Source organism: Fringilla coelebs (genome assembly GCF_963513975.1).
Source record: "Fringilla coelebs genome assembly, chromosome: 6".
NCBI lineage: Eukaryota > Metazoa > Chordata > Aves > Passeriformes > Fringillidae > Fringilla > Fringilla coelebs.
Genome location: NC_140034.1, coordinates 43,729,342 through 43,801,430, shown reverse-complemented (window position 1 = coordinate 43,801,430; position 72,089 = coordinate 43,729,342). Strand labels below are relative to the sequence as shown.

The 72,089-nt window shown below is 42.8% G+C and overlaps 1 protein-coding gene across 4 annotated transcripts; it reads right to left on the bottom strand.

Moving 5' to 3' along the window:
* Positions 1–13,830: 13,830 nt before the first annotated feature.
* Positions 13,831–68,731, bottom strand: PAMR1 (peptidase domain containing associated with muscle regeneration 1; the record flags this gene model as incomplete). Of its 4 annotated transcripts, none has more annotated exons than XM_084208305.1 (12): positions 13,831–14,367; positions 15,329–15,624; positions 16,981–17,213; positions 19,315–19,381; positions 21,011–21,223; positions 23,866–24,066; positions 42,456–42,563; positions 47,680–47,897; positions 53,213–53,327; positions 59,112–59,240; positions 59,988–60,164; positions 68,659–68,731. In XM_084208305.1, the coding sequence occupies 12 exons, from the start codon at positions 68,729–68,731 to the stop codon at positions 13,831–13,833; spliced, it is 2,367 nt and encodes a 788-aa protein (XP_084064431.1). The 4 variants fall into 4 exon arrangements, with proteins under 4 accessions (XP_084064431.1, XP_084064432.1, XP_084064433.1 ...); XM_084208306.1 differs by having other exon boundaries at positions 23,866–24,036; XM_084208307.1 differs by lacking the exon at positions 23,866–24,066.
* Between the last annotated feature and the right edge of the window lie 3,358 nt (positions 68,732–72,089).

Below are 72,089 nucleotides of genomic sequence, written 5' to 3'. Positions count from 1 at the left end.
GCTCATGGCGAGCGGGCCAAGCGCTGCTCATTGTGACTTACACAGGCAAGTCTACACAGACTCAAAGGCCATGGCAGCACTCAGCTTGTGGCTGCAGGAGGAGTCCTGCTGCCAGCATGCACATCACCAGAAGATAATGAGAGCCTGCCAGGAACACCTGCCCACCAGGGAACACTTACCTGAGGTGTATCAGTGACCAACTGAGGGTAAATTTATATTACCAATCTAGTCCAAAGTGAGCTTCTGGAGTGAACTTCCTGAAGATGCCCACCTGCTGTGCTCTGGTTCATGCTGTGGGGCTGAATAACGTTTGGATTAAGCTACACCAGGACTGTACTCTAGAAACACGCCGAAGTAACCAGCACAGCGTGGACTTAGGAGGTCCGGCTGCCTCTGTTGGGTTGGATTATTACTCATGTATACACAGCCTGAATCCAGTCTCATAAAAAATGAGTACATGGATGAGTATATTACAGGATGGTGTGTAGCAGTACAGGGCATCACAGCCACAGCCAAGAATGAGGATATGAATATACTACATGGAGATGGCTGTATACTGTGTATTTGTCATGCACAGAATCTCAGAACAGCTTAAGCTGGAAGGGACCTCTGAAGAGCCTTTAGTCCACTCTCACATCCCCAGCTACACATTATGTGTGTTGTCACTTTTTCAATTAAGGAAGCCGTGGTTCCAGGCAGCTGGTGGTTTGTAAATCCCACAAATGGTGATCCTAATTTTTGTACTCATAAATAATGCTGATCTTTTCTTTTCCTGCCTGAAGAAACAGGCCTTGAGACTCTGCATGGGCTTAACCTGGGATACAAAGGGTACCTGTGTCTGCCTGTGTGCTAGCCTGGCAGATCCATACTAGTGCTCTCCTGCACTCAAGATAATTAGCTGGATTTAGAGGCTGTCATTAGCTTGGATACAATACCAGACTAATACAGTTACACCACTTTCAGGATCTAAACTGGTCGCTGGTCACGTTGCTCCTCCAGATTGGAAACATGTACCAGAGGAGTTTGTCAACCCCTCTAAGGGGGCGCTGCATCAGACACACTTCTCCAAAGGAGAAGGAACCAGCAGGTTTGTTCCCTGCACCTTCCAGACAGCCTTTGTGAATGATGTGCAGTGTCAGAAGCTTAGCAGTGCATGTGACTTGTTTAGCAGCGATCTCTGTCATTGTCCCTGCAAGAGAGCAAATCCCAGGATCCAAACTTCACTCGGCTGCTGGGTAAATGACAGTGCAGAAAGTACAACAAACAGTTGGAAAGGCAAACACCAGGGGTTCCTGCCTCAAGGGAGATGAAGTCCACCATCTGGACACCACATGGTATGGTTTGAGGAGGCCACCAGTCAATCAGAAGTGCAGTCATTCCCAGATGTGAAGCACAAATTTGGCAGTAGGGCTAAGTGAGACTAACTTGAATCACACAGAGATGTGAACTAGCAGGTGATGTAACCTTAGATCCATTTACCTGTTTTTCCTGGGATAAATTAATGCAGTTACGCTTTAGATAAGTATTGGTTTGAACGCATTATGTGAACACTTTGTAAGTGTTCTAGTACCAAACTGACCATATTTTCACTCACACACATTTTACACTTGGATACATCTCTGATTATTCTTAATCCGCCAAAGAGATGATAAATTAAATTTAAGCTTGCCCCAAAATACCTACTTCAGAGGTACTGTCCATTATCCTCATATTAGGGATGCAGTTGATAGTGAGCTGTCAGAGAACAAGAAAAAGCTCAATTCATGGATGGGGCTCAAGGACTTTGACTTTGGGAGCGGCAGGAGCATCCTGCTCACTGAACATTGAGGCAGGCAGCCTCTATGCCTCAATATGGTTACCAGTACTAAAACCCAACGCTGCAAAACTGCAGTTGGGAAAATCAACTGCAAAATATACTTGCAGGGTGTGAGAAAAAAAAAAAGCTTAAAACTTTGTGGAAATTTTGGAAGCAACGCCACTGAACCAGCTGAAGACAATCAGATATGCCTTTTTATGCAGCCTGCAGAAAAGGAGGATGAGGGGGGACTTTATTGCCCTCTACAACTCTCTAAGAGGAGATTGTTGGAACCTTGAAAAACACACACACACACAAAAAAAAATTGTCCTAGTCTATTAAAAACATTTCCTTAATACACAGTGAAATTGTTTCCTTTATATTGGAGGGCCTGCCATTTTAGTGTTCTTAACTGAAGATGAAACTAAGAATTTATTTTTGAAAAGTAAAAATTAAATTATTTTCATTTTTAAAATCTCATTCTATCCTCTTTTCTTTAAAACACTTCGCGAATTTGATTTCTCAGACATAGAAGTGAACCTGAAATACTGCATTTTCTTGAATTCCACACTGGTCTCCTAAAGATGCCTGTAATTAGCAGGAGTATTCCTTAATTCTTTTATGCCCTGGTCCTTTTTTAGTTCTTCCTTGTAAGGATCCCAAATTTGGAATTGCTTATGTACAATCAAAGATGTTGCAGATATAAGTTAGAAAATATGATGAGCTTTGAACTTAGTCTGTTTTCTTTCCTAAAGACTGAAATGTATTGTAGTTAATTTTCTTAGAACTTCAAACACACTGAGAGCCTTAAAATTAATACAGAAGTAGGATAAAATATATAAAAGCACACTTATTTTTATTGCTTGTATGCCTCTGGTAATAACATTTTAGAGTAACGAGCTGGAGGCTAAAACTGTGTGAAACATTGTACTGAGTTGGCAAAAGAAGAGTTTCATTAGTGGATGGACAATTACAGAAATGATGGATTTGACAGATCCAACCAGTGTTTTCAAGAAATCATACAATTAATCGATCTAAATAGCAGGCATTATGACATATTCTCCTGGCAAAGGGAATTAAATCCCACAGAAAACGGAAAGGTATTACACAAGAAGGTTCTGAAGGGTCACTCATTAGCACTGTGCCCTCACCCCACAGCCCTCACGTGCACAGACTGCTTTGGAATGGAGACAACTCTTTACAGAGACAGCCCAACACTGAGGCTCTTGTTGGTGTGGGATCCATGTCCTCACAGAGTCCCAGCATTCCCACTGTCACCTACACCTCTAAGGAACCCACATGCCAACCACACTGCCTCTGAAAGAGGACAGAGTTTTAATGTTACTCTTCTTAAGCTGAAAAACAGTAACCCTTTAAACACTACTCACAAATTAACAGTTTTTAGCAGTCTTCATTGAGGCAGCCTGTAGATCAAGGGGAAACAGGAAAATGAAGAAAAGAAAATTAAATGCTGTAATTTGCTAGTACAGCAATACAATGCTGCTTTGTATGCTGACCTCTTAGTGCATTGTATACAAACATCTACATGTATGTCCACAGAGAAAGCTGTACATATACATATATACACATACATACATTTATCTCACAGAAACCTGTGGTAAGATAAGGCTTTTGAAAACATCAGTCATTTTTTAAGAGAGCACAATCTCCCTTCATATATCTAATCCAATAATATAACCTGCTGTTTCCAAAAAGTTCAAAATAAATAAGCACCTGTAGATTTTATAGGAAACATATTAATAATCCCTGTGTGTCTATAAAATTATCTGAATGAGTATAAAAATGGAGTTGCTGTCTAGGTGACAACTTCTTTTTGAAAGGGTAGCTCAAGGCAAGACTGAAGGTTGGGGCCATGAGAACTATTGTGTCATTTAAGGATCACGAGTTATCTTCTTCTAAGCCTAATTGTCTTTTACTGAAATTGATGAGAGATTTGCAATTGACAACAGTGAAATGAGGTCAGAGCCACAGCTGATATGACTAATTACTAAGCTACATTCACTCCATCTGTCCCACAAAATGTCTAAGAAAGAGCATAGGGTAAAACATCTCCATCCTATGCTGGTGCTCATCAAATCCTGCATAAAAATAACAGTGAGAGCACTTGGAAGACTTCATGCTCTAAAGTATCTAAACATTTGTGCCAGAAGAATTCCTCAAGTTTCCATGTAGAGAAATTTGGTGGGTAAATTAAGAACTCAGATGACAAGGAATGTGTGGGTGTGCTTGTTGTATATATTGTGGCAGATCCTAAAAACCCACTCTCCTATGTAGGTGCCTGAACCCTACAATGAAATGCCAAGTTAGTTTTCCTGACTCACCTAGGTGTGTCATGCTGTCTCCAAGTTAGGTGCATAATACATGCTGGCAATCTCCCTTTCAGGCTTTGTCTTGACAATGCAGCAAATGGCTTATGACTCCTGTTCCAAGATCCAAAACCATCATAGCTGCATGGCTAAAAAAATAATCCTGTGTAGTAAATGAATTCTTAATATTTAAATTTGTTCAAAAAATTCTGGCATGTTAACTTGTATTCACAGAGCTTTATTTCAGAAAGGTATTTATTATTTGTGCCTCCTGTGTTAACTTATGTTGACTAATAAGCATCCATCTACAGCTAGTATGAAACCTACACGGCTTCCACAGCTGTGGCTAATTTTGGAGAAATCAAATCACATGCTCTCTGCTCTGGACCAAACTTTTATTGTTTGGTGATCTGGTAGCACAGACAAACAGTACTCCTGACAGTGGAACTGCAGTTTCAGAGACAGTGCAACTTGCAATGAAGATAGGAGTATCTACAGATGAATGTAGAAACAACCAAGTTTGGAGAGGAGGAATGGACCTCAGATGAGATTTTTTTGTTTGTTTGTTTCCTTCTAAGTAAGATACTGATAGAGTCAAATACCAAGGTGGGGATTTCTGCCCCAGCCATGCAGTTTATCTGCTAGTGTGAACAGAACAGGAGCACTGCATTTGTGCCACTTCATATTACACGAACACCATTTATATTGTGTACGTAGAACTGAGAAGCACTTTTTCACTAATCAAACCACAACACTAAGCAATTACCCAGACTTCTGTCTATTCAAACATAGTAATGCTTCATACTCTTCCACTTCACTGATTTATTTCGTTAGCAAGGTGCATACACACACACATACACACAGACATGCCTGTTAACTGTGCACCACAAATCTGAACAGGTGACATCTCCATGCTTTTCATAAACCACTCTCCAGAACTGAGACCAATGGAAGTGGAAGAGCCCACATCAGTATTATTAACCTCTGCAAAACATGGTGATCACACTCAAAGTGCCCACTGGAATGGCCACTGGCCCACACTGACTTCCTAACTATGCCCACAGACTGGGAGAGGGCTGCCCAGCCAAAGACACGGGGCTGCCCTGAGGCTGACCTGCACACGAAGGGTTGAATTCCTGGCTCGCACACCTGCTCTGCCTGTTTAAACTGCTTCTATCGATGCAGTGATACTGTCTCCTAGTGGCTATATTCCTGAAGGAGCAGACCCTAATCCAAGCTTCTCACCTGAAACTCCCACTCTTCAGAGGCATACAAAATACAAAAGCACCTCTAGATTTTTAGAGTATCTAAATCAGCACTCTGAAAGGTTTTGGTTTTTTTTTTGACAAATACAAACCCAGCAAAACAGTAGCAGGGTACTTTATTATTTTCCTTTAGTAAGACTAAAGAGAGAGATAAGAGCCATAATAAAACCATGTGAAGCAAGGACTTTGCTCAGAGGTCTGAAAGCAAGCATGGGCATCAACTGATCAGAGACAATCTCATGTAACCTTTAGGTCCTATCCAGACCCTGTAAAAGCAAAGGAAATGCTGAAATGCTCTGCTTTGGTAAATCTCTATAAATCAACCCACCACATACTGAGCCCTACGCCAGACACCACAGTCTGTGAGTGTGGACTCATGTCCTGGGATCTTTGTACCACACTAAGCACTCATAAAAGGCAATGCCAGCACAGATCAGGAGGCCAGGTCTCCCAGCAGCATCCCGCCTGCAGTCACAGCCAGCAGAGGATGTTTAAACAGAAGATAAAAACAAGAAACCTTGAACTGTATCCATACTTGGTGCTAGCCCTTTCTCCTTAAACAGGATATTTTCAGTTTTCAGCATCAGCTAAACACCAAAAATCCATCTTAGTAATGAGATCTGTATCAAGAGATTTTGTGAAAGAAGGACTAAACCTTCAATATACAGACAGCGTAAACCAAAGCCCCACTAGCTGGAACTAGAGTAAGGTAGACCCAGAGGGCACATGGGTCTGATTTGGCCATGTTGTTGAACATTTCTCATTTTCTTCCAATTGAAGTTTCCCATTGTTGACCATCCTCTTGGAACAGAAAGATTTGTGCAGCAAATTTCCATACATGGATAAGCTTTACCAAATAAAATATTGAAAGAAAAAGAAAAGAATTACTGGAAAGGCACAGACAAGGAAATCTTTCCTACCAAATCCTGTCTGCAAGTGACTACTAACTCTTAACAACAGAGCACAAATTTACCTTCCTCTGTATATATATATCAGGGCCTCTTGATGTTCATTAAACCTCCTGTCACGCACCTGATATCCTCACTTTGAAGATTTTACATAAGCTTCCCTGTTAGAAGAGTAATAAGCCACTACAAAAACAACTGTAGTTGGAGTAGTTTTAACACCACAAAATAAAACCTTTATATACTTCTGATCCAAACTAACATATCGAGCTAAACATCCCAAGAGGGACTAGACATAAATATGGAGTGTATCCCTTTGATCCCACCTTTTCCATGTACCTGTGTGTGCCTGAGATAGCGCCCATTGCTGCAAACAGAGTAGTGTTTCTGCCACCATTCTCATATTGTGCCAGTGCTGGTGGAAAGCATTTCTTGAACAAGGTCCAGTCAATATTCACTCTCCCTGATGATCCTTTTGGTGCCTCAGTTTGCTGACCTTTATGCCAGAATGAAAGCTAATCTCTACCCCCAGCTTTTCACTTGAGGGAAGAGAAATGAGAATTCAGTTTTGGAAGAGGTTCTTACTGGTAAACATGGATTGACAATTGAAACGCTTCCCACTCAACTTCTTTTTCCACACCTCCTTCAGCTGTCACGGACTGCTAACTGAATCATACCAAACAACAATTCCAGTTTGTTTTAGTCTAGGTAAATTTTCTACAAGGTTTGAAAACAAGGCCTAAACTTTTCATTTCTTTTCTCACCCTGACAATTTAGCTCTGCTCCATAAGAAAAACAAAAGCATGCATCTACTGAAGCCTTTCTGGTTTTGGCACTCTTTTGTAGTCCACCTATTCAGACAAATTCTTTCAAAAGCACCTCTCTCTCTTTCTACACACATTTAAAACCTCCTTTCATCCAAAGCTGACAAATCTGTCTAACACAGCACCTCTTACTGAACTCCTGTACAATTGATCCCACCTTCCATCACTGGCCCAAAACAAGCACAGACCTCTACAGCCACATCATGTGGGAATACAAACAGCAGATGACTGCACCATCCAAAGGAGAGGGATAGTTGGGGTAGTCCAAGGGTACAGAAGGGAAAGAGCTGCAACCCTAGGCTGGTCCTTCCACCTCTGTGCTTCTTCTTCATGCCTCTGATCATTTGTTGACAGTATCTAGTTGAATAGAGGAAATGCTACACAGGGCAGATTTAACTGCTGCACTGCCACCAAAACAAAAATGTACAAATTCAGTGCAGAAACTCCCTGCAAAGGTAAGACAATAGCAAATGATAAATTAATGACTTCTCTCACTGTTCTGTGAAAAGCCAAAGAGCCTCACATATTTGTCCTCTGCTAGACTGGGGGATTGCCCTTTTTCCAAAGCAATCCAAACCAATACTTTCTAAGCTTCCATTCCTCCCAAGCCAACTGGTTGGGGGCCACCGCACAGACAGCCAGCGACTTCTTCTGACCAGGTAATGGGACACTTGTGTGCACACCCTCCCAGACATGTGTTGAGTTATTTAAATCAGCTCAGCAAGTCTTTTAGCCTGAGAGACACAAAGGCAATATAAACAGAGCTTCCTTTTGCACTCTGTCCTTAGAGAGTCCTATCTCGAGCAGATCATGCTGATACAACATGACAACATCCAGGGATAAAGGGGAGGCTCACACTAAACGCAGTCTAATACTAGGTAGTGTTATAAGAGGGCAAGCAGAGATCAATGAAATCTTTTCTTTTCTTTTCTTTCCTACAACCAGCAAGTCTGTAAACTGAACGAGCCCCCTGCCTCATCAGAGAGTGACAAAGTGGGCGACTCCTGCAATCCAGGCATGGGTAGGGACAACGGTTCCCTTCCAGGGGACACTACCAGAGCTGAACTGTGTTTGCTTTTCTTTAAAGCCTCTTGTAGAACCCTTTGCCCTTCCCAGCATTTTTCTTGCTAGAACTTTAACGCATTTGGCACAGAACTGCAAAATTGCACAACTCCTCAAGAAGTTGGATTTGTTTGCTGCTTTTTGAAGGGATAGCTGGGGGGGGACAGGTTTTCGATTATTTTTGAAATTATTATTATTATTGTTATTATTATTAACACTACTGTTATATTTAGGAAGACGCTTCCCCCTCCCTTCTGAGTGAACCATTCACTTGTACTCTTCTTTCACAGGCAGGTGGTTTAAGCTTGATCTGCCCTCCAGGGGTTAAATAAAGAAGTGATGGGAAGGAAACCCAAGACCTTTTCAGTGGCTCATATTTGAAATTTTTTCCCTCGCTCTCTTCTATATGTGGATCGTCTGCTTCTCGTTTCCTCTCGGTCCCTAATTATTTTGTTAGGGAATAGCGAGGGGCAAGGATTAACAATGAAGCAGATGACAGGAAACTGTTACCAAAAGAACAATGCCGGGCATCTCCCCCATCCTCCCGTTCCTCCCACCCAAGAGATGGTCCCCCTCACCCTTCTGTCGATGCCATGGTTCCGAAAAAAACCCTGTCTTCTCAAGGGTCCAAGGGATTAATTTGGACAGCAGGGCACGAAGGAGGTTGGTTCTTTGGTATAACCCTCGCTCACGTCTGGGAAGGACCACGCAATTCCTTGTAATCCTGGGGGCTCCGCAAGGCGAGGATCCGGCAGCTCCGCTCCTCGGCTCTCCCCCACCCCGCCGTCCCAGAGCAGGCTGTCGATGCCCCAGGGACCGGCGCTGCTGCGCCGCGGCCGCCCAGCAGTGGCCGGCGGGGCGAGGAGGCGCTGGCACCTGGGCTGCGATCCCCGGCGCCCTCCCCTCGCCGCGGGGAGCGTGTGCGTGTCTGCGCGGCTGTGTGCGAGAGCTGGGGGGCGACTTCACATCGGCGCGGCGCTGGCTGAGTGAGGCTGGATTGGAAGGTTTAGCCCTCGAGCCGTGGATTTGCAGTCAATCCCTCTCTATTTTAGGCACGGGCTGACATCACGAGCCGTTGTTACTCCTATAAATCCCCCCCAACAGCTCCTTGGCAGCAGCGGGGGGGCGGCGAGCCCCTCGCAGGGGGAGGGCCGGGCGCCGCCGACCGCGACCTGCCCCGTTCGCCGCGGCCGCCACCGCCTCCCGGGGCAGGCTCGGGACTCCGGGGAGCCGGCCGGGAGCCGCGGGAAGGCGCGATCGCACACACACACACACAGATACACACACACGCGCGGCCCCGCTCGGAGTGTCCGGCTGCCGCCGCACAGCCGCACGTGCCCCGGCCAGCGGGCCGCCGCTCGGCCGGCAGCGGAGTCCCACAGCGCGGCCGAGGGGCTGCGCCTCTGCAGCACCTGCCCCGCCGCGCCGAGGCGGCAGCAGCCCCCCGGGAGGCCCGGCCCGGCCGGCCCCCGTCCGCGCCGCGCTGTCCCACCGGGACGGCCGGAGCTCGCTGGCGGGACCGAGGGGCCGCGGGAGCCGGGCCCCCGCCCGCAGGGACGCGCAGGGTGCGGCGCGGGGCGGTGCTGCCCCCTGCCGGGAGGTTGGCGCGGCGCGTCCCCGGGCCCCACCTGCCGCCGGCGGCCCCGCAGGCTCGGCTCGGCTCGGCCCGGCCCGGCTCCGCACCGCCGCGGCCCCGGGGAGCGGCCGCCGTGCTGCTTGTGGTGCAGCCTCTCCCCACGCCTCGTCCGGGCCCGCCCCGCGCCCCTACCTGCGCCGCCCGCCGCCGCCCCGCCCCGCCACCGCGGGGGCGCCACGCCTGGCCGCGGCCCGGCGGACCGGGCCCGGGGGTCGCCCAGGGCATTTTTGCAGCGTAGGGCAGGGAATTTCTGTCCTGTTCTGTACCCGCACTCAGGTGATTGGGCACAGAACGCTCGCCCAGACACTGCCACACGCCTTCGCTGCCGTTTCCCTCAGCTGGGGCTCTGCCCGCCAACCTCAGTGCTGTCTCTCCATCCAAGTCTGACCAACCTGATGTCCCGTTTCACAGGGAACAAACATTTCTGCCACAGGTCGTTCCCTCTGCACCGAGGAGGTGGCACGGAAAGCCAGCAGCCATGCGGAAGCTCCCTGACACGATAAGGAGCTGGGAGGCTGCAGGGATTGCACGGCTGAGCAAAGCCTGCCTGACCCTCCGCACCACTCCCACTCCCCCAGGATGCTTTTCCTGCAACCAAGCCAATTCCAGTTACTTGCCCTTAAAAAATGGCAGGATGCAGCCTATCACGCAATCCCCAGTCCTAATCAAATACACATTTTTTTTTTTCTTGTAATCTTACCATGGACGTCGCTTTCAACAAAATTCTTTTACAAGGGCAATTCTATGAGAGTAACTGAGGGTGCCTCAAAAGAGCTTGTATTTCAGTATGTCCATTTCCTTTCAGTGCTATTTTTCAGCTAAGCACCCTGGCTTTTGGAAGTAATTTAATGCAGCCCTGAAACATACAAAGGAAAAACATACACTCATTCGAGGGAATAAGAATGCAGAGAGTGTTTTGCTCTTCTCTTTCCGTAGCAATATCCTTATGGCCTTTCCAGAATGCACAGCTCTTTTTCCTTGAAGGGAAAATGAGCTGCTCTCCATGTTGTGCTATTTCACACCCTTTCTCCAACAGATGGCACAGATCCTCACCTGTTTAGAAAGAGATGTTTGAAATAGTTCTACATCTTAAAAATAGAGTCAAGCTATAAAGATATTAGCAATCCCAGGTCACACGTTGCTTTTTTTCAAACATATATCCCTATTTTTCCTTGTTATTGGCATTAGATGCTAACCCCTGCATAGTTCTGCTCAGTCTGTAATCAGGAAAACTACTGTGGGTAAGCCTGAAAGAAAGGATGGACAAGCTGGTTTGTAATTCCTGGGAATACTCGACATGGTACAGGTGCTTGGACATGTTGATATGACTGCTCACTTGTACATGTGAATACCCATGTCAGACAACCAGAGAAATAAAACATTATGTGGGCATTTCTAGATAGTCAGATTTGAATCTAGGATTCAAACATGACTGAGGTCCAGAAATAGAAGCAAGTGCTGCAACCTCATCCTCCTCCTGGAAAGGGCTGTGCTAAAATCTGAATCCTGGGGCTGAGAGGTGTCTGGCTATCTTCTTACTTCAGCTTTCGTTGAAGAGCATCATGGCTGTGAAGAGAAGGGTTTAATAGTGTTGTGCGTGCACAGCTATAGCAACCTCCTGAGATTTTAATTCCATGAATTCCTACAAGTTTCTCTTCAAGAATGTACTTTTGTGTGATATACAGCTAGTGAACAGCTATATTGTTGCTGTCCAAGCCCAGAAATTTTCAGCTGATTTGAAGCCAAATGGGGATAGGATTCAACACTGAGGAGCAGTTAGAGGATCAGTAAATATTAAAATATGGTTGATCTTTAGAAAAATGAGAAGAGTGAGGTCTAAGGCTGAAATGAAACCAGACTTTTGCAGATTTGTTTGGACTGGACAAAACCTAAAGGGAGAAAAAAGCATTTAGAACCGCGTCTCTCTCAGTTGTAGCAGTGGAGAGCAATAATACTCAATAATACTATGGAAAGCAATGCAGTCATGGTGTCATTACTCAGAAGACAACCAGCTCACAGGTCTTCATCCTTTCTGTTTACAATTAAATAATGCAATAATTATTTAGAGTGTAGAAATTCTCATTTAATGTAATCATGAAAGAACTTTCTCATTTCACTCTTTGTCATGGCTGTTAGGAAGAAACACATGTTGACTTTCTGCAAGTTTGTGCTTCTCCAAAACTAACACCTAATTTACTCTAAGCCATTCTGTCAGCAGGGGAGTACCACACATTCATTGGCATGTGTTCCTCCCAGCAGAGGAATGAAACACATCATGTTTTTCACATTTAATGCAGGATTTTTGTTGCTGTTGTTGCCATGCACTTTGTCAGCCAAGCATAATCTCCTGGCAGGAGAAGACAGACAAACAAGATAAAGAGGAGCAATATACTTTAATTGTAGACCTTAAACTTTTTGATTTAAGAAACATCATGTGGTCCTATTGCCAGTGAAAACAAGGAAAGTGCAAAACCATACACAACATTTTCTGCCAAGAAAATAGAAAATAAATTACATGGAATGATGTCCAACACTAATTGTCCTTTTAGCAGCAGTTTTCAGATTCAAAAGTGGGTAGAAACTACTGAATGCTAAGAAACTCATAATGAGATTTTACAGCAGCAGAGAATCAGAACTGAAATCAGACTTGCTAACTTCAAGTTGCCATAGCCATGTGATAAGCAGAACACAACTTCAGGATCTGAGTCCTTCTTGGTAAGAGCACTAAATCTTTTCATCAGATTCCCAGCCTTCACATCCAACTATGGCTGTGAGCTGTTTTGGGCACTGTAATAATTTGAAGGTCCTAAAAACTCCAGTGTCATATATGACTTACCAAGAAATCATTATTGATGGAAGACTGTCTCTTCTCCCCAACTTTTATAGAGTTAATCCCTAGTCTTTAGCCATGACTGAATAGAGAATAGAGAATTGATTTAGTGAAAGAGCAGTGACTAAGGACCATGAGGACACCCAGGTGTCTCCCTGGACAGCATGCCCAGTAGGATAATCTTACTCTCTGATGTCAAACAGTTCAGCCTCAGTTCAAGAAAAGTGCCTGCTAGGTGTGAGACCTGGACATTATTCTTCACCCTGAAGAGCTACAGAGGAGTAGTTTTACCACAAATGTATGGAAACTAATGGGAACCGAAAGTTTTCCTGAGGTCTTCATAGTTGTATGAAATAACCCACTTGGAAAAATGCATTTAAAATATGTTTTGTGTTTTCATCTGTTTAGAATAGAAGGTGAAAGAGAACTACTCTGTACATTTCATTGTAGTGGTTCATATACAATAGTAGGAATGGGTGTATTAAGAAAAAAAAAATCTTGTTATTTATATATATAAATAGTCCTTGAATTTTGTGCTGATTCTGCCTTTTAGTGTTCCTGAAGAGTTCCAAGTGAGAGTGACATGCAAAGAGACAAGGGCAGTAGAGAGTTCCAAGAGTGTGACACAGATAAAGCAATAATGGATCTAAATAATGTCAGACATGAGTATGTAGGTTAAAAAAACAAATCATGGTTTATTTAAATGTGTAAAGTACTTGGGAGGGAAGAAGATTACATTGTACAATGGCAATACAGACAGCACATACCACAACAAGCTCATCCGTCATAATGAATTCAGGCTACTCTTTCCAGACTCTTAATCCACTCAGTCACACAGATCTTTGGGAGAGGCTCACCATAATTTCTCCAGGGAGCTCAACACTACAGATTAATTTCAGACAGAATTTACTGTCCTGTTTCTGCATGTCAGACTCAGGAGCAACAAGAGCATCGTCCTCCCACCAGGGGAGACAGACAAAATATTGCAAAACTTCTCATGCACTAAGACCCTCTGTCATGGGTTAAGTAAAAGTAGCCCGATGAAATATCTGATCCTAGGACAAATTACCAGGCTGCCTGCCTTAACCTTATCCCAGATGTGTCTCATCACTGGGATGAGAAGCCTAAAGTAGCAGAGACTGAGAGAGATATTATATTATAAAATGCCATTTTCAGACTCATATTTTTATTTCATGTTCTTCTCAATCCAGTCTTTGAAGGGAAGAGCTTTGGTGTAGCCACTGTAGAGTTCTAGGCTGCAAGTTTTATCATAACCCCAGCTCACTAATCCCATCAGGTGCCACCTTAGCTCAGGAGATGCTTTTCCTGGCAAAGTTATGGCAGCAATCCCACCAGTTTCAGCAGGGCAAATATTAGAAAAGGATGTGTGGTCTTGTTTGGCACAGAACATGCTGTCAGTGATGCTGACTTGTATCCCATTATCCTCATACTGTTGCTCACACAACAGTGAATCCACCATCTGAACAACTCCCATGCGGATTGTGTCATTCTTGTATCCGAGATCTTTAATGTCAGCCAATACCTTCCAGCCAGTAACCATTATCTTTAAATCCTCTGTGGAGGAAGTCAAGTCATGAGAAGATGACAAGCAAATGGGTTGAACACGACTGCTGATCCTGGCTTTGTCCAAGAGTTTTATGACAGCTATATCAGAATCAAGTAATATAGGGTCATAATTGGGATGCACTATGATGGCAGAAATCTGGAGAGGAAACACAGTAGGAAGAATTGTAGGGTTAACAGCAATGGCAGGTCAGCAGCACTCTTTCCATAGTACTAAAATACATTTTGGTTTATCTTGTATACTTCTCCTTTACCCCCATCTATGGTGTTCTTCCACTCAAATGAGAAACAGGCAATACATTACATAATATTGGGGTCAAACCTTTACTGTTCATGTCCTTAATGAAATTGTATAAGAACAGATAGGATTCCTATAAGAAAATCCTGTAAAAAAAAAAAGTAATATATATTCTTACAGGAAAAGAATGAAAAAGATGGGATTAGAGAAAGAAACTAAAAAGGGGTCAGGAGGAAAGCATCAAGTTAATGATGATATTTTGCATACATTCCATTAATTAACTCAGACACACACACCACACTTCCCCCCAAAAAGAGACACCCATACCCAAAATTGCTGTATTTCTCATTTTGACTTCAGCCTTTCTAGTTCTGCTTGAAAAAAGCAAATTGCTCTGGTGAGCCGAAGGTACTATTTTTGGAGCTGGAGTCAGACATAAACTTCTTTTCAGTTTAGAGTTGTATGGCCTTGGGGCTGAGAAGTGAAATGTGCTCATGGCATCAAACCAGGATTTAGAGCACAAGTGTTTCCCTCATAAATTATGCTAATCAATTTTGACAGTAGCTGGCATCTCTTCTATTTTTTTACTGGCAATATCACTCAAGACATTATGGCCCACAGAACCTGAGCTATTTTCTTAATTAGGGGTGAATGTATGAGTTGGATGGCTTCGAGGAATTCAATGAACTACAGCATGGGCCCTTCTTGTGCCATTCCACTTGAGTCTCTACAGATGCATTTCAAAGAACAACATGTAAGAGAGTGCATTGCCCAAAGGGTCACCTTTTTCTCCCTATACAAGACAGATGTGATCAGCATCTACCTGTGCTCATCATTTTTCACTCCTGTCGGGCTTACTCACCCTCAGGTTCTGGATGGTCTTTTCATCCCTGTCATCATCTCTGTAGAATTTGCCCAGAACCACCTTGAGCTCTGCTGTCTTGAGCACGATGGTCTTGCCCAGGTCAGTGACACAGTGGGCTGCCACCACCACGGTGCGCTCATTCACCAGGGCCCCGCTGCAGATCAGGATCCAGGCCCCTTTCCGAAGGCTGTTCTCCTTCACACCGTTGGCTGTGCGATAGATGGCTGCCTGCCATGGCCACCTCATAGAGGTCACTGCCTTCTTAAGGGTGATGTTTTCTGCTTTTCCACAGACTGAGGAAACATGAAGCAAAAAATGGGTAACACTTTCTCCCCAAAAGAATCTGAGCATTACTCTTGATTCCTTCTTAGAATGTACCAAAAGAAACTAAACTGCAGTGATGAATATGAAGGACAGTTGTCTAATTAGCCCTGTCTCTAACCTGCAAAATTATAGGAGTATTTGATATAACTTTTAAAAACAATATTCAAGTTTTCCATTATTGTCTGAATTCCTGGGTAAAGTAGGAATGTGGATTTAGCACTTGAGCAGGTGAATTTTCACAACAACCTTATTGAGTTGCACTATAATGAGATGACTGCAGAAAGAAATGAACACTCCTGATTCTTGTTTATCATAAAATGCCATAAAGCCATCAGTGCACTAAAATTCACCCTAGGCAGCCACAGTGTATTTTTGAGGCCCCTCTTGGCACAAATCTTTGTACAGGTCAGTTCATGCCTATAAGAACAGATTTGCCTTGCGATAATAATGTTGAAGCAAATGCATCTAAATCAAGAGTCATCCTGGGGAAACCAAAAAGGTCTGCCTTGTTCTAGGAACGTGTTATCCATGCTTGGACCTGGGGTAAAATCCCCTATATCATGAAAGGTTTAACTTCAGTTGAAAGACTTACATTACATTGTTGCATTTTTTAGTCTCCCTTAGGAGACATTTTCTTCCTGGTATGTAGTGTGTGCATGTCCATAGTGAATATTTTTCAAAATACATTATATGATCTCAAAGTAAAACCACAAACCAGAATACTAAAAATTGTTTGTTGTTAAGATCTGCTTTTCACAGTTTGCTTGATGTCAGCAGTTGGGTTTACCAAATCCTGTGATGTTCCTACCCTAACTTACTTTGTGCACTACATCCAGATTAGATTTTATCTAGACTTACAGTTTGCAATATGAACCCTTCCTTAGCAGGGTTTATTAAGGGAAGAGCCTCTTTAAAATTGCAGACTCTCCCTTCTATTGCTTAAACTTTGATGGCTTTGTCAGCTGTGTGCCAAAGGATACAAATAAAAGAAAAATCCCATTTGTAGTAAATAATACAGAAAAATAATGAAGTGGTAGTAGAAAGCTATTTCAAATCAGAAGAAAGACTCACTATACCTCTTGTTCAATAAAAGAGTAGAAAAATTAATGGCAAAATTAACGGCAAAGCCTGATCACTTTACCATCAAGTTCTACTGGTGAATAAAAAGACACATATATGCTTCAAGCTTTATTGCTCCTTTCTCCCAGCTGGAAGTATAGGCTGCCTACACTGCTGTGACTCCCTAAATATCTAACATGAATACACATCCTGTTCCCACATTCACCCAAGAGATATGCACATTTTTTTTTCCCTTGGAGACTCACTTGGAATACACACAGGGGCTCTCCCACTCCATTTTCCTGTCTTCAGGCAAGTCCTCCTGCTGCTGCCCAGGCGGCGGTAGAAAGGAGAAACGCACTCATACTGGAGCTGAGTGTGCAAGTGCTGGTACCCTGGAGGCAGTTCTCCAAATGGCAGTGCTGGCTTCTTGGTTGGATAGATTTGAAGCTTTTGCTTGCTGAATGCAGAAGAGTAAAGTTGATGCAAAGGTGTTTCTCTGTTTCAAGGTACAAAGAACACAATAATTATAATATTATAAAAGCAATCTTTACCATAACTTTATCACCAGTTGTGTTAAATATCATTTAAAATCACATGAAGTTTGCTCGTGAAAGAATAAGGAAAAAACATAATTCCAGCATAGTTTAGCAATACTCCCATTTACATCCCAGCTATTTTATTTACATATATCTGCACATATATATAATTACACATATGTTTATACATATCCTATTTCTGTCTCTTTTCTCATTTTACAGTTTCTGAATTGAAATAAATTGCCTCTGAATTTGGAAGTTTTTTCCATTCACAAAAGGACTGAGATACCGTTTTTTAAATTAAGAAATTATACCTGAATTTGTCATTGTCATAATTAATTCTCAGTAGAGGGGAGATAGACAGATCTTTTCTCTAGTGAATATTTTAATAGACAGTATTAGGAATTGATTCAGATTAAATGATGTTGCTAAAGTTGCCTGATTTGGCAATTGACAGAGATAATTGCCTTACCACAGAGATTTCATAATTTCATAATTGCTAAGCTACCACTTAGAAATTGTACTGTTTAGATGAAACAGGGAACATAATTAAGAAATAAATATATGCACCAGCATAGATATGGACCATAAGCTTGAATACAATTATACTTAAATTTTTATAATTTAGAATGTGTCCCTTGCTTTAATGCTTAAAAGCTCATATCTACAAAAAACCCTCCTTTTTTATGCCTGAAAAATTCAGCAGGAAATTCGTTTCCCTTGAGATTTCTGGCACTGCCTACATCCAGAAAAGACTTTCTTTTTTTTTTTTCTCATGATGATTTCATTTTTTTTTTATCACAGAGAGACACAGACACCTCCATCATATCCAATCTGTGAGGCGATACATAACAGAAAAGTAAAGTTACAAAGAACAAGAGTAACGGCAAGTCTCTTGTGTTTTGGAAGAAGGATGAGAGCTGCTGTGGTCATACTTAATCTGCCAGGGTACCATTCCAAACTCACAGGTGACTTGCAATATTGTATAATCTAGACTTTACCTCACTATTGACCTATTAAATGGAGATTCTACTTCAAGGGATTAAAAACAGTCCATAAACATGAGATGCCATCATCTCATGGCATCTTATGGATGGGAGGGGATGTATGTTCTCTCAATACAGCTGGTGTTCATATCTGAAACATAAAAGACCTGTATTCAAAAGTTAATAGAGAAATTTAAGCAAGAAAAATCCCTTAATGGTTGCTAAAGCCTCATGTCAGCTTCTCAGGGCCATCTCTACAATCATATGTCACAGACCTGGAGAGTGGCAGAGTGACTGGGAAGTATATGCTTGCCTTGTTCCTCAGATCTTCTCTAGGCATCTGCTACTGGCTGTTGCCAGAGACAGGATATGGCTTGAGCTGGACCTTTATTCTGACCTGATATGACTGTTCTTAAGACCAAAGATGAGAACAGTTCTTGCACTGAATTGAAAATTAAATTAGTCATGTACTTCAAAAATAACCCTGAAATGAGAAATTACTACTTGGATGAAAATGAACCTGAACATTTCAACATATCTAATTCTGATGGGGTTTATTTCAAGAAATCATCAGAAGGGTAAGCCTACGAAGGATCTAATCTTTCATTCCTTCCTCCCCTCCTACTCTACTTCCTCCTCTCCCTCATACCTAGCCTATATAAATTGTGATATGTTGCTCTGGATGGTGAAACTTACTGGGAGCAGGCTGCATTGCCATGCCCTCTTCTCTCCTTGTGCTCTCCCTGTGCAATAAGATGGCACATGTTCATATTTTTCATCATTAGCCCCAAGGAACTGTGCTTAGACTGTTCTCAAGCTTGCAAGCAGAATTCCAGCATCATTCTGTAGTTTGTCTGTCTCTATCTGTGCATTTCTTCCTGGCTGCCTCCAGGTTGCAACTGGCAACCTGTGCTTAATCAGACCTGCCCTCCCAGCAGCTCTCATTGCTCAATTATCAGTGGATTTGTGGGAATCACTGCTCAGGCAGGCTAAACACATGGAGTGAAAAGGAGAGGACGGGAAAAGCAATCACATTTTTTTTCTTTAAACTGTAGTTGACATATTGCATTCTCACCTTGACTGAACCTGCATTGGAAGAACTTTCTGTCTCACCAGGTCAGAGATCTTTGGCTCTCTGCAGGCTAGAAAAGATATAATGTTGCACAATACTTTTTCACATTCACAGCTCAAGTGCTATGGTTCATACACATTTCCAACCTTTCCTCTCTCTAACTATAGTGGACTGGATTAAGAAAAGAGGCAGTTAAGTTATGTGCATTAACGATCCTAAAACCTAAAGCCTTGGAAAAATACTTCTTCACAGTTCACAAGATCTATCCCATTTACAACAGCGGAAGCTACTGAACTAGTCTGCACTGGCACTTTCAGGCATGGAGGAAGATTTTTCCATCATTCAGTGTGTCTGAATGCCACATTTGCACCACTATGGATGATGGTTTTGTATCAGAGCAAACTTTTCCAGTAATGGAATTATATATAAAATTATATATTAAAATGCTTCATTTCCATCTGTGTGGCCCCACACAGCTAATTGGATACAGAGAAAGGCTGCAGGATATATGGACTTCTATGGATATATGGATATATGGATATATGGATATATGGATATATGGATATATGGATATATGGAGTCTTTTTGTGCCCTTATGGAAGGAATTAGAGGCTCTGATTCAAACGAACACTTCAGAGTTACCTAAATATGTGTAAAATAACAGAAAGGAGATCTAAGATTTCTAGTTTCGCATATTCAGTTTACTTACTTTAAGATTAGGATAAAATATTCAAGTTCAATTAACTCTGCCAGGGTCTCCTTCCTGCTGCCCTGAGTGGAAGAAAAGGAATCTTGCAGGATGGATTTTACTTGTATGCCTGAGCACTTGTTCTCTGTGTAATTTAACAATATCTAGTTCTTTGTGATTGATATATGAGTTAACCATTATGTCAGTATCACAGTAAGCATCAATAAAGATGCTTTCCACAGACAACTGTATGCTTCAGGGAGAGATTATTTTCATCTAAAACAACACAATAAAGCAAATTGCCCAGGGGACAGACATATTTCCTTATATTATCATCATTTCAGTTTTTAAAAAATCCACATGTCAAGTAATTGCATTCATAAAATGAATTTAGCAGTTCCCCAGCCCAAATTCATTCACTCACTCACTCACTCACTCACTCACTCACTCACTCACTCACTCACTCACTCACTCAGGGTTTCATACACACTTAGTAGAATAGCTCCAGGTCAAGAGCATAGGATTTAAAGGTGTGATGCAAAGTTTTGATGAATACATATAATTGAATTATATTGTACAGGCTCTGCCTTTTGCATTCATGACTGGTCCCATTGTTTTAAAAGGATTGTGAAAGGACAGTTATTCCCTGTGACAGCAACTGATTGTTAACGGTCTCATGAGACAATTATTTCATTCTATTTCAATTCCCACCTGATCTTCTTTGATTTTGACCTGATGCAGGTTCAGTCCTAGAATGAGGATAATAAGGGTCTTAGGAAACATTCCTTTCACTGTTTAAAGATGGAATCTTCTGGAATCATTGGCATCTTCTCTGTCTGAGTATAGCGGCCAGCAGAGCTGGCAAACTACAAAACTCAGTATCAGGTATCAGCCAGACTAAAGTTTACTCTTAGCAAATATGATCATTTGTTCAGTGCTAATGATATTAAACACAATCCAATAAAACCATAGCAGCCTATGTGAGTTGTGGTAAAAAAGTTTGTAAACTACCTTTTATGCAGATTGGTTGCTTCCCTGACCATTCTCCATCGTCTTGGCAGGTCCTTTGTTCATTGCCACTAAGAACATAGGAGTTGTTACAAAAGAAAGCAATGACTGTGCCAATTTTGGCATAGCGTCCATTCAAGACCCCAGTGTCTTCTACTACTCTTCTGTAGCCATTGAGTGGACCACCAGGATCTGAGCAGTTTTTTTCTTCTAGAACTAATGACAGGGGAAAAAGATAGCAACCATTTTATCAGGTTCACTACATTATTTTCACCCATCAAATTGCTTGGCATTTTATTCAGATGTTACTAAACAATCTTCATTTTATTAAAGACATCTTTTCAAGACCCATCTGGAATTGCTGTCTTTGAAAATGTCAAATATTAAAGAATAAATTATAATATAGAGATGTCTGTTTATAATACACACTTCAGTCTCACTGAAAGCATAGGACTCTCAAATTGGTTAAAACTCTCAAATTAAAACCTTAAGAAGTAGCTGACAACCCTGAAAAAGAACCTTGACTTTCCATGATGTTAATGTTCCAGTAATATTAACAAGGCTTCTTCAACAGCATAAAAGGCTGCACTTAAACTATTTGCAGGAAACAGGCCCTTGGCATTCTTTTCCCTTTTCTGTATTTACATTACTTCACTGCACTTGGATATAAAACTAGACTACTTAATTTTGCTTTTATGTTTGGTTGCATTTTGTTTTCTTAGCACTGACAGAGATATCTCAATAATCCAGGGAAATATAGGAATTGAAAAAGAACATATGTATGTATTTACTGACAATAAAAATTTAATATGAAACGCTTACTCATGCTATATTCTGCCTGTAAAACCTCTTTTAGTTCCTCCTTCCCAGTATTTTCCGCTTATTTTAAATTCTTGTTGTGTTTTTGGTTTTTCTGGGGTTTTTTTCTCAATAAACTTAGATTTTTGGCCTAAAGCTGGAGGACACTATTCACTATGTGATGCTAGAAGATTACTTTTCCTTTATTTTTAACTCTTCTGCTCTTTCTATTTAGCAACTGACAAGGTACTTTTTTTTTTCTCCCTTTGGATTTCACCTCAGTTTTTTTGTCAGGACACTACATGCGATTCTGTTTAATTTCTCCACCTGGTGTCTCAGTGCATGATAACCAGCGCACATGTAGTTCAGACAGCTGGTGTTGGTGCTGCTCACAGAGTGCCCAGAGGACTGGGATATATCAATTGACCCAAAATTACCTCTTCATATCAGTGCTTCAGACCTGGCTGCCTTCTGAGCCTCAGTTCACAAAAGCACCAACATATAACGAAGCACTCAGACATTTATTTAAATTGCTGTGAAATGAGCACAGTTACAGTGCAAAGGTAGGGCCCTGTCCTGTCACAAAGTCATACTTTGTGCCACCAGACAAAGCCCAGCTCAGCAAAGTGTGTGAACACACAGCCAGCCATAACAATGCCACTTCAATGAAGAGCATGTGCTTTTAACAGTGAGTATAGCATTCCAACCAAGTCTATATTTCAGTGTTTTCTTTACAAGCATTGGATTTTAGCATAGGCTGAAGGCTATATATGTACTTAAATACTTTTCCACAAGTTATATTCAGTAAACAAGGATTTCTAAACTTCCTCTCCATCAGGAGAAAGGGAAAAGCAGAGCCCTGTCTCCTTTTCATTTGGCTCCATTTTCCTTCTGTGTACCTCACAGGCTCTCTCAGTTGTGAACCAAAAGTGACTGATAACTTGATAGCAGCTAAAGACTACAGAGAATCCCCCACAGAATAATGCTTTATTTGCAAGTGGCTTTCTGCACTGATGGCTGGCCTGGAGGCATCATCTGATCGCCACAGTGCGTGTTTCCAAATGTACCAAAAGCTTGACCACGTAAGTCACTTAAGGCCTTCTCTTATTTCAGTGTTTTGACAGTAATTGTCTTCTTCCTTAGGCTCAGGGTTATGACCTTTTTTGATTTATTAAAAAGAAAGAGAAAACATCTGGGAAGGAGAGACCTAGCACTTCAGTGACTGCCAAGTCTATACACAGCTCTTTCTATAGATCTTTAGCCAGGGCCATCATGCAGCAGGGAATTGGCATGATCTTGACATTACATTTACTGTAATTGGAGACTTCTCTCTAGATAGAATACCTATTGCTTGTTCTTTCAAACGAACTTAGGTTTTACAACACTCCCCCCAAAATGTACATTGTTTGACATAACACACTTAGAGAACACTTTATCAATTGAAACAAATTATTCTGGAATAAGGAAATGAAATTGTGCAATGCAAATCAACTAAAGGAAATTTAAAGTCTCTTTAGATGTCAAGAATGAATTTTACAGGTGAACCAATGTGAATGGTAGGCATGCTGTCCTGCACAGTCAGAATGAATGGAAGTTTCTTTTTAATCAATTTTTGTCTAGGATGGGAATTGAAATAATAGTCTAGTGTTCACACAGTAAGCTCCTATTTGCCTCCACAGAGTGCACCAGGCTTGTGCAGAGAAGGTGTCAGACACACAGAGTAATGGAAGTAACCATTCATTGCTGCACTATGTCCCTCACTTGGCTTTGGTCCTAGGCATTTTCTCTCTATGTGTAAGAAGAATACATGCCTAAAGACTTTGAGGTTATTAGTTTTCAGTAAAGTGATGTTTCCGTCAGACCTTTATATAAAAAGTCTTGCAGACTGGGGTTCCAGCAGAGTAAAATAAGAATTCCTACTGCTTCTTAAAGACAGGAACACAAAAGGACATGTTATGTCACGGACCTACCAAATTTCAAGTGAGATTTGGATAGTCTAGTTTCATGGGAATACATTGGCCAAAAGATTTGATAAGAATTAAAACTTAAAGTGACCTTACCACATTCAGGATGATGTGTTGACCAAATCCCATCAAGCTGACAGTAGGCAACACGGCTGCCTTTTAAGCTGTAACCTGCGTTGCACTTGAAGTAAACCCGGGCCCCGTATTTAAAGTCATCTCCTTCCACAATACCATGAGCGGGAGCACCTGGAGTCCTACACATCACCACTGACAGTTCAGATATTTCAAAAAAATCCACTTTATTACAAAAACAGGACTGTGTTAAGATGATTCTTTACTTAGAACATAGAAAAACCAATTACAATGGACACAGGAGTCAAAATTAAAAGACTGATATGCTGATCTTTAGAAAGTTGCTTCGACGTCAGCTCTACACACACATCCCACTTTTCAAAACCTATCTCCATCATAAGGTTCAATAGGATTAATCTGAAGTGTCACATGACCATGTGCATAAATGTTTGAATTATTAGGGCTCATTTACTCAGAATATTAGTACTTGAAATACCTTCCATCTTAACAAGGGTTTTGAATGAACTACCATGCATGGTCAAGAATAAAATCTAGATCCTTAAAAGCCTTATACTGAATTTCTTTCAAACACCTCTTTACATTTTATATAGCTTTTCAGATAACATCTCAGAAATTACAAAGCATCATTATTCATGTAAATCAAACATTAACATAATTACATTAAAAAGGAGCCTCGATATTTACTAAACTGGGATTTTTTTATCCTTTCCACAGGATTTGTTTTATTGGGAAAATACAGATTATGTTCTATATAACTACTGCAAGTAGTAAATATGAAATTAAGCATCAAAAGCAAGATTCCTCTGACAGCATCAAGCCAACCACGCTAAGATCCACCCAGCACATAAACCTGTCCAATTGTGGTAAACAATAGATTTGAAGGAAGGGCTATAAAATCAGAACAAGCATGTAGAATACTTTCCTGGCATAATCTGTCAGCATTCAAAAGTCTGAATCTCAAAGACTACCTGAACTACAGCAGTATTTTTGGTATAATGTACCCTGCTGATATTTTTTTAACATTTATTTGTCTTAGTATTTTCTACACTCCACTACGTACTCGGTGTCCACGATATCCTGTGGCAACGAGTTCTACAGACTAAGTGCAAAATGTGCACTGCCTTCTTTAGTTTTGTTTTTAGTCTGCCACCTGATAATTTTATTTGATGCTGTACTTTCTTCGTCATGAGAGGCAGAGAATGTCCATGCCATATTAACCTTCTCCAAGTCACTTTTTAAGGCCAGTTTCCTGCATGTAGAAATTACATGTGTATTTCTGTAGGTCATGTAGGAAACACATGGTTTATTATCTACACAGTTACACATCTCTTTGGCTTTGCCTGGGCCATTCATTGTGAAAAATTGCATGGGAGACGATTCAGTGCAAGACAAAGTTATGCATATGGGGTTTTTACCTACCACCTGTGGTACTCTGCTGACAATAGATAGATCAGTGCTAAGGGATCATCCCTACTTTATGCTTTCGGAATTTGACTTTTCTGTTTTGCCTCATAACCAGTTGCTTGTTAACCTGCAGCCAAATTTTTATGCTTAAAAGTTTCAGAGGAAAACTTCTAAGTCCTTTGCTCTGTAATCCTTACATGGATGCATTTATGAGCCCACATAAATGCATCCATGTATATGGACTGTGGACCATCCAATGATTCACATAAAGAAAACATCAAACAATGAGCTGGAAGAATCATTTGTGCACTAGTGAGCAAAGATCTTGGCAAGAAAAACTGTCTAACAATTAAGGATTAGAGTGAGGCCTGGACTGTTATGTTCCTAATCAAATCATGTCCAGTTTGGGAAGTCAGCATTTCCTCTTGGCTACAAGTATTCTTCATTAATGCCATCATTAGCAAAAGAATAATGAGGAAAAAAAATTTAAAAATAATTCCTAGCCCTTGATGTTTCTCATGTGAAATATAGACACGTATATATACATATATAGGTGGATATGTGTATATGTAAGCATGTAGATAAATGAAACAAAAATAATGGGAACATAGAATTTCTAGGTGTTTTAAATTCTCAGAACACTCATCTTTCCACTTATGATCTCTGTAGTCCCAGTCACTCCCTCCATATCCTTCTCTGAGCAGCAATCCATTTCCCTACATTTATATTTTTCTCTTTCAATATAAAGGCACACTCAGCTTGTCAAATGAGAAAACTGGACCAACCCTCTATGCACCTCTCAAACTTTTACTTTTTTTCATAAATACAGGTTTTCTGTTTTGCTTATGGTCCAGTTCAGCTCTGCAGAACAAATATTTTGGTGCTTTTGTGTTCTGAAAAAAATGTCACCAAGTTACACTTGCTTACTAACTACAAGCATCTGTCTTTGTTCACTCCCTAAGTGCTGAAGAGATTTAGTTTCTCATCCTTTAAGATTAGTTTGTTGCCAGACTTTCTTTAGATTCTCTGTGCCCCGGGAGCCAGCTGTAACAATTCTGTTTTATTTATGATGTAAATTCAGTATTTCATACACAGATTAATTTAATGCTGAACTATGGCCTAGAGCAGAGGACATGGAGGCAGAAGGTCATGAGATCTAATCATAACTGAAGAAATGTGGTCATAGGTAGGTTGCTTCATCTGCTGTATGTGACAAACGAGAGCACCCCTTTCGTCACAGGGATGTTACAAGCATTAGCTCATAGCCACTTGTGTCACAGAGCCACTGTAGGGTTTCTCTGATGGCAAACACCTTAGCATTATTAATAGATGTGTCCATTTTGTTACCCATGCCTCTAGCTAGTGGTTGTCTGTTCTCTTGTAACACAGGGATGAATTTGCCGCTGGAGACAGAGCCACTCCATTAATTTTTTACTATGGATCATACTATAAGCTCATTCTCTCTACAAATTAAATGTGGTTTTGAATCTTGAGATGCTCCCTGCATCCCCGTCCCACAGCTGAGCTCTCTGTTTTCAGTGATATTATCTAGTCTGAAAGTCTCATACAGTTACTCCAGTACCTGCTTTTACTGCTTTGGTTTGAACTCTATAGGTTTTTTTCTTCTTCAGTTTGACTTGCCTTTTATCCCTTTCACCTAATGTGTTTCAGAGAGCTCTTTTGCACCTTTTCCCTTTACTTGTGAACACTTCAGGCAATGGAGTTTCGAAGAGTTATTATGAAGGGAATCCTAGCCCCCATATGTTTCATCCAAGTCCATCTTATTTTTTTGTGGATAGCTTCCCATCAAGAGTGAATTTGACTGGTTCTTACATCTTTCAGAATGGGCAGTGTATTTCATTGAATTTTCAGACAACCTTCTTTGTTAGAGATATTTTATTGAAGTCTTCCAACATTCTCTCCTGGTGTACGACTAAATCCAACTCTCCAACAGACATTTCTCAGAAGTCAAAAAGAAAGTAAAAGAACATTTCGTAAATGTTATTCATACCTAGCTCTGCCCTCTGGATACACATTAGTCATAAAATCCAACCACATGATCTGACCCACTTCTCTTCAGGTTCTAAGCTTTCTAAGGTATTTGATGTGATTTCAGATTCCCTTGCTTAGGCAGGATGGACCTTATCCTGCCATCTACTGAGAATTTTGAATATTAGTCCTCCTTCTGTGCATGGTCCAGCAGAGAAGGCTGGGACCCCCTCACAGCTCTCACTCACCTCCAGCCACCCCCATCCCAGCTGCACCTGTGCCTGGTGTACCCTGACTGCTACAGCACAGACAGGGCTATGAGCTGTTTGGACAGCACTTCCTTGGAAAGCACGTGGTGGGCTGGCTGGGAGCACTCCATGAGCTTGAAACATTCCTAGGCCACTAGTTAGACTGCTCTGCTCCACATGAAAAAAACCCAAACATTCCTACTGCCCTGTGACTCTGGCTTCCTGCTTTTGGGGCAAATTGGGCATGTGTCAAGTGCTCGATCTCTGCACCTTCCTCTTGGACCAAACCCACGAGGAACCCAGAAAATGGACTAGATGTCTACAGAATTCTACTATGAGGTGGTAATGGACAGCCAAATATGAAAGACATTCATTTAAGTTCTGTCAAAAACCATCTGAGCAGCCCAGAGACTCCATGAGACTCAGGATTATCCCATTCTTCCTGGCAGGATGTCATCAGATCTACAAAGATCCTGGTGAATTTACATCTAGAAAGGTGAAACTAATGTTAGGGAAAAATAATGCTGAAAGTGATTAAGAGCTAAGAATGACCACTGTGCTCATGCAAAAGTTAAAAACTATAATGATTGAAAATGTAAAAAAGAGAAAGAATACATTAAAATGTTTAAAGGAGGACAAAGTATATTCAAGCAGGATAAAATTAGGAACAGGATAATTTTTACTCAAAAAAATTTTATAAAAGTCTCCTTGACAAATGTTGGAAAAGCGTAGTAGGATATAAGTAGAAATTTTATGAGTCTTGTCATTTGAAAACTGAAATTAGCTAAAAAATGGAACAGAAATGTAGGGAACAGAGTAACACCAGCAAACACATCATGAGCAGAGATATTTTTGTTTGTTTTAATTTTTTCCTTATTTTGCTCCACAGTGTTGTTCCTGGGAAGTTCCACAATTAATCTATACAGCCATGTAGGTAACCTTTGCCTCTTTAGGGTTTGATCAATTTTGGCTTGATACAGTTCTGTACATAAGATACAGCTCAGTTTATAAGAGAGCAAAGTAGGAAGGTATATGAGAGGGTGGTTACAGGCTCCTCTGGCAGAAATGCTCAGTTGTTAGATAACAAAAAACAGAGCTGCCTCAAGTGTTTATATCACAAACTCACACATTCCCAATAAAACTTTTTATACTTCTTGCCTCTTACTTTGGTCTCTTGTGAAAAAGAAAACAATTTCTGTCCCATATGAAACATTAAAATGGCTTCACATTTCATGGATAACTTTCCCCAATCTGAGAAAAACTTGACTAGAGGAACAGTAAGTTCCTGAATTTTTAAGTAAAATAGTCTATTATTAATAATAACAGTACAAATTCATTTCCATTTTAAATTATATGTAAGAGACATTCCTTAGAATTATCTGCCATTTAGAAATAGTCTTCAGGCTCATTTTATCACCAGTGAGACAAATTAGGTGATCTCTTGAGCTACACTTTTCTCTCTCCAATATCCTCCAAATCCTGCCTGATGGAATTATCATTTGCTTTTGTCTCAGAGTCTCTTCATTAAATGAAAACTATTTTTTTCTGCTGCCTTCCTCTCACCCACTTTGTTAAATAATATATACCCCTTCATACATATAATTTATTATCTCTATATTCTGCACAACCTTTCAATAATATATTGCATGCCTGAAATAAATCTCATTTCTCATTGCTGGTACTAATAAAAGGTTTATATTTCCCTTTTTGTCCCTCCCTGAAATTAGGTGCAAGAGCTTGCATGGAATTTTGTTCTTAGTTTCCTTACAAATTTTTTTAATACTGCTACTTGCACATTCCCAAGTCAGACTTTGGCAGTCAGGCTGATCTGTGCTAATGTATATAGCACATTTTGCCTATGTAACATAGTTCTGAACATTTTTTATGGACTCATCCTATGGTTTGGGTTGGAAGTGATCTTAAAGATCATCTAATTCCAATCTCCCTGCCATGGCAATGTACCTGCCATTAGACCAGGTTGCTCAAAGCCCCATCCAGCCTGGCCTTGAACACTTCCAAGGATGGGGCATCCAGCGCTTCTCTGGTCAATCTGTGCCTGTGCCTCACCACCCTCACAGTGAAGAATTCCTTCTTATCTAATCTAAATCTACCTTTCTTCTGCTTAAAGGTCCCTTGTCCTATTGCTATCTGCCCTTGTGAAAAGTCTCTCCCCAGATCTCTTGTAGCCCCCTTCAGGTACTAGAAAGCTACTATAAGATCTTTCCAGAGCCTTCTCCAGGCTGAACAACCCCAGCTGTCAGCCTGTTCTCATAGGAGAGGTGCTCCAGCCCTCTGATCCTCTTCCTGGCCCTCTTCTGGACTTATTCTAACAGGTCCACATTCTTCTAGGGTTGCGGGTCACAGAGCTCTTCTAGGTGCTTGAAATGTTGCTTTTACATAAGCTGTGCTGGTGTGCTGAAAATGGTCACAGAAACTGCACTTGGTAACCGGCAGGGGAATAAGAGCAGCTCCTGCTGTTAGGAAACCTAGCATCTTTCTGTAAAAGGAGAGTTATGGACTTGGAACCTCGGGGGCCACCATGCTACCCAAACCATTCTAATGACTGTCAGAGAGAGCCTGATAGACTGAAACTGAAGAAATTTAAATAACTATCCTCAAAAAGAGGACATTTTGTCTGGAGGAAGCCTAAATTACATTCTGTTCCCCAGTGAGTTCTGTCATTACCCTGCATGCTGCTAAAAGTCACAGCAGCCCCTGAGCCAGAAAAAACGCCTGCATAGGGATCCTGAGCATCAGGATTTGGATCTGAGCTTGGGATTTTCATGGTTTCATAGCAGTGGCCAACAAGGGCTCTGGAGCTAGAGGACCTAGAAGCCTGAGAAACATGGCTCCAGGATCCTGTTGATGGAGGGAGCACAACATGCAGAGTATGTGGAAGTGACTTTTTTTTCCTCTGTGATTAAGAAAACAAAAATTAAAGGAAAAATACAACAGATAATACACATTTCTTTGAAAATTACTGTTATGAAACCATTCTAACAGAAAACTCACAGCCAGCTCCACCTACATGCACTTCATACAGCTCACTGGTATTTGCAAAGGCTGCCCACAGCCAAACCTGCTAAAGTCAATAGTGGCAAATCCCATAATGTTTGCCATTTTGACTGTATGTCTGATTTTATCAAATTCTTTTCCTTGGTTTAAGTTTTGTTTAGAGGGCAAGCCTGATTATCTGAGTGCCATTACATAATAGTAATATCTGTTTTTACAAAATTTTTTATAACATTAGCATATTGGAATTTTACTACTGGGGAAACTACAGCATGGAGTTATCAAATGATTAACCTGAAGGTAAGCAGTGAGTGACTGGCAGAGCTAGGAACAGTCCTGTCATCTCCTGACATTCTTACTACATTTACACATAAACTGACCTTTGTGTGGAAATCAGCAGTAATTATGACACCATTTAGTAATCAACATACTATTCTCAGCGGCAGGGTTTTGTCCAAAGTGGTGGAGCCATATGGGAGCAGATAGTTCAGAGGGTCTGACCACAAAGCATGGGAGTTAAGGAGGGACCCAGCCAGCTAGTTAAGGAGGGACTAGCTCAGCAGCTAGTGCTGGGTATTGTGATTCCCTTTGCAAAGCCCCATGTGTAAAGAGCTCTTCTGCATTCAGACAACATCTGTAGTCTTCACTCAAAACAGAGCTTATTTCCTAAAGTTGGCCCATGAGCTCTGTCAGTCCATGTCTCTGATGTCGGTCCAAATCTCCGATACCATTTATTCCTATGCTTATCCCTTCTCTCCCCAGCATGCATCCACAAGGTGAGAACACCCCAGGTTCTCACAAGGTTTGCCAGCAGAGAAGAACTGCCATGGGGGAGGACTCAGATGGTTCTCCAGAGACATCCTCCTTTTGCAGCTTGGCATAGCAGCCAGAGATGGTTAATGCCTAACACAGAAGCCCACAGAGACTAACTTTAGCCAAAAGCATAAGGATATTGGCTGTCAAAATATTTTTAGAATGGCTGTATCCTCTAAGAGGGAATGAGGTGAGGGATTCCTGGAGGCCATGGCTGAGAGGTGCTCAGACCTGCTTTTCTACTGCTTCTCATAAGTAGTGTGCAGGGCTTTCAAACCAGCATATTTTATCAAATCCATTTGGCAATGTATTTGATAAAATAATCTGCACTGGGAGGTGTCAGGCTATCCTGCAATCCTGAGGCAGCATGGCTGTGCACTCTTCTCTGCTCATTAGAGACCTTCTTGTATTAGGTCACACACAGTATGAGGCAGGAAGCCTGCCTCCAGACTGATTCTTTAGGAGTCCTAGCTTTCTTGTCTGGCTCCTGTCTGCCTTCAAGGTTCTCTGCATGCTGGGATCATGGGCATATCATAAATCTGCTGATAGCAACATAGGGTTTGTGAGATCCTGTAGTGCCTCATAGAGCAAACTGTGTAAACTGTGGTGGGAATGTCCTGTGACACTGCTGACATTCTCTCTGAGCCTACCATTGTTTCAGCACAGGCTTTGTTTCTACAAGGAGCTCAACTCACAGTGATGGTACTTACACTCAGGAAGGAGCCTGGCATCTTCTGATGCTGTTCTCAAGAACAACTCTTAGCTCAACATCTCCTGAATAAATGGAGCAAACACTGGGGGATCCAGCATAAAGAAACTGACATTCTTTCACCACCTCCCTGAATGTCCCACCTCTCCTACAGTGGAGAGCACTGATGACTAAGAATCCACACGGAGGAGCCCAGCTGTTCTGCTCCAGATTCTGGCAAGAGCTGGATGTGAATGGAAGCCAGAGAGGCTCGATGGCATTAGCTTTGCAACGTGATCTTCATTCTTCCCCACAGCAGGAACAGACTGCTGGGAGCTGAACAGCTTTGGAGGACAGGTGGTCTTGGTCAGGACTCTGAAGAAAATGCTTTCTGAGGGTGGTGTGTATTTACACAGGCTTTGTGTGAGGGGGCTGGTGATGACTAGAATGCTCGCTTGTCTTCTTTGATTCCACTCAAAACTTATGCTTTTTGGACCTGACAAGCCTTGCACTTTAGATGAAAAAAGAATGTGGCTGCAACTTTTAGAACCAGAAATTAGAGAGGGGTGAGCAAGGAAAGCCAAGAGTGTTAAGGTTTGGATTGAAAACTATTTTTTTAAAAGCAAGACTCTCATAGCAGAGAGTAAATGATTTGAAACACCGCAGTAGATCCAGTAAAGGCAAGGACACTAATGTGATAAAAAGGTGCTCACAGGGATGGCGGTGTTTCCTGAACAGCTACATCCACATATCAAAGGAGCTCTGCTCTACTTGGTCATGCCTGTCACCACAGACTCAGCAATGACTCAGTGAGGGTCTAGGCAGGGGCTTCAGAGGTACTTCAAGCCTCTGTGTTACCACAAGCACTTAGCCAAGTCTAAGCTCCACAGAAGTGCTCTGTCATGGTGATTGCAATAGCTAAAAGAGCCAGTATCCCTCAGGAACTTGGCCTTCAGTATCAAATACAAAACCTGAAGGAGTAACAATTATTCCCCAAAAGTGTGAGCATGCATTACAGTAGCCTCCATTTAGGTTTTTGGCAAGGGAGGACTTTCGATAAACTGTCTCTGCCCTTAGTCACTTGTGTTTCAAAAGAGAGGAAACACTCTAACCTCCTTCATGCCTCTTGTGATGTCCCAGGACATCCAACTCCATGCCCAACTCCAGCCACAGCTCATGCAGGACTGCTGGGACATGGTATTCATTACAAAGGTCTTTGGCCTTAATTTATTCCCCATGAAAGAGTCCTGGAAGTTCAAATCACCTCTCATTGCTGCATTTTGCCAGTCCTCACATTTATTTTGGAAATGTTAAAGGAAATCATAACAAGAGCGGCTGATCAGCCAGGTCCAAGAACCAGAGAGTAGGTTTCCAGTCCTGCTCTCTGGGCCTCTTTGCTTTTGCAGTAGTTCCACCAGCTAGGAATAATTACACAAAATTATGACGTAATCCCTACTGAAATCCAAATCTTTTCATTCCCTTCCAGCCAATTGGAAATCGCCCCTGATGTTTTCTAACTCCCTGCCTCTGTGAATGAGACCGTATCCATGAGAAAATATGCTTGGATCACTCACTGTGATTTATTCGTCCGGAGGCAATTTGGAGGCTGTTGCTTACAATTAGCCACTTGATCTTTATCAGCATTGTTCTTAGCCCTTAGAAGGCTGTGTCTCTGGATACAACCTTTCCGGTACTTGGATGGCCTATTTAATTACACAACTGGACCTGTTTGTGCATGGGATACTGGAGTGAAGGAAATCCTAACAATCCTCAACATTCATTTTCTCTATCAGTAGCAAGAACTAATATTTATCATAAGTTCTTCAATGTATCCCTTGGAAAAAAATCACAATATCATCCTGCAGGGGAAAGCACTGTCTGCTCGGGGGAAGATTATAGGGCAAGAAAGAAGGAGGTATGCTCATTATTATATCAAATTCCAAATGAGACAGTAAATAATCTTGAGGTGGTTCATTGTGGAGATGTCATCTTTCCAAATAAACAGGGACAAGCCCAGGCAATACTGGGTGGAAAAGGCACTCTAAACAAATGCATGTTGCTGGGAAAAAGTGTTTTTGAATGCATACTAACTGAAACAAGAGAACAATTATATAATGATATATATTCATTTTGGCTGACAGAATATTTCATTCAACCTTTTTCAGAGATCTGAGCTGAATTTCATAGAGGAAGGAAGACCTGGCATTGCCCATTTTAGAAAAAGAGTTGGAAATTACCAAGCGTTGAGATGAGAGCATAGGGAAAAGAAAATGAAGGGAAGTGAAAAGCAGAAGAGTACTAAGGAAGTAGCACGGTAATTTGATTGGCTGTGAAATGCAGTTTCTGAGCTCTTGAAGGAACCAAAGTGGAAACTGGGAGTTGTAAGAAAGAAAAGTGGGATTCTGCCTGCTCAATTTTGTCATCAATCCTGCCTCCTGGGGCCATTGTGCCTTGGCAGTGTTTTGCATCAACAGTGAACAGCATGGAAGACAATGCAATGATTCCCATGAAGGGAAGTGTGTAAGGTAGTTGCCTCAGAGATGTTTGAGTGTATAATCCTCAAGGAAGAACAAAGCTTTTTAATGAACTTGGGGGAAAGGGGAAGGGAAAGAACAAAACTGTAAGCATTGAAGAATGCTGATTATTTCAGCAAACTTTCACCGTAGTTTTAAGGTTACCCCAAAGCACTGCAAGAGCTGCAGTCTGTAGGCCTGCACCCCAGTCTTCAGAGAGGACTGAACAGAAGAGCAGGAGGGGGAAGAAAGAAAAAGCAAAGTTGTATTTTGGGAGGGTTCCTGCAATTGAAGCTTACGACGACGTGTTTTCAGGCCATAGACACTGGAGAGAGGCCAAGCAGGAACAATTATGACCTATTTTGTACTTTTCTTAGGGCTGTGCTTTGTTTTTGGAGAGTTAGCAGTTGCATGCAACCCATCACTGTATTCTGGAGAGGTAGGTTTGGTGTTGGCATCTATTGCAGGGTATTGGTGGTTGTTGAGTTTGGGGGTCTCCTTTATATCTTTGGTGCTCTTTATGGTTTATTTGGGTGGAATGTCAGTGGATTATGTTTATTATTTGTTTTTAGTGGCAGATCTTTTCAGAGACTGGGGGGTATTGGTTGTGATGGTGTGGGACTTGTTTTAGTTCTTGGAGGTAGTTTTTGGGGGAGTTTACTGAATGTTGATAGTTTGGGGAGGCTGCTGTTGATAGTGGGATATGCTTTCTGTTCAGATTTTAGTGGTGTAGCTATGTTCTATTCTTACAGGGTGAGGATGGTTTTAGTGGGGGCTGTTACTAACTTTATTTGTTCTTTTGGAACTTGTGTGAGGGTTATCTGACAGGGTCATTCAGGCAGTTTAAGTCTGGAAGTGAGAGAATAGTTAAATGTAAAATACCAGCTTTGGAAGTTTGAGATAGAGGTTTAAGTCCCTTTTTTTCTGAGGTGATTTGTGGAATTCTAAGAGGTGTAGTCTTCATTCATTGGTTCAGAAGAGCAATGTTTTTTTCTAAACTATTAGATTATTTTTAGAAGTTGATAATTTTGTTTTTCTAGGGCTCTGGTAATAGGGTAGAGGATTAGGAGGGTGATGAAGTAGGTGAGGGAGGCTAGCTGACCAACAATGATGAATGACTGATATAAGCAGAGATCCCAAATCTATAATCTACTCTGGGCCCTTCTCTCAGTTCTTCTGACTCCAAAAAACCCAAAAGTTACATCTCCTCACTCTGAGCTTGGAGGCAGAAAGCATCTCCATCAGCAACTTAACAACTGTGTTCCATCCCCCCTACTCTGTGACCTTTGCAAAAGGTGGGGGTGAGCTTGAAGAGTGCCAGTGATGCAGACTTGGTTTTGGGCTGCAGGCAGTCATTTTGTACTGAAGAGCTGGTTTATGCCATGCATTAGAGGAGGCTTTTCAGAAAGACTCAGCCTCCTACATGATTCAGTGGTGAAATGACAGGCAAAAGTATCTTTGTCCCATCCAGTGTGGCAAAAATACCTGAGATGTAGCTTGGTCCAACCTGTCCTCCTGACACTGATTTATCCTTCCACATGGCAAGTCATACCAGGGAGAATCCTATGGATGGTTTTATCTCTAAGATGTCTTAGCAGGCTAAGGAAAAAGTTCAGTATTGTTTTGGAGTGGGCAAGTAGAGATTGCTATAAATATATTTAATGTAGTTTAGAAATACACTTCTTTTCCTGTGGCAGGCCTATCCTTTGACAGATTACATTTACAAAGAGACAATTTCTTGTTTATTTAGATATTGGCTATGCCTGGGGCTATGCTCTGGGCAGAATACCATGGGGTTTTACCAGATATGTTTCACTTTCGGAAAAACTAAAAGAATTGTCTAATTAATTGACACTGAGGAAATAACAAAGTGACAAGAGGAGTTGTCAGTAAAACAGATGTTCTGTTTCTTTCAGCCTTGCTGTCAGTGACACTTACTCACTGGAGTTTCAAGACACTATAAAAGTATTATGAGATCAAACACTGGTAAGTGGTATGAGCACCTTCCTCCCAGAGTGTGTGACTTATCCAATCCAACATTCTTAGTGATGAAGCTGAGAGAAAGGCCAGTCCTAGGGACCAGGTTTTTGCAGGTTGATTTACAGCAGCTGCTGTTCAGTGGCTGCTTCAGATGTTTGTAGTAATATCCATCCTCAGCCATTAACATCATTTTTCTTTTAGGTGTTTCTGTCCTCCTATGAGGCATCTTGGCTGTTTGTGTAACATGAGCTGTGCAGCTTTAGTTTATTGCTCAGTGAATTGAGACAACCCAGAACTGATGTTAGGTTATCTTAAAGCACGACACATAGTGTTAGGCAGTTTGGCAGTTTGTCTGTGAGCCCTTCCAACATCCTTCTAACCAAGTGAGAAATCTCCAGAAAATATACTGAAGTGAAAACTGGGAGCAGAAATCTCTACCTCCATCTCAATCCAAGCCCTTCAAATTCCTGCACTGGGCACCAACAGATGCAGATTGCCTTGTAAGCACATGATTCTCCTGGAAAGGAGTGTACTGTGGGGCACTGAGTATGTTGTGAGGCAGGATGTATGTTTGCTAACATCCTAGCAAACATCTACACAGCATCACAATGTTCTTCTGGTCAGCTCAATAAAACAAGAGAGGGCATTATGCCACCAGAACTGAACTCTGAAGTGACTTATTAAAAAAGGTCTCTATATTATGTTGCCTCTCAGAGGCAGTTCCAGGAAAGTTCTGGAAAACAGCCACCTCTGAGACCATTCTGTGGTCACACTACAGAGCTGCTGCATGAGAGGCTAAAGAGTGGTGCTGTGTTAAGCTTCAGCCTGTAGCCCCTAATGGATCTTCAAAACCCAAGAACTGCCACACTGAGTGAAAGGGTTTTGTGTGGCTCTCAAGGCAGCCCTTGGATTGCAACAGTGAAAAAAAGCCACCAGCCTCTACTCCTTAGCAGTTCCAGGTATATATGTCCTTCAACAGCAGGAGCAGGGTTTTATTTCCCATCCCATACACATATGCCAATAGGAAGAACAATGGAAATGTGGTGGAGAAGGAGTGGCAGTAATCTCATATCTTTGACATAGCCACAAAAAAACCGTGTGTCTTCACTTGACACAAGTGAAGAAGAACTCTGTCCCTTTAAAAAAATCCATAACAAGCCATTTTCCACTGGAAAATTCAAGTGAACCCAACAAACAACAAAAAAAACCCCCAAAAAACCCCACCAAAAACAACAAACAAAAAACCAACCAACCAAAAAAGACCCATTGACAGTCCCAGGAGCAGAAAAATTAAGAGTCATATTTCTATTTGGAGCATTTTCCCTAGCTGGAATTGGACTAATTTCCAGTACAACATTGCAAGCAAGGACTCTGGGGTTTTTATTTAATTATACCTGAAGTTCTCCATTGCAATAATGCAGTGTAGGTAAGGTGTAACACGTGAGAGCTGTAAATGGTGAAGTGATTATACACTGATATAATGTAATTATACACTTACACAGTGATTATGGCACTCCTTGAAATCCATTACTGAGAATCTTTCTGACAAAATTAAGAAAAACCCTTCTAGCATGCTATTAGAAAACTCTGCATTACATATCCAAGGTTAGGTAAGAAAACTAGATTCAATGCCCAGAACCTCTCCCCAGTGCCTCATCCTCAGCTCTGCTGCGTTTCAAACTCTGTCTAGCTTATGCCAAGCGCTGACAGCTGGGCTCCTTCCTCCCACAGCAGAACAGGGGCTGAGGTGTGGTCGGTGGGATGTTAATGCTTCCTCCCTGTTTTAGATATAAGGAGGCTCTGATAGGATGAGCACATCCCTAAGAACCAGCCCAAGTCACAGATGTATGGGGCCAAAAGGATGGAAGTGGATTATATCAGCTGTGGGGAAAGGCCTGAAAGCTATATTCAGAGGCCTGTTGGCACACAGTAAGGCCAGCCCTAGCAACATCAAAGGCTACAGCAAGGAGTTAGTTTATACAGTTTTGTCAGTTGGATTAGACTCTTCATTAGGATGCAGAACAAACCTCTCCTACTTGGCAGACAGGAGTAAGAAACAGAATAAAAATGGAAATCAGATCTCAGCCCTGAATTCCCCATTCAGTCAAGCTCTTCTTATTTGCGTAGGAACTCCAGTTTGCCTGGCTTTGTTTGAAATAGAGGTAACAGGAAATTTCTGGGCAGGATGAGGTCAAGGTCTCTTGCTTTGGGGCCAGCAAGCCCTGGGAGGACTCTTGAGTCAGAACAGCCCGTTCTAGGAGGAGGACAAGCAGAGGGCAAGAGCATTTGCTATGGGGTACCAGCAATACTGTCTCTACAGCTGCATCCTCAGCAGGCAAACTCAACAGGGAAACTTTGGAAAAGACCCTTCTTAGTTTGAGTTGAACAAGTAGTTGTCACACTGCACAGAGTCATGGACATTCTGACACTAGATTGGATGGTTTTTAGCAGGCAGGTTGTGCACTAGTCAGCTTTTCCCCTTACTTTTCCCCTGCATCTTTTGATGAAGTGGCTGGTTTGTCTCAGTGCATTTGTATGCTAGGAGAACAAGATTATCTGATTTTGTGGGTTCCTAATGCCTCTGACAGCATTAGAATATACAAAGGTCAAAGAGAAAAGCCTGAGTTTGCTCTCAATCATGTCAGCATAGCTAAGGGGTCACTGGGAGGGATATGTAGGTATACTGCAAATTCACTTTAAGGTCAGAAAGAAGCCCAAGTATTTAAAAGAGGAGTTAGTTTTCTCTTCCTACTGTATCATGATAGCAAAGCATGTTCATCTTTAAGAAGGTATTTTTTTCTGTCCTTAGTATTTGTCTTTATTGTGTTTTGGGTGAGAAGATAGAAGGTTAGCATTTGTTTTAGAATTTCATATACCTTTTTTTAAGTCTTGGGAGTGAAATCAGACATATTTATATAAAATATTTCTTGCCCTGAAACAGGACTGACTGAAATATATTAGCAGCTGTCAGAAAGATAAATGGCTACGTTTTGCTCCATGCTGTTGAAACCTTTAAATCACTATTTTAGCCCTTCAAATTGTAAACAAAATGTTAATTTCTTGGCTGCCATAGTAGAAGATAAAAGAGACTGCTAGTTGTAAGTAAACTGTACCTTGGATTATTTTATTAATATTGCAAATTGTAAGTGACAGGGCAATTAGGGTTAAATATGACCCCAGGAAAGCAGCTTGACCAATGTTGATCATCCTGCTAAATAGATGGAATTACATTTAACAGAGGAAACAATAGGTTCCCTGTGGTTTATCTCATTAGGGTGATTTCCATAATTCCAATAGTGATTCCCACATCTTTAAAATTGAACTTTGTAACAGACAAAAGATAGAGTTGCATTGGGATGGTAAGGGACAAAAAACATTTCTGATTCTGTCATGAAATCCTCATTGCTAAATTTGTTTAATTTGGCCTTAATTCATTCCTGAGATAATCCCACTCTCTTCATCTGAACTATGTCCCTTGGATTTCTTTAAAACCCTCATATCTCTCTGGGTGCCTTCTGTTGCACCACCTCAGAGCTTCTACATGCACTTAACATTAAGGGGCTCTAATTTTCCTCTCTCTTATACCTACTTTTTATCCATTAACTTTAATGGGATTGCACCTGATTTCAAGAAAACCAGACAGAAAAAAAGTCAGTCTTATAGTGCCCATAGTCATATTCCATACTGAAAAGTGACTATTTTATGACGGATTTTTGCAGAAATAAATCTATTTCCCTTGTCTCTACCTCAAAAGACAGCACTGTTGTTGAAAGACATAACAGAAAGCAAGACTCAGGAAGACACAATCTCTCTTTAACATTTAAATTAAAAGGCTGTTGAGGAAACTCCAACTAGCTTTTAAAGAATTACAGACATAGATATTTTTCCCAGTTCTTCCTTTTGTTCTTAAAAAACCAAATCAAACTTTAATTTTCTGGCTTTTCTCCCCGTACATTGGAAAATACTTAGGATGAGTTTTGGCAAAGCAGAAGGAAATATCTTAAGAAAAAAAAATACTTGAAGCTAGAGAGAAAAAAGATTTGCCATGATGTTTTCTAACTGTGAGGCTTGCTATTCACATAGAAGGCAGTTATATAGGTGCTGGAAAATAAAAGCACCTATATTACTGCCTAGTATGAGTAAAAGGCAAACATACAGCCACAAACATCATAATGTAACAGAATTTTATCCACCAAAGTTGTTCTTTCACAAATCAAACTACAAAATTCTAATCAAGTTAAAAATCTTACTGCATATATGTTTAATTGTCTCCTCTCTTTCATCCTGTTAGTACCTGTACCTTTCATTGCTTACAGTGACAGAAATCTCATCCTATTGTTTTTCAACTATCTCCCCTGTTGTTTGCTCTGTGGGTTGCACGGGTGAAGCTTCTACACTGGAATTACAAAAGAGAGTCAGTAAAAGAATATGGGCTCCATTCTCTGCCTTGTCTGTACTGTAGAGCCTGCCAAAACTAGGGCTGAGGTTTGCTGGAAATGTAATTATTTGAAATTTTGGTTGGTTCTGAATCAGACAGGAATCTTTCTTTTTTTTTTTTTTTTTTTTGCCTCACTCCATTCTAAAGGAGCAGAACTAATCTTGCTGAGCAGTAGCAAAGAGCTCAGGAGTTTCCAGACCCTGAATGACCTGCTAAACAACTACTCACAGGAAAGAGGCTGTTAGCAGGAGAGCCAGACACTCAGTCCTGAGGTCAGGAACTTCCACTTTTTAGCAACCTCTTCCCTACAGAAAACATACCAGGAATCTGTGCAATCTGTTCAGAAACAAAATTTTTTCAGGTTTATGGAAAATATGAAATGATCTCTCCTCATGTCTGAGCTACTTCTGGACGTGTAGAAATTGAAAGGTCTTTTACCTCAAAATGATTCATCAAAGGAGGCATCATGCCACTATCATATAACTCCCCTCACGAAATAAAAGAACTTTCAGGGGATAAATCCACTCCTAACAATGGCATAAGTGGGGAAAAGATTTTGAAGTGAAGTTTGGTGTATATTTCCTTTGAGATAGAACGAAAACTCTACTTTCCATTACATGCACTTATCTGTTCTACCGTTTTCATTTCTCTATTCATACAATGTCATTTGTGCGCCTTACAGCCAGAGGAATGCCACAGCAGGATAGAGTAAGCCATGCTTTCTGTCTTGGGCTAAATATGATCCCAAGTGGATTTCACCTCTGTCAGTGAAATCTTCCAGGATCAGCTCAGTGACTTTAAGTATTGCAGAATGCTCCTTTCAGCTAGTATAGATGATACAGCTTTTATCATGGCATATATTGCAAAATTCTTACTCCCTCATGCTCTTTTGAGCCCTGTTAGAGGAAGGTTTTCTCATGCATGAAGAAGTAAATCACTGGAACAGACAATTAATTTGAATGCAGTAATTTTACAATTCACTTGTCAGGACAAAACCAGGAGTAAGACTGTAGGTACAGATATGAACAGAATCTACCCTTTTCCATTTGTTTTGATCCCAAGTCTCTTTCATTCATGGTGCCAAAATTCTGCTTTCAAGGGGACTGTGAGGAAAGATGAATTTCCTATGACTAACTCAGTCTAGAGCATTAAGCACAGGCCTCAGCTGGGGTATGTGTTTTCAGTAGAGAACAGCTGATGCACATAGTGGAAAGCAGTAGGCAGAGATACTTCTGTCTGATAAGGCTAATCCATTACAAAGATTTCTTGTGTGCAGTTTCCCAGCTTCAAGTCTGTTTTACCTTTTTACACATTGACATAAAGCTCCAGAATGACTGAATGAAAATCTTCATGAACTGTAAGAAACATGTCTTAAAAAATGCCACAAGAAATTCAGTGCATTCTCTGAATCTATGACTGACCAAACCTACACACCAACAACACTCCTTACAATTAATGCATCAGTGACAGCCCTGGAGGCTGGTCATGCACACAGTGCCTTTACTCACAGTTTTCACAGCGATTTCCTGTATAGCCAGCCAGACAGGCACACTTGTAGGTGCTGCTTTTGTCCAGAATGCACGTCCCATCATGGAGACATGGAGATGAAGAACAAGCTGTAAAAGAAAAGCAAGAATGCTCCTGGTCTCTCATAGGATGGGGAACCTGTTTTTGCTCATGGTGGCTGTGTCTTGGGGTAAATTACATATTAACATGGTTAGAAGTTAGAAAGACACAGTAAAGGGCCTGATGCATGTCAAAAAGTCTTCAGCCCTTACTTATTAGAGGAGGGATTTAATAGGGATAAGCAGTTCTTTTCCCAGTATACGTTACTTTTACTATTTTCCTTTAACTGCCGTCAAGTGGTGGGAAAGATTTATGGAACAAAAATAATTTACATCAAGGTCAATTAATGTTTAGAGCTTAGACTAAATTAAAGAAGTCTAATAGCAACCTACATTTTTCCTGCCATTCAACCCAGACTTTAGGGATAAGTTCTGGGATCCATGGTTTTTGTGGGGTTTTTTTTGTGTCTCAGACTTTGTTTTAGATTTTGGGAGTTACTTTGTCCCTGGGAAACTCTTGCATACAACAGTCTAACAGTGATACACATCAAACGGTATACAGTTTGTATACACCAGCATAACCTAATATCAGAATGTGTAACTGTGCATTAAACACCAGCAAATTCCATTGTGCAATAACATGCACACAAATGTTTTTTGGTGCCTGCTTTAAGAGGAGACGAGTCAATAGAACTACTGTAGTTTAACCTTTAACCCCAGCTTGCAGCTAAATGCCATGCTGCCACTCACTCCACCTCTGCTGGAGGGGAGAAGAATTGAGAAAGAAAAACTAAACCTCATTGGTTGAGATATGAACAGTTTAATAATTGAAATAAAATAAAATATGATGATGATAATAATAATAATAGGAATAATAATTACATTGAGGAGGGGGGGGTGGGGGGAGAGAGAGAGAGAAATAATGCTGGAGAGAAAAAACTATCTATCCACAACACAGTTGTTCACCATACCACTGAAGTGGCCCCTCCCCAAGCAGCAAACCATGCTCTCAACCAACTCCCCCCAGTTTTTATGATATTCTGTAGTATGGCATATCTCTTTGGCCACTTTGGATCAGCTGTTCTGTCCATGTCCCTCCCAGCTTCTTGTGCAATTCCTCACTGGCAGAGCGAGAGAAACTGAAAAGTCCTTGATTTAGAGTAAGCACTACTTCACAATCACTAAAACATTAGTGTGTTACCATACAAAATCCAAACCACAATATGGCCCTCTGAGGGACACCACTTGTCACTGATGTCCACTGGAGCACTGAGCTGTTGAGCACCACTCTCTAGGTCTGACCATCCAATCAATTGCTCATCCACTGAACAGTTCACCCATCAAATCCATCTCTCCAGTTTATCCAGAAGGATGTTGTGGTCATGCCCAAAGGCCTTATAAAAGCCATAGACACGACATCTGTAGCCCTTCCCTTGTGCACTGGTGTAGTCCCTCAACTCTAGAAAGCCACTAGATTGGTCAGGCAGGACTTGCCCTTGGTGAAGCTGTTCTGGCTGTACTGAATCACCTCCCCATCCTCCATGTGCCTTAGCACAGCTTTTGGGAGGACCTGTTCCATGAAGTTCCCAGGCACAGAGGTGAGGCTGACAGGTCTCAGTAGTTTCTGTGGTCCTTCTTTCTATCCCTTTTTAAAAATGGGTGCATTTTTATCTCTTTTCCAGTCACCAGGGACTTCACCTAACTGCCATAACTTTTCAAATATCATGAAAAGCGACTTGGCAACTACATCAGCCAATTCCCTCAGGACTCGGGGTGTATGTCATCAGGTCCCAGAGACTCATGTATGTTGAGGTTACTCAGGAACAACACTGATCATCTCTTATGGTGGGAAGGACTTCACTGCCCCAGTCCTTGCCTTGCAGTCCCTGTGCTCGAGGACTATGGGAAGAGAGGTTGCCAGGAATGACTGAGTCAAAAGAGACAGGCTCTGGCCCTCCCTGCAGCCAGAGCTGCATGGCTCCATGTTTATGTGGCAGCCCTGCCTGGGTCATCACCTCCTTCTTGGTGCAGGCAGAGGATATGGCTCCTGCCAAGGGGACACCATGGCTGCGCTCCCTCCCAGGGGGGTGCTGCTCCCTGGGCTCTGCTCTGCAGCTGCAGCAGGACCTTGCCCTCCCTGCCCGCCCAAGCTGCCATGAACTGCTGCACACCCTGGCTGCACCCTGGGCCGCTCTGAAAGGCATGGAGGTACAGAGGGGTGCTTGTTCTGGTAATGTGCAGATCTCCTCAGCACCTCCCACAAGCTGCTCAGGTGTCTCCCAACTCAGGAAAAGCCCCCGTGTGCCAGGATCTGTCACTGCCACCATATGGACCAACCTCAGAGCAGCTTCTCTCAGAGAACTTTCTTATTATCCAGATGGCATGAGGTAAGAAATATATAAATGCCACATATAGATTTCTCTGGAGGCTTCATGTGGTGATGTAAGAGCAATTTATACATGGCCAGGCAATGAATATCTTTCATGTCTCATTGAAGATTAAGGCCTGAATAAGGACAGTAATTCATTTGTTAAAGGAAAATATATATGTGGCAATTGTACTGTATACAACTAATGTAAAATATCACTGAGAAAGGGAAGGAGAAGTAGAAGACTCCTTACAGACTGATATTTTTGTAGTCACTGGTTAAAGCTAGCGAACTTTTATCTTTGTCTTTGTCCCAGCTTTGTCTCCTGATTCTGGAAAAGTAAGCAAGTCAAGTGAATAAGGGTAAGTGTCAGATACTCTCCTTGAAAATGCCTCATACTAAAAAGCACTAAATATTTTTTTCTGTTTTAAGGAGTCTTGATTTCCTGGCTTAAGTCAAAACAACAAGGGACAATATGCTTTACAAATGGTTAAAGCCACTATGTTATGTCCACTAGCTTGGGTGTACAGAAAGGAAAGCGTTATTGAAAGTCAGTAACTGGCTTTCATCTAACTGGATCCAGCATATGTCTAATCCTTAAAAGACTCTGATAGCTCCCCATCTGGCCTCCCATGCTTCTCATCTGAATTCTGTTGAGTGACTTCTAGTCACTCATGCCAATTACTGGTTCCCATTTCACACTTGGCATGGGATGGCACCAAGCACCTGCTTCCAAACTAGCGAGCACAGAAGGTTGTGGGGTCTCATCCTTTAATAACCCTACACACAGTGACCTTTCCTAAAGGAGATATAGGCTTTGCAGCTTATTTTGTATCAATCAAGACCTTTCTGGAATTTGAACCAGTAATCTCTGTGCAGTCAGTGTCCCTGCTTCAGCAAACTATGGCTTCTAAGCCAGTATAGAGCTCACAGGAAGAGGAGGCAGAAAAAGAAGGAATTCACTTTTAACATACTTCTTTACTCCTTTCCACTACATCACTAAGGTGCTGGGGAGACACCAGATCACCTTCATGTTCTAGTCCACATCCTGTAAGCACTTCTGTTGCTGCTGTTCTCACCTGCAGCATAGGGAATTGCTTTAGTAAGCCCCGTGAAATCTGTTCTGGGGACCTTGGCTCTTCCACAGTGCTGTGCACAGAAGGAAATTTCAGGGCAAATGCTTCAGTTTTCAATGTGCTGCCAGAGCTTTCGATCCTGTGCTGCCCCCACTTTCAATTCTATGCTGCCCCATGCACACTCTATTCTTCCCTTAAATGGTCCTGCTGGCCAGGTTAGTGCTTCACATAAAAAGACACTGGGAGTGTTTGAAAAGCCTTTCACTGCACTACACATTAGACCAGAACAGCCTCATAATAAAGTGCACAAATAGAGCTCCTCACAAACTCTGAGAAGCCCTTTACAATGTGCTCTGTGTGGATTACCACACTTGCAGCCTCACAGCCTCAGAATAATTACCACTCAAAATGGGGCGGAAATAAAGTGCTAAACAATATTCAAATACCGAGTGTTCCCTGCTGGGCAGAGAAAACAGAACCAATTCAGCTTGCACCATATGGAAAATGTTAGTTCCCTGAGTGTAGGCAGCCCTTATGCAACATAGCCCACGCCACACTCATTTGTTCTCTATCACCTCTCCTGCTGTAAGCCCAGGCAACTTATCAATAGCTAACTGCTCCTGCTAACAGGTACTAAAGGTGACATTTGAAGAAGAGGGCAGGCTGAGAAATGGCATAGGAGCTACATCCAGAAGTATGAACATTTCAGATTGCTAGATACACCTCTGATCATTGTTAAGAGCTAGGTTTGTGTATTTATATAAGGGTTATATAAACTAACTAAATTTCCTGAGCCAGATATACCCTGGATGACCTCATGAAATGTGGGTCACCAGGGTGTACAGAAGGCAAGTTATGGTGAGTCATAGATCCTGCAGTGTTTATCTATGGCAAAACAGCACAGTCTGATTAGTCTTCTGTGCCAGGAGTTCTGTAGATAGATTTGACCAAAATTCCTTACATAGCTAAACAAGGAAGATTCAGGATGAGTGAGGAGGCTGCTGCAATCCAATAGCAAAATGACAAGCCAGCTACAGTTTCAGTGCTATTTTGAAACTATGGAAAGCAAGGTAGGGGACTGAAGCACTGAGTAGTAATGAAACCAGTAATTCTGGAGCCCCACTTCTGTCATTCATTACACTGAGATCATCACAGAATGGGAAATGCCTCTTCATTTTTTTTCTTAAAGAAAATAATTAGTTCTGTGTACACACGGGGATTTTTTTGTTTGTTTTGGTCTTGGTTGGTTGGGGTTTTTTTTTAATTCCTAATGGTATATGAGCCAACACAGGAGTTCTGTAAGGGCATTTTCACTGAACTATCTATGAGACTTTGCATCAGCTTTTTGCCACTTGAGACAATGACTCTCCCCCTGCATACAGCATTAAGCATTTCTGCCACTGCAGATACACATGCCCCTTCCTCTACTTCCTCTGTGCTCTTAATTCTTCAATTCAAACAGAAAAGTCACACAAAACAGCAGCTTTTCTCCGCTGGCTGATGTGCTTGTTCTTCACACAAGTAGAAGGAATTTAGTCTTTTTTAGAAGATCCTCACATTCACATGCCATCTGACAGCTTTTGAATCTTCCCCACACTGACTTTATGTAAGTTGCTGTTGGCAACACAGCATGAAAGTTTTTAATGAAGCAAAACAGGCAAAGAGATTAGTGAAATTGAATTAATGAGAGTGAGTGGCATGTTCCACTTTTAGATTAGGTTACCTGTAATTTCTTCAAAGACAGCATGAAATCCATCAAAGTTCTTGGATCCATCAGACTGGAAGAGGACATGGAGTGAAGACCCAGTGCTTCGGATGGGAGGTGGCCTCTCATTTCCACAGAATTTCTTTATTATTCGACTGTCCAAATTGTCCCCATCACGAATCTCCACATAGTCATACTGGCACATATAATCAAATTCCAGGCTCAGCATGGAAAATCTTGGGAACAAGGACAAACAATCAGACTGCTTACCTGTGTACCCTGAATACTATTTATTTGGGCATTTAGATATTTAGGGCCTACCTCCCTCAGTCAATCAACAAGTCCTTAACTACACAAAGACCCCTCACTCATCTCAATTTTTGCATCATGACGCTTAGAAGCTGGCTCAACTCTATACAGTTGCTTCATGAGAACATACAAGTGTCAGAACAGTGAAGTCTAAATTGAAGTCAAACAGTCTATAAACATGCAACCATAACACAGTGTCAGAACTTCCATCCAGAAATATGAAGGGGGCATATTTCTACTGTCATTGTTTGCTAAAAATTGTTCTATTTGGCCTAAATAAAGTTCTAAGTACTGAGAGTTGCAGTATAAAATAATAAGGTTCAAAAACTGTTTACATTGTGATGTTCAGAAGTCAGCAATTAGGGATACAAGGCAAGCTTGGGGATGTAACAGAAGCAGAAACAGCCACAGAAACAGAATCAAAATACTACAGCACGTTTTGCATTAGAAAGCAAAATGGTAGTAAATCCCCAATGTGTGCCACTTGCCCGTCTTTTGAGAGCAGAAATAAGGCACAGGAATTAGTGCAGAAGGGAAATACTTAAAGCCTTTTCCCACAATGTCTGTCCTTTCCTAGCTTCGATCCAGCCACTGTGCAAGGCTTTTGTTCATTAACAGCCATGCTATATGCTGCCATTGGAATTCAGGTGGGCACAGAGCCAAAGCACCCCACCAGAATATGAACGAGAAACAGAAGGAGCAACACCAAGTGCCTCTAGAGAATGTACAATGGTCAGGGGGCTGGGCTCAGCCTTGGTACAGCAGGAAAAGGAGAAGAAATGGGCCTGGGAGAGGCTTTGCTACTGACCGTTCAGCAGGATATTTTAGAAATGAAACTCATTATGTACTCGATCTTCCTGAAGACTCCTAACACTGCAGATGTGTATTTATGATTTGGCTGTATCTCCCTATTCCAGTGTGGACCTAGTGGTTTGCAAAGACTGCATTTTCACACCAGAGAGGTGAGACAAATTTTGGATCTGTTCCTGGACCTCACAGTCTGAAGGGAAGAGAATTCTGGAGCCGGTTTCATACTCTTCCCATCTTCAGACTCAGGTCCCCATGTTAAGGAGGCCTCCATGTTCCTCCACCTTCCCTTGACAACTCTTGAGCTGACTTAAGAGGCCTCTTCATTCAGTCACCTTTGTTCAGGCCATATGGCTGATTTTTTAACATCAGGAGTACACTACCTACAGAGAAATGACTGAGCAGTTGTAGGAAGCTGCGCCAATGGAGCAGAGCCCCTCATTTTTTTAAATCATCTGATGGAATGTAGAAGAAAAAACAAAACATCTGCTTTAATATGCATTAGAGAGATATAATTCAACTTTGCTTTGCATAAAATGTATGAGTTGAATTCTAGTTCTGTCAGGTCTGTCAGAGACATCCTCACACGTATCAGGTTATACACTACATTTTCAAAACATTCTTTCACTGGTGAAACATACCCAAGGGATCTACCCTCATGGAAGTTACAGAGCAATAAAAATTAACCAGTTCATCTTTGTCTCACTTATCAGGCTACAGTTTATCCTGACACAATCCTAAAAATACTTTCTGGTTTCCTGAACTGGTAAATTTCTGATTAAAATTAAGTATGTGTGCAAGTACAAAAGGAAAATTTCTGGAATGCCCACCATGTACTGGGAGCAGTATTATTTATAGATGTAAAGGTAAACTGTGTCTTGGTGTGTGTTCCTGAACAAAGAATGTCAAGACATAGGCACAGAGAAGGACACAACCATACAGAGAATATTAGTTTTAATTGTTTGCTTTCTTTGTTTTAAAAAATGATGAAAACAGAGTGGAAAATGTGAAAGTAGGGGTTCTGACTTGCATTTTATTTAACTTGGCAAAGAAGCAGATACACTGTACTGACGACATGGGATCCTGTGATTAAGACTCAGAATTGGCAGGTCAGGAAACCTGCCAAAGCTTTTAAAAACCTCTTGGCTACGGCCCAGCTGACAGGACCTTTTACAGACCATGAGTTCTATTGCTGTTTAAGCCTCAGGTGCACACAATTCAACAGACCTCAGTTTCCTCACCAGTGAAAGCGTAATTATATCATAATTCCCTGGGATATTATAAAACTCAGCATGCTAATTTTGTGCTACAGGTCATCAGATACAAAATGGAATGAAAAGTATTGTCTTGATTTCATCAGTGGCTGCAGTGGGCTTATACTGGCCAACCCCTCTGAGGAAAGCTTCTAGTCAAAGGACATATTTAAAACTGCATCTCCGCTGAGGCACTAAAGAAAAGAATTGAAAGTTGTGAGCTACTTCCACTGTGATAAGACATCCTTGACATGACTCAGGCTGAGGGAGCCTATACATCACAACCCAAAAAAAACCCCCAAGGCTGGCAAAAAAAGAAGAGAAAACAAACTACCACCTCAACATAGACACTATTTATCAAAACAGCTCTACTGAGCCAAGCCCCGAAGGACTGCATGGCACAGCTTAAAGCAAGGGAAGATTTATCTGTGCTCCTGGGAGTTTTACTTTTCCTGCCCTATGTAAGCAAAGACAACCACTTTGTTCGCCTTCTGTATTACCCTGTCCCCATCCCTGCCCTTGCAATCCAGGGTGGCAGCAAACAGGATTTGTGCACAGAGAGAATGAAAAAAGGAGTTCTTTTGTTGGCAGTTGTGCTGATTCAGCACAGCGCTGGCTGTGCATTACAGTTCTAAGCAGCTACCACCCACAGAGGGGATCAGCACGTTTATATGAAAATACAGTGAAGGAAACATGGATGGCAGACCCAGGAGGCAGGCTTTGTTGGTTGGCTTAGGTGAACCTGCCCTTCTGTGTAGGAGTAACCTAAAGGTGAAGTTTTAGATGAAATGTACATGTTTTCCACAATATCCAACTGCTGAAATACCTCAATGGACAGCTCTGAGGTGGTGCACCTTGAAGATGTCAACTGACTCAGAACACACTACAGGGTTACTTTCTGTGTGGACCTCCTGTTCCATCTTTGCTTAGAAGGTTTCCTCTATGCCTCCTGCAGGACTTGCAGGGTGGCAGGGTTAAGTGTGGACATTCAGGAGGGCTCCTGGTCTTTCACTGGGAGCGCTATATCATCTGCTGAGATTTCTAGGCACTCAGATGTTAGGCTCATCATCAGGGTAGGCAAAGGGCTTTAGGATTCTCCAGTGTTGGCCAGCTCAGTTAAATTAGATACTGACAAGAGAAGTTTGGTAGTCCAGGCTTCCCTCTTGGAGACATCCAAAGTTGAAATGTAACATTATTTCGCATCAAGGTGATACCTAGTATTATGTTTATTGGATTGCAGGAAGGACAGACAGAGGGAGGAAGAGAAAGGCACTCTTGTGTTAAAGTCTTCCATCTTCTGTAACAGCAAAGTTGAACAGTGAACTGTGAACCATACTGTGAACTGTATGGATCTCATGTGACACATCTTCATAGTCTGCATGTGGTTGGCCCTCAGGGTCTAGAGTGCAAGTCTGATTTCTCCAAAAGTTAGTACATCTGTTAACTACTGCACTCCCCATTCTACTGCTTTGAAAACAGATTAGAGGCTCCTTCGTGCAGCCACAGCAAGTTCTGCTCTTCAATATAGTGTTCTTTGTTAAAATAACCTCTGGTCCCTTTCTTGCATCTTGTGCCTGATGCCATCTGGCTGTTAACACTTCATCCAGAGTGTATTCAACAGTTATGTGCATGCACAGAATCCATTTCCACTCTCACACACACATCCATCCCCACAACAATGAAGGGTAACACCTGTAGCTCCTGAAGCATTTTTTAATCCTCCCAATTGACAAAGCCCTTTTCAGAAATGTAGAAAAATATCACCTCCCTATGCCTGTGCTGTGCAAATCATACACCTCACCAACAACATCTCTTAAAAAGAAGGCAGGTACATTCCATGCTGACTGACAGTGATGCAAAGTTGTGTCATGTGAACAGAAAACTCTTCCTCACAGCATTCTTCCTGTGTCTTCTACACAATGCTATCTAGGCAATAACAGCTCATAACTACACAATAGGCTTGCATTTGCAGGTCTGAAAAAAGTGCATTAGTGTGGGATAACCACAAGCTCTTCTTTTCAACTATTTGTTGTTCTTCCTCCCATTAAGTGTCTCTTCAAACATATTTAAACTGTTTAAATGTATTTTAACTGTTTATGTATCTAGCATAGTTCTTTTGCCTGGGCTCCAAAGTCGGTGAAATATTGATGTGAAGGGTTAAGCTATTATTTTTATTATATTAGCAAGTGTGTTTGGAATTCCATCCCCTGCCATATTTCCTACTCCATGTGCGAGCACCCTGCTGTGCACATTTGGAAATACTACTAATTACCCCAACAAGAGGATCTCCTGCACTAGGCAGGAACTGTGAGCTTGAGTCATTAGGGGGTAGTTAACAGGTTCAAGCATACACAGCTCACAAGAGCGATGACAGGACAATAGGACACAGTCTTAGGCTGTGTGAGTGGAAGTTTAGGCTAGACATTAGGAAAAAATTAAGCACTGAACGAGTGATGGGGCATTGGAATGGGCTGCTCAGGGAGATGGTGGAGTCACCATCCCTGAAGGTGTTTAAAAAAAGACTGGATGTGGCACTGAGTGTCATGATTTAGTGGATAAAGTAGAGTTTGGTCACAGGCTGGACTTGATCTTCTCAAAGGTCTTTTCCAACCTAGTTAATTCTGTGTTTCTGTGACTTGCAGGAGAATCAATCACATCCTCCAAGTATAGGAATGGTGAGAGGAATAACTGAGGCTGATGGAAAACAGGGTTGGTGAAAAAAGTGAAAAAAAAAAAAAAGAGAGGGAAAATGAAGGCTAAATACAAGGCAGGACTCATGGGCAACTCTTTCCTTGCCTGAGACATTATATTAAAACATTCTTATATCTTTTCTTCAAAGAATGCCTTAGTTCAGCCTGGTACAGCTTAGTTCAGAAAATATTGGGTGCTTTGCTGTCAAAGTCTTGAAAACACCTCTAAAGAGACACATTGTGCCCAATGCCTGAGAAACTCTCCTCAGCATCCATCTGTCCTTAACAGGAATTGAAAGAACAGCACTGATTTGTCCAGAGCCTGTCCATCACAAGCCAGACCAGGGGAAAGAGCTGTGGAAAAATGCAAAGTGGTTGCTATACCTTCACTGCCCCAGGGCTCACAGCTGCTGACCTTCTTTGACTCTTGGTTACCCACACACCCCAATGTCCACCTGAAATCAGAGCTGGCTAAAAGTCAGTAGGACCCACCTTAACTCAATGTTAAATCCAGCTTGAACATGGATAGTCCATTCACATCGTGCATTCAGTGGGTAACCCTCCAGCAAAATCTGACCTCTGGAAGCCCGAAGAACCTGCCCACACCCTGGGGAGAAAAAAGAAGAAAAAAAATTGTGTGAAGGACCTTCAAGAGACATTTGAAGAAAATATACGTGGAAATAACATTAGAAGGAGATGACAGGATGGCTTAGGAAGATCCACTCTTTCTTACAAGGCAGTGTATAAAATACTGGGATGGCCCCACAATGGTTGTAAAGAGTTATGACTACATTGGAGTATTGTCTAGGCTAAGAGTACCCCTGGGAAAATTGTAGTTGATTGCTTCTCCCTGGTTTGCAATGCAACTTCATGAAACCATTTCTTGCAGCTTTTGCCTCTCTGTTAATTAGCCCACCTACACACCTGGCTGATGCTCCAGCTCAGAACAGTTTTAATGGAGCCCATGCTGACACTTGCAACCACTGAAACCGAGGAAACTGGTAGGAAAGTGACAAAACCACAATGAACACCTGAATTAGCTCAAGCAAAAGAATGAGACAAGAAATCTGTAGCACCCAACGTCATGGTTGCTAGTCCCTCATAAGGAGACTCTAGGAGGAAAAAGAGCTGATATATTTGTAGAAGACAAGCTTGTCCTCAGGATTCACTACATCATCCTTGCATGTTAATGCCACCATGCCAATGAAGATATATAAACATCACAGCTCCTCTATCATCAGCGTGACACTGATGACTCAGTGTGACACATATAGAATATACAGTCCTTATCTCTTCTTTCAGGTTCATTCTTATCCTTCCTCTAGTCTTGTTCCACTCTGCCTGTGCTGCTCTCAGTTTTTCACCATACTATGGAATGTATTTCAGCACCAACAGGGTAAGATGAAGTGCTCCAGTCATTAGTGCCCAATCTAAGAAAACCATCAGAGGACAATGAGCTGAACAAACAGCAGACAAGGTCACACCGGGGGAGCAATATCTTTTCATGACAATCCTGCAGCTGTCCCTAGGCATCTGTCCAGGGATAGTTGTCCTAATTCCTCATCTTGAATGCTGAACATTTTTAGCCCAGAGAGTTCTCTCACCTTCAGTAACCTCTCCCTTTTCCCCAGCTATAAAATATGGCTAATTATATTTTCCTCTGTGGAAGATGCAAAGTTGTTTAGTAATTTTTTCAGAGCTTACTGTGATCTGCACATGCACATCCTAGCAAAATGCACAGTTAAGTCACTATGTATCAGACAGAGCTAATTTTTAAATTCTTCTTTCCTGACTGCATCTTTCTTGTACATGTCTTGCACATGACTACCTCCCCTGGTAAACCTTCTGTTGCTTTGCTGGAGTATGAGGCTGTATCTGTAAGCCAAAAATTGCAATTCAGTCTAACAGCGTCACCTAATTAGGAGACCCTACGCACCACAGATAAGGATAAGCAAAAAGTTGAATGACCCAAAAGACCTCCACAGCAATTCTCTCACTTCTTTTTACCTCTTCAGTCTGAGAGAAAGCTCTGCTGCTTCCATCTGTTTCCCTAGAGAAACCCTAAGCTTTTAACCAGTAACCCAGGATGAATGTTTCCTACTGAAACAGAGGGTTTTAACACTCGCCTCCGGGCCCTTCCTTCCCGAGGGAGAAAGGGTGACAGTGACCTGATTTGGTGAAGTACTGAGCATCTGTGGTTCCCATTGATCATAGTGTCTGGAAATCAATCCTGCTGCATCTGGTCTATGGGGAAACATGAAGACTGCAGGTCAATTCCTCCTCTTTCTTCTTAAGAAAGTGTTGCTCAAATGAAATACCCTTTGTTCATTTACCCTGGGTTACCCTTAATTAAGCAGGACCCAAGGAAACAGAAATCCTGCTCAGAAGAGTTCCTCAAAAGTGTTTCATCCTCTTCTGTGGCTTGCTCAGTTCCCTCTGTAAAAGGCGAGGATTAATGAGTGTGCCCAGCAACCACATTAGGATTCAACGAGTACAGCAGGATCTGCTGTGGTGAAAATGATAATGCTCCTTCCCACAGCAAGAAACAGGCCCTTGTGCTGCCATTGGCTCCTGCCTCAAAAACAACCTGAGACAAAGCTGCTAGAAATCTTCAGAGGGTTTGACAGGGGGCTTGGACCACCTCAAAGAAAGTTTCCCTTTCGTCCTGAAGGGCTTTTGAGTTTTCGATGCCTTTAACAAAGGAAAGCCAAAGAACTGGTGCAAAGAGATACTTGTATGCACGGCATACTAAACACACTTCTCTGTTTGCCATGGTACAGCCTGAACTCTCTGAACACTGGCGCCGAGGAAGTAGGTTTGGCCAGCAAAGCAGGTGGTCCAGAGACTAAAGAGGAGCCATTCAGAGACCCTCTCCAAAAGAATGCTCTCAGGTTTGCTCCCACCCTTCTCTGCACGAAGCACCTTAGCGATCACATCAAATCTGCGTTCTTTAATCTCCAGCACTTCTAGCAGAAGTCAGGCTGACTCCCGAGACCAACAGTTCAATCATATGTTGATCAAAAGGAGTCTTTTCTCTTCCTATTCTAAATCTGCAGGAGACCTGGAAAGCCCTCAAAAATAATTTACATCATAAACACAAATGCTGGCAAATTCTGCCTCATTTACAAAAAAATAAACCACTTTGGCAGAGTATCAACATCCTTGTTCCGTTCCTGTTCCTGAAAAAAAGGCAGCTTTCAGGGCCACAGTAAGATTTCCTCCAAGGCTTGTTACAAACAGAGAATGAAAAAATTCAGGAGACCTCTGAGTTGTAGCCCACAGAGACCTGTGTGTTGATGGAGGGAGAGGTCCTGAGACGACCTTTGGTAAGAACTCATTATCTTCTGTTTGAGTGCTGCATCTCAGATGTGACGCTCCTTCAACAGTCAAGATGACTGAACAGAGGAGAAAGACAGTAGAAAAGTTTCTGCTATTCAGAAACAGGCTGATATGGGAAGGCAGCTGTCACTTGTCACAACTTGCTGCTTTCTGTTGGTTGTTGACCACCAATATGTGAAACCGTAATGTTCAGAAAGTTTCAAAAGGTACAAGTTCTCTTGTCTGGCACAGGGTCCACATGTAGACAGCAGAGCTGAGAACAGCAGTTAGAAAACACCACTTTCTCCCCTGCTCTGATGGAGCATGTGCCTTGAAGTGACATTACAACTTGGGGTTGGCAAAAACTGCTGGAGTTCAGGGTACAGAGGAAAGGGTTCTGCAGGGCTGGTTTTCTTCTGGTTTTAGAGCCTGATGTGCTTCTTGGGCATGATGATTCAATCCAAGAGAAGCCCCATTAGGAAATATCCTAGCACCCAATTAAATCTAGTCAGTGTGCTTATTTCCTAATAGCACTTCTTTGGCCTACCCTATTCATCATTTTACCAAATGATCTGGTATCCTTTGGTGGGTTTTCAGCCACAGCCATGCTTCCAGCTATGCCAGCAGATACCACAAACCTGATAGACCCACGGGCCATACCCTGGTACTTCTTCCTTGCCATGGCCCTCTATCATCATTACTTTAGCTGGCAGCTCCCACAAATCTCGGGGCTCACCGTGCGCTGGCGAATGCACTCAGTGGCTGGAGCGCTGCCGGGGGCCAGGCCTCATTGTTCTCCCGGAGGTACCCAGCCCGTGCCACGCAGCTCCCCCCGCCGCCTACAGTATCAATAGGCACCGATCCTGCCCGCAGATCCCCCGCACCCCCGCGCTCCCCGCCTGGCGTCCGTCCCGCGGCATGGCCGGGGCCTCACGGCGGGGCCTCACGGCGCGGCCTCCCGCGGGCCCCCGGCCGCCCCCTACCGCCCGTGCGGCGGGGCCTGCAGTGCCCGCCGGGCCGGGCGTGCCGTGCCCGCGGCGCGGCCTCAGCACGGCCCGGCAGCACAGGGATGCGGCCGGGGCGGCGCTCACCCTCCCGGCCGGCCCGGCCCGGGAGCCGCGGCACGGTGGCAGCGCCCGCCGGCCCCGCGAGAGGGAGACAGAGCCCGGCGCTCCCGGCGGGAGCCGCCGCCCGCCCGCGCCGTGCCCCGGCAGCGCTGGCGTTGGCAGTGTAGGACGAAGCCGGCAGATTTTGTGCGGCCCGCTATTACCGCGCTGGCGCTTCTTTGTAATCCTGGGATTTCCTGGCCCTCTGCTGCTGGCGAGGCACCGCGGGCTGGCTGCAAAGTTTCACCTGTGTTGCCGTATGCAGGTACCAAAGAGAGGTGGCTCCTCCTGTGCTCTCCCGGCCGGGGTGTGTTAGCACATCCACGGCTCCAGCAGCCTGTGCCTGCTGGCATTCCAAGGCTGCTTGCTGGCCACCCTCCAGACCCAAAGCCACAGCGCTGGGAGGCGCAGTCCGGCACCCATCATGGTTATGGGCTGCTTTCCAGATATGCGGGTTTCTCCATGCCTGAGCCTACCATCAAGGCCAAATTGAGATAGCCACAAAAGGGGAGCTCAGGATGTGCTGGCATCACAACTATCCTGTGTCCCCACTTTAAGAGTGGAAGAGACAACAGCACTGTTAACTTTCCTAGCCCACCTCTCAAGTACCACAGAACTACATGAAAGAGAGCACAGCCTGAGTGTCACCCTGCTTCCCTTTAAAGAGCAAGTTGTAAGAAAAACATTATAAAACAAAGCTGCCCAAAATCTCAGTACGGCAAAAGTATCCAAATAGACCTCTGTGTGAAGGTGTGTTTGCTTCAATACAAGTGGAAAGAATAAACTGAAATATACTGTAGACAACCAATATATTCAGGCAGATGGACGAAAAATAAGATGAGTTAATGACTCTTTCTTGGCTCTTCTTTTAAAGAAAATTCTAGAGAAGCTCTAGCGTGCACCTAGAGAGAATGGGACTTTAAAATGTTCTCAGAAATCACACTGTAAATGGCAGGGGCCTCAGTTGATCAACTTCCAAAGCCTCAAGGTTGAGATAGCTCTGTTGCTGAAACATGTTGATTCCCCACATTCTGCTATTTGAAGCAATGATTTATTTTATATGCTTTCACCTCCTGAATGGTCATGGGCAGTGTTGGGAAAGCAAGTTAAATGTTGTTTTAAAATCAATGACTAAGAGGACACAAGCCTAAGGTATATAGCACAATGGACAGAACAGAGTAGGGAAAGCAGACTCTGCTTTTATCCATTCCAGCAAAAGATGAACAGAGAGACAGTCAATAAAAATTGAAAGTGAGCTTTGCCTTCACTGGTGGGAAATTCGTGAAGGAAATACCAGTCTTAAACATTATGCAGTTAGCTGATGGAATTTACTATTGAAAGACAGAATTGGGATTTACAACTTAGCAAAACTAAAAAGCAGGAGCTTTTGTACCCTGTCAGGTACAAAACCTTTAGATATTGCTACCAGGGCCTGAAACAACTCGTTGTTGTGACATAATCAGAAGTTGCAAGACAGTGTTTTCTAGAGGCACCTTGAAGCGTGTTGAAGATGTGTGGCAGAGGAAGGAAGCACTGGGATATCCTTGGGGCTGGCAGGGCTTGAAGGAGGACAGAGGGTAAGCTCTTTGATAAAGCTGTTGCCCTTGTAAATGTTTATGCTTATGCTCAGGGACTATGATGACATATGCCCAAGAAATGCAGATTACAGAAGATTTCTGGAGTCACGGTAGTTAAAGTTTTAAAATAAACCAAACCCAAACAGACATTTAGTAGGGTTCTAACCCACCATGACATGAGTCCCAGTCCAATTCCTCTCAGACAGGCACTGGGAGAGAAGCTTTTTCCCCAGCTGTAGATCTGCTTACTGCCTGGTTGTGTTTGCCTTCTGCTTGTGCCCTTTGCAAGAGTCACTGTACAGGAATAGCTGGAAAGGCTCAGCATGGCTCTGGCTCTGTGCCACCACTCCCTGTCCCTGACATCCCTCCCTGCCCGTGCAGGACACTTACTCATGCAGTCCCCTCCGTACCAGCCGGCTCTGCACTCTGCACAGTAGATTCCCTTGATGTAGAAGTCGTCAAGCGTCCCTCCCCAGGAGCCATTGCGACAGGACTTGCAGTTCTCAAAGATGGTGCAGCCTAAAAAGAGAGCCACTGCGTTAGATGAAAGCCAAGGTGGATTGTCCTGCGGGAAGAGGAGCAGCCTCTTTGTCTTTTCCACAGAAAATGCCAATGACATTAATGACTGCAGAGGTGCTGACAGCTTTCCCACTGGGAACCATACCCAACCTCCACGCCCTAGGCAGCTCAGACCGAGATTTGGAACCAAGCTCCTGGTCTGACTTGCCCAAACCTCTAAATCTCGTTGCTCCAACTGTAAACGCCTCTCTCAGGAGTCTGAATGTGTGTGCTGATGCCACTTGGGCCCAGCCTAAATGATTCTAATGACTTCTAAACTGGTCCTACCTCCTCCTGCTCTCTCCTCCTATCACCCTTCACTTTTCTTTTTCCTCCTTGCTTGTGGGACTTCCAAGTTATCTCTCCTTTTTTGCTTTGGGGATGCAAATCAACCAAGAATACCCATAAAAACACTCCTGGTGTGAAGCCAGCAATAGTGTCACCCTTTGGCAGCTTCCAAGCCTGCCCAAGACATCCTGGCAACGCTGCTAGTAGGAAGTGTTGGGGTTTTTGGCCAGTGATGCTACCTGCTTTGGGGAACCTTGCCAAGTGTCTTTCTGCTGTCAGCTGGCAGATGAAATTCCTGAAGAAATGCAGGACAATCCCATGCCTCAGTGAGATGTGCTTGTTCACCACCGCCCTGCCCAGCATCTGCCATAATGCTTTGGCCAAAGATTTGGTGTGAGCACAGCATGGCCACAAACATACCTGGGTGGATTAAACAGGAGTCACACTCATTCTCCTCGTTCCTGCAGCAGGGAATGGTGTAGCCCACTCTTTCTTTCTGTCCTGGGCAGATGCACTCGATTTGGTCGTACTCACAGCATTCCCGACACATGATATTCCACTCGGCTCCTGGGCAGTCTTCATTGATCACTGTGTACTCTGCAGAGAATGGGGAGGAGGACACATGGAAACAATCCATTATCTGATGAGGACTGGCAGGATCTATTGTCCATGGATGCCATGAGGCTGGCCAAGGTCTTCAGCCCATAAACACCCAAACTGTGTGGCAACAAGCACCTGAAATGTCAGCCTGGTTTGCATATCTAAGGAACACACAGGAGTTTCATAGTGCCAGCCAGAGGAAGCAAACAGACCAGAGGGAAGGAAAATGTTCATTTTCTCTGCAATGCCTTCCCACTTCTGCAGTGAGAAAAATAGCTTTCAAAAACACAGAGGATGATATCACATGAAAAAGTTTCTTCAGATTGCAGGACTGATTTAAAGCATCATCTATAGTATAGATTACTTAAACTATGATAGCATGTTTTGGTTGTATTTCTGCTTGTGAATTTGCTATTCTTGAAAACTAGGGGGCCCACCAGGAAAGGCCACTTTTAAAGCTGGATTTTAGTTGGTTTCACTCCCTATTATCACCCAGAAGCACATGTTGTTACATTTGACTTCACTGCCAAAGGAAACAAGATTTTTTGTTATTTTTAAAGGTTGGTTTTGCCTGGCATTTCTAGTATGGTAGCATCTCTCTATTATTTAGCATAACCTCATATGCTATCTAATCTATGCTGGAAGTACCCTTTTAAGAAACAACCTCAGACTGTGACTCAGGACTGCCGCAATAAGTGCAGATCCTGTCTTTCCCTGCCACTGTGCTGTCTAAATTCTACAAAGAGAGATCCAAGGAGTGCACAGAGCTGTCAGCATGCCTTCTAAGCAGCTGACAGCCCTGATGATTGCTTTCATGGAGTTTGATAGTAAAAAGAGAGAGCAGACTAGAAAGATGAGACATGAAGGAAACTTAATGAGACTAGCTCTTTTTTCCCCCTTCTATCCTCCTCTTTTTTCTTTCTTTTTTTTTTAATTGTGGTTAGGTAACAACCTTTTTCCTTGTGTATTAAACTCTGAGTAACAGGGTTGCCTTGTCATGAAACAAGCCATATATCTCTAAGGTGAAACATTCCCATCCATGCCTGTACCTGTCTCCCTTCTCGCACAACTGTTTTTTTGTTTCATTGTCACTGATAACCTAATTACTGTGCCTGCTGGAGCTCCCTACCACTGAGCCTTGCTGCTCTGTCTCACTTGACTCTCCATGACCTCATGAAGCCTGGTTGCTGGAAGCCTATCTTCTCCCCTAATGATTTTTACTGACTCCATTAAAAAGGACCACCAAACTGCTTGTTCCTTTTTTTTGTTTTTAATTCCCCTTTGGCTGGGAAATGAAATGCAGCCCTTTGTGCTCCTCAGAACCGAGCCTTTCCCTTGTGTCTAGCGTACCGACCAGGGAGAGTCCGCTGCTGCTCTAAGGAAAGAGGCTGCTGTTTGTGCTGAAACCTTTCCATCCCCCCTCTCTGCCCCTATAATCATTCCAAAAAGAAAAAGCTGTTCCTTCCATCCAATAAGATTCTGTATTTTTTTTATTCCAGTAGTGGAATCTTGCATTGAAATAATCTTATTGTTCAGCAGTTATAGACCCTTTTGCCTGTAGATCTTGACAAAGTTCTTTTTCCAGATAGGAAAATGAAGCACAAGGGAGGTGAAGTGACTTTGCTCAAGGTCCCAGGGAAAAACAATGGTAGAGTCAGGAATTAAACTCATGCCTTCTAATTTCCAGAATGGCAGTCAATCATCCGGCCAGGCTGGGGCTTCCTAACCTATGGCTATTATTCCCTTTTAATTAAGCCTTTTATCTATGAATTGTATCTGATTCGTATTCCAGAGAAAATTAATTACACACGTCTAATTATCTCCATGGAACTGACACTCAGTTTGATACATCTCACCATGCAAGTCAGACAGTAGCTGTGTCTCTGGTGTATGGGGTGGGGGTCTCTCTCCTTCCTGAAGCAGTACTCTTTAAAGTCTGACTAATAAATAACTACCCAACACTCAGAGCCTTTGTAAAGCATCCTTCAAATTTTCATTTTTTTCTAACTCAAGATAGAAATGTAATTTATCTCAAGCTTGCTAAAGCCTATTAATAAATGGATATATTATTCAGGAGAACTTTCTGACTGTAAAATGATCCAAATATTGACAGGCAAACCTACATTGGGGTGACAAAGGAATGTCTCCATCCTTGCAGGAGCTCACATCCTGACAAGGTAAGGCTGTGAGCAACACAAATTTCAAGTTATCACCGAGAGATGGGCTGGACCATGTGACATCCAGAGGTCCCTTTCAACCTAAATTACTCTATTCTTCCCTAAAATATTACATATGTATTTGCATGTAAGTAGAGAGTGTGAATATGTGCACATGAATATTTCTTTTCATATGTCGAGCTTGTTTACACAACAGAGCCAAAAAGCAGAGGCCACACTTATTCTTGGTGGATCAAATGTGTGCATTTGTAGAATAAGTTGACCTTGAGGAGATATTTAGTGTTAAGATGGGAGCAGCTGATCTTGGTCCTAAAAAATTGTAGAAATATACTTGCTGCCACCTAGAAATGCTTTTTGCTCGCTTCTTTTGTCTCAGCTTAGACAATGAAAATGTTTTAAAAAAAATATCTTTTGACTTGCTGACAATTTAATTCCCTTTCAGGTTCTCATTTTCTGCAGTTTGAGCAATTTATACAGCCTTGACAAGGAAATATGTGGATTTGAGATTTTTTTAAGTGGCCCTTCTAGGATTTTCTTCACGGAAATCATGGAATCTATTATTTTGAGGTTCTGTAGAAGCTATCTTGAAAGAAATATGATTGAAGAGTTTATGCATCCCTTTAATAGCAAAAGGATCTCTTTTGTTTTATCTCGGGGCTACTGAAAAAAAAAGGCAAATAAAACCTTTGCCTCAGAAGTTTAAGAGGGATATGCAGAGAGTCACTTATGTGTGTAAGCAATGTTTGTTTGTGTGGCTGAGCTCAGCCTGTGCTCCAGGGAGGCAGAGGCATAACCCTGCTCCCCCGTGTGTGTTTGGGGATGGGCAGCCACTGGCAGCTCCCACACACACACTTGGCCATCATTACCGCAAAACAGAGGAGAGTGAGGCAGAGAAAAGTGGGGGAAGATTTATTGACTGAGTAAAATGCTGAAAGCAGGGCCTCGGCCAGCTGTGGCAGAGATAATTGTGGGGTGTTTTGTGAGCTTTACTTTGATAATCTTCCAAAGCAGGCAGTCTGGCTTGCAGGCAGTGACTGTGTCTTTGATTTTGGGACAAGCCGGAAGAAGCTGCTTGACAACCCATACAAAATATTTAACTGCAAAGAACAAACAAGACTCTGGACAGGCAAATAAACAGTGGATTAATTTATGAGATTTTAATGATGGAAGAAAAGCCCATTAAATCCAGGCATAAACAGCTCACATGGAAGCAGCTCAAGACCATGGAAACCATGCAAGAAATGCCTGTGCTGGGAAAGCACACAAATGTCCAGGGCATGTGCTGAAGGGAAGACCTGCTTGGCTCAGGAGCCTGGCACAGCCCAACACAGCACTTCACCTATGCTTTGGGTCCAGCCTGAGCAGGACTGTGGCGTGGGAGATCAACATTTTCAGGTTCAGATGGCAGTGCAGTCATGCTTGCTACCTACATCTGCACCTAGCCAGACCTCCTAATCCCTACAGCAGTCAGATCCTAGAGGCTGTCAGTGATGGATTTTGTGGGACAGCAGTTGGAGGCAATACTCCCAGACAATGTTCTCCTTGTTGGCAGTGTCAGTCCAACAATTCCCCTCGGTGATGCTGCTGCCTCCCCTCATGCCCAGGGCTGAGATCAGGCTTAAAGCTTTGGTGATTCAGGAAGAGATTCACAAGCACATTGTTGCCTCAGGGGTGGGTCAGGCCGCTCATCAGCTGACTCATCTTTTGCCATAGTGAATTTGTATATCATAGATACCTCTCTAGATGGAAAGGGATTTCTGCTCCAAAGATCTGAGAGCTGGGAAAACTGTGTAGCTAAGAAGTAAGGTGAATTGAAGCAAGTCCAATTATGCCGATTATTTCTTGTGTCTTCCACTTCTTTAAAAGAATGAGGATTTTTTTAGAGTACAGTCATTTTAAGCTGATATAAGCCCTTGCTGCTGCTGAGATGGGACATTTTTCTCCCTCTTCTCCCTGACTTCCCATTCCCATCCCTGTATTTGTGCTGACAGTAGCTGCTATGTGGAGGGATCAGATTGAGCAAAAAACCAGTTTGCCATATCTGTCCTTGAAGGGAACTTCTTATGCTACAAGTCCATTCTGTTATCCTGCAAAAATTTTCCTTCAATGTCTCAGTTTGTCTATCAGTACATTGGCAAACACTGCTTAAGCTCAAAGAAATATTATTTCAAATTGCTTTGAAAAGTGCCATTTGCAGTAACAGTACAGTGTAAGTAAGACCAGATACAAACAGATAGATACATCTCTGGAATTTGAGTCCATAGAGGATGACTTTTTGAGGTGATTATTTAACCAGTTTGTGTTGCACTGATGAGAACATGCCCCTTTGTGTTTGATTTCATCTTTATTTTTCAACATTCTTCTCAACAGCAACTACTGTCTTGAAGAGACAAGCAGTTGAATTTGAAGGAACAATGTCTTAAGGCTGTTAGTAGGGAATGTTTGGCAGTGTAATAATTCTGAAAAGGATTCTTTAACTTCTCATTAAAGAAAAGACAGCTTCAACAGAAATGAAACTTAGTAGCAGCTTACACTTTCTTTAGGTCCATCTCATTTTTCTGCTCTTTTCTTACTTGGCTCTACTGCCACTGCACAGATATGCAAGCGGGGCCTCACCCCACAGCCATCAGGTGTGTGGACATTGGCAACAGGAAATGCTCTGAGTGCAGCACTGGATGAAACTGGGGCTCCATTGTGATGAATAGTAAAATTCTCCATTTGATTTCAGTGAGGCCAAGAGGAAGACACCATAGAAGGGAAGAGGGATGTTCCCTTTAGGAGACTTTCAGTGGAACTCTTGGGAAATGATGTACCCCAAACCCTTAATAATAATGGAAATGCAGGTCTTTATTAACCTTTTTGCCTCCGATAAACTACTGTGCAAATTATGTCTGTTTATCTCTTTGATGTGTTAAGAGGATGAAAAGGATAATGCTGTCTCTAAAACCGCTTGCTTCTCTCTAGAAATTATGTACCCATTACTCTTTCAGCAGCTGGGCTAATTAAAAGAGGAGCTAAAATACATCCCTGCTTTAGTTTTACTCAATGTGCTTATTTTATGGTCACAGATCTTTGCTGAATAATTAGACTGCTGCTTCTTCAGAGTCAGTTAGCATCCTTTCCTGCCTTTAGTGTGTCCTTTCACACAGTGGCAAGTGGGGAGAGGCAAAAAGAAAGGATCTCTATTTTAAAAAAGAATCAAAGTCAGTGGAAGAACACAGGAGGAAATCTAAAATACTAAGTGGAATCTGCCTACTTAATAAATGCACACTAATTTGACTGTCTTTTTAAAATACCTTTCTCCTTTAGTTTCTTCTCAGTATTTATGACCTGGTATTTGTGATCTTATTATTGGCACTGTGGCCTTGTGGCTTCATTTGAGAAAAGCTGGGGCAGGAAGAAATAGCCAGGTTAAGACTCTTCAGACATTGCTACATCACCCTTCAGGCTTTAATTCTCTCTGGGACAGAGGATATTATTGTGGGCAGAAAAATTATACTAGTATGATCAGGAAGAGACTTTGTCTTCTCTGTGCTGCAAGACAAGGAACAGGAACAGGTAATGAATGCAGAACTTTTGAGTAAGGGACAGCATTGATGATGTTAGACTTCTGCAATAAGAGAGAATGTTTGGAAATCTGTGGAGAAGAAGCAGCTGCAGTATTGAAATTAATTCATGACCACATAACATGAGAATGTGCTCGTGTCCTAAACCTAGAGGAGTGGAGCTGGACCTGTCTTGAGGACTTGCCTCTTGTAATGGTGTGAGACCTGCAACATGTTGACGACTTGCAGTTAATGTTGCCCAGATAGAAACGGTCCACGCAGACTGCAGCAACCCTCCCCAAATTTTAGTCCTTACAGCTCCCATGCAGTGTGTAGTCCAGCCCTAACCAAGGACTGAGGATGCTCTCAGCCTGCCCAGCCTCTGTCCCTGCTGATGGCTTGCCTCCCTGCCCTGTGGTCTTCCTTCCAGTTTGCCCCTCACCATGTCCCTGTTCTTGCAGGAGGGAGAGGGGCATCCACATGCCCAAGGGAGGTCCTGCTGCTGACAACTGCATCGTCCTTTGGTGGTCAGGGGTCCTTCAGGGCTGCTGGAGAGAAAAATCCTGGGCATTGGCAGGCTTGCAGGGACTCCTGGGAGCTACTTGAAGAGACCTCAGGGTCAAAAGCGAGTATCCCAGCATTTTTTCTAAAATAAAAAGCAAGTCTATTTCCCTTTGTCCATGCTAGGAACCTAAACATGTGAACTGAAGTAACCCATTTGCTAAGATTGAATGCATCTGGATGTGTCTGAGTGCATCTGGCCTTCACTCCTCTAGACAGAGGCTGGAGGGGGAGGGGAAGAGAGGTTGGGAAGGGTTTAGATATGCAGAAACACACAAAAACACACATATATTTTTAAGGAAACATGAGTCACTTGCAGTCCAAGTTTATTCCAAAAAGTAAATTCCCAGACCGCCCTGACTCCTGCCCCCAGCTCTCGAGGCAGACCCTGCACAACTGGGTGTGATAAATATGGATAAAAATTGGATACATCTGTGGGGAGGAGACAAAACGCTATTTTCCAACCTGCCCGGACATGTTAAGGCCACTGCACTTCTGAGTCGCTCCCCAGCCTCTGAGAGCCTCTCCTGCTGTGGCTGGAGGGGGCTCCTGGCCCCCTCATGCTGCCAGCTGTGTGCCAAGCAAGTGCCAGCAGCTGCTCCACCAGCAGCAGCAGGGCAGGAGAGGCAGGGCAAGGAAGGGCAGGGGGCAAAGGGGACAGCTGACATCCATGTGTCCCGCAGGCTCCTCTCACAGTGCTCCTGGTGTGTGAGGAGCGGGTGTTGAGGGAGCCAGCACCCTCCCTCCAAAGCTCACAGCCCCACTGCCCTTGTGTCTCACTGGCCGTGGTTGTCCTTCCTCCTGCCTGCCCTTGTCACTGCCGCCGAGGGGATCAGTGCTAGATTACTCTGCAGATCAGATTCTTGCCACAAGAGAGACGTGCTGCCCCTGCAGCAGGAGGGGTTTATGCCCACCCAGCTGCCTGAGAGCCACGGCCTGTGCCCAGGGATGCTCTGGCGCTGGCAGGGCTAGTTCTGTGCCACTCCGTGCCATGGAGCCACCTTGCCTGGCCAGCCTGCAAAGTGGCACGTGTCTGAGGGACAAGCCGCTGCAGGGACAAATCAGAGCATGTGGCACAGAGGTGGGGAGAAGCTCTCTGTGCTTGTGACCCAGGGGGAGCTTTGGCAGGAGGCCAGCCTCCCAGGATGGCTGCAGGTGCTGGTGGCCAGCCTGGAGGGCAGATGACCCTGGTCATCGCCCGTTCCCTGTGCCCTGAGGGTTTGGCAGGGAAGGGACTGCACAGGCAGACTCTCTGCTGCAGCCCCTGCTGAGGGGGCCTCTGAAGCACCAGCCTTGACACCAGTTCTTTACCGTCATTTAGATCTGAGTGCCTGCAGATCTGACAGCTCCCCTGGTAAGAGGAGTCAGCAGTGCCGAAATATGCAGCAGCTTCAAGGGTGGGTGACTTGAGGGCACCTCACCTCCCAGTCCTTAAGGCTGCAGCTCCCAAGAAAGCAGCCCACGATGCTGACAGCTGGCTGCTGCAAGCAGGTCTGGACACCTCCAGGTGTAAACAGCCCAGGTTTGTGGCCATAACTACAGCAAATTTGCACTCAACAGTAAATGCTTTTTGCTCAACCTTATCAAGATAATACTTGCTGGTTCAGCAGAAACTGGGATGGGGCTTGAGTACAAAAAAGATCGTTCTGCTTTAACAAGGCTTCCCCTTCGAGAGAATAATATTGGAAGAGCTAAATCCCAGATTGGAAACAATGTGTGGGTTTTGTTTTCTTTTTTTTCCTTCACTTTTTTCTCCCTTGCCTTCATTCTTGGTGTTGGGGCTGGAGAGGAAAATCTCCGTCTTGCCAAACTAAACAAATTACGCTTTACAATTCAGAGACTTAAATGCCTCTTTTTATCATCATTTCCGTAGCACTGAGTGTTGAGAAAATAAAAGGACTAATAAGCAAAGTGATTGCATACCTTTTTCTTAATGGCCATTGGCAAACAAATTCAGCCAGTTGTTTCTCTTTCAGGCTATTAAGTTTGCCTGAAAATCATTCCTGGGTAAACCTACACACACACACACGCGCTCCATGCTGACAAGAAAAAAAGTACATAAAGCAGAGCCCCTTCTTTCTTATTATTGCTGTCCCTGCAGATCTCTCTGCTTCCCATGACAGCGCATGAGATCAAACCCCTCTGACCACACTGAAGGAAAGGGGCTCATTCGACCATGCTGGGAACACACACGCTCTCTTACAGTACCTCTTGGCAAGCAGGAGATGAGCAGGAGCTGCAGAAGGGTGAGTCCTACAAGTGTCCAGGGTGCTCGCTCCATACTGCCCAGGTCGGTGCAGCGGTGTGACTGCTCGGGAAGGGAAAGCAGGCAAACAGCTTTTACTGGGACCTCACCAGCTCCAGGCTGCGAGGGATCTCGGATTTCAGACCTCAGCACGCTCCCATCCTCACCAGAGGGGAACTACCTTCAAGAGACTTCTCAGGCGTCCAGAAGCACACGTCACCCCAAACCTCTCCAACTGCTGCCTTAACCCTTTCTGGACTCTGGCAACAGATCCTTTCTGTGATGGCTTTATTGGCTCAGGGCTCAGAACAGAGATAGCAGCTTTCCTTATGTAAAGAAAGCTCTTTTAAGGTGGGGAGAAAAGAGAAATGCAGCTATCTCTCTATATGAGCCATCCCGGTTGCTGCGGGCGCGCTGAAGTTACGGCCGTCTCCAGAAGGAGGCACTTTGTCCTTGCTCCGTTGGGCTTGTGGGGCTGATGCACACCGGGGGGCGGCAAGGCAGGGTGTGGGCTGGGGGCAGAGAGGGATTCATTCCTGTCCCACACTCCCGCAATTGGGCAGCCCAGCCAAGTGACACGGTTCACTTTACGACGTGCTTAAAATAACCGTGCATTTTTATGGTGGGGCAGATGAATGAATGAGGCTCAGTAAAAGTTCACTCTGCAGTGGATGAAAACCACAACACACAAAAGGAATCACTTGGCATACGTGCGCTTGTGCGAGTCAAAACCTTTTTACTGTCCATTTCTGCCAGAAATGCAATTTTGGCAAAATTGAAATGTTTTGTCAGAACATGGTGATATTGAGGAAGTGTTTAATCCAAACAAAGGAGACCATTTAGTTTGGATTTTATCTTTGTGTCATATTTTGTTTTGCCTTTTCTATTAGCACATGCTACTGACTTTTTTTCTGGTCTCCAACCCATATTTTATAGCAGCATACTTTATTTTCTCTAATTTTTTTCTTGAACAATTTTTTAGTACTTTCCAAAGGACAGGGTTTTTACCTCTAAATCAGACTTTCTCAATTGGATTTCTATAGCAAGATTTCAAAATTTACGTATATTATGGGGGGGGGGGGAATAGAAAAATTGGCATTTGCTTTGTAGTAGGAAATCAAGTAACCCAAAAAGCTTTAGCAAATACCTACCATTTGTAAAACTCAGGCATGTTGAGCAGCCTCAAAAATTTAAGAGCCATTGCCAATGGGAGCCTTGAGTAGTTCAGTGCAGTGCAAAATCCCCTACACCTTCAGGTGGTCTTTCATGGGGTGAATGCCTTTAACCAGACATCTCTCTAGTTTAGCTTGTCTCTCTGCCAACCTCTTGACTTTACAGTGTGAACAGTCTTTTCGGGGTTTGTGCACCTTCCATATAAAACAGTACCAAAGTATTTTTTCCCCAGATCTTTAACACTGATACAAATCTACCATTGAGAATACTAATAGAAGAAGACTGAGATGGGTGTCAAGATTTTAGCCATTACAGCACATAATGCTTGCTGAGCTAGCCTGGCTGCTGCCCTGGATGCTTTTCAGCTCAGGAGGAGGTCACCAAAGCTCTCCAATTCCCACTGGGCCTTATGGCTCAGTTACTACATTCTCCTGGAGCCCTTGGGGACATCTCTTGCCCCAGGGCCCTGAAACTCTGCCTTGGTGGTCCCTTGCTCCTTTCTGATCATTCATATATATGCTCTAAACTCCTTCCTAATTCCAGATTTGGGCTCCTTTAACAAGCCATTTCTGGTCAGTGGCAGGAGGAAAAAAATGAAGGATAAAAATGAAGCCCCCAAGAGTAGATGAAAACAGTGAAAACTGGAAGCTCTTACATCTTCACAAAGAAACACTAAGCTATTTTAAAGCCTGTGTAATCATGATTAGTTTATTTCCTAGCCATTCTTTCCAGTAAGCAATGAAATAATTTAAGCTAGTAAGACCTTTTTGGACTGTAAGTTGACTTACAGATGTCTGAGGCTTAGATATCTCTGAGGGGGATTGCTCATGGGGATGCAAAACAAAATCTGGGTTTGGTGTGTAAAGTGAATGGAAATCACAGAACACTGCATGAGGCTGGACACAGGGAAACAGAGTTTTAAGGCCAGACACAGAGGATTTAATACTTGATTTCATAAAGGCCAGAACCACTGGGGAAAATATGCCCACAAGGGCCACAACTATTCATTTGAGTCAATCCCTGTGGTGAGACATTCAATATGCTAGGAAAGGAACAGATGAAGCTGTGTCTTTGCAGGAATCAGCTCTGAAGGGACACCTTCTGTTTTAGGATGGAAAAGTGGTCCTTCTGTACTAAGGAGGGGTGAACTAAAGGGTTAACTGGAAGATTTATGACCTCTTTTTTTCTTTTTTTTTGTCTCTAATGGAATGTAATTATAGCACCAGAAGATATAGCCACACTCAGCATTACTCTACAGTGCTTAGCTTAGCTTGGCACCTTGCAAAATCAGTTTAGTTGGTGGATCCACTGCCTCCTTAGAGAATGGCTCAGCAGCCAAAGAAGAGAATTCAGTCATAAGTTTGCACATGGCCAGCTTACATGGGTTGTCTGCTGGGATGTAGCTTTAGTCCCAGGAATGACTATGGGCAGCTTACACAGTGCTCCTGAATGCCCTTCTTGCATTCCTATTAAGAGGCAGGGACCAAACCAGGCAGGGGCCAAACCAGCCAAATATTTCAGGTTGTATGTAATCCCCCATGAAAGAAAGCTAAAAGCTCTTAACCATGTGTCTGTGTTGCTGAGGAATGTCACTGTAGCATTTGGCTTCAATGCTGTATCTGCCTTACCATTGGATGTAAAGGTTTGGAAAGTACATTCCACTGAAACTGAATTGTAAAAGGGAGTGCTGCAAAAACTGATAGAGTTATTGTGTGTTAATAATAACTTCCAAGTACTGAGCAATCTATTTCAACTTAGAGTAAAACAAGACCTTCAATAATTAATAATTGGCCACTGAGTGAATAATTAATGTGCTATTAATATCACCAGCTCATGTTTCTAATAATTTGCCATGAAATCTGAAAAACAGTGTGTCGTCCAACCTGTAAAAACAGAAAGAATTCCATTATTTTATACTGGGGGAAAGTGACATGCAGGATATGAGCTGAGGCACATATCCTGAAAAACAGTGGCAGGTTCCAATAGAGTGGAGCACAAACTTCATTCCATTTGGTACTTGTAGCTCTGGACTGTCCTGCTTGAGAGGACTCAGTGAAGAATAATTAAGGATGGATATATAGTTCTGAATAAATTCAGTTTGGTCTTGAAATAAAAATTATTGCTTTTCAGTCTTAAAAATTTGAGTGAACTTTTTATTTCCCCCCAGCCTACGGAAATCTCTTGTTTCTATTACTGGAACATTGCCAGAAAAATTTCTGCT